At 33.9% G+C, this 70,582-nt stretch overlaps 3 protein-coding genes across 5 annotated transcripts in view; all 3 read left to right on the top strand.

Annotated features, from left to right (window-relative positions):
* The window catches only part of LOC128162941 (ras-related protein Ral-A-like), a 15,006-nt gene extending 13,713 nt beyond the window's left edge, over window positions 1–1,293 (top strand). For both annotated transcript variants that reach the window (XM_052826372.1, XM_052826373.1), the window contains one exon: window positions 1–1,293. This exon is cut by the window's left edge and continues 1,879 nt beyond it. The gene's annotated coding sequence lies outside the window, so the exon portion shown is untranslated.
* A 13,876-nt stretch (window positions 1,294–15,169) lies between these two features.
* LOC128162718 (mediator of RNA polymerase II transcription subunit 1-like) lies at window positions 15,170–43,941 on the top strand. The gene is made up of 17 exons (XM_052826002.1): window positions 15,170–15,459; window positions 17,477–17,595; window positions 20,517–20,598; window positions 23,062–23,249; window positions 23,572–23,600; window positions 24,019–24,090; window positions 24,458–24,532; window positions 25,845–25,912; window positions 26,801–26,887; window positions 27,271–27,382; window positions 28,009–28,133; window positions 30,930–31,030; window positions 31,813–32,005; window positions 34,383–34,478; window positions 35,588–35,693; window positions 36,654–37,641; window positions 37,993–43,941. Exons 1-17 carry the CDS (start codon window positions 15,402–15,404, stop codon window positions 41,329–41,331), a joined length of 5,838 nt encoding a protein of 1,945 aa, XP_052681962.1. The 5' UTR covers window positions 15,170–15,401; the 3' UTR covers window positions 41,332–43,941.
* A 2,548-nt stretch (window positions 43,942–46,489) lies between these two features.
* On the top strand, window positions 46,490–59,789 carry LOC128163099 (ras-related protein M-Ras-like). Of its 2 annotated transcripts, XM_052826590.1 has the most exons (6): window positions 46,490–46,858; window positions 46,940–47,299; window positions 49,208–49,361; window positions 53,932–54,031; window positions 54,378–54,457; window positions 55,755–59,789. In XM_052826590.1, the coding sequence occupies exons 2-6, from the start codon at window positions 47,119–47,121 to the stop codon at window positions 55,822–55,824; spliced, it is 585 nt and encodes a 194-aa protein (XP_052682550.1). In that variant the 5' UTR covers window positions 46,490–46,858; window positions 46,940–47,118; the 3' UTR covers window positions 55,825–59,789. The 2 variants fall into 2 exon arrangements, with proteins under 2 accessions (XP_052682550.1, XP_052682549.1); XM_052826589.1 differs by having other exon boundaries at window positions 46,490–47,299.
* Window positions 59,790–70,582: the final 10,793 nt, after the last annotated feature.

Here is a 70,582-nt window from a genome sequence, read left to right as displayed (position 1 = left end):
TATTGATATAAGGTGAAACCACTACAGTATGTATACATTGAATTATTATATTGTGTATACACCTACAGTAAATGATATATACACTTACAGAATGTAATGTATACTCTTACAAGCAATTCTATGTTGATCTGTAAAACATGTATTGTTCAAATTTACCAGACAAAGTGTGGACATGTCAAGTAGTGGTCAAGGTTATTTGTAGTATATGGTCAAGACTTTCTTTCATTCAAAGGTGATCATTTAGAAATTATGGTCTATTAAAATTGGGGGGGGGGGGGGGGGGGGTGGAGGGGGTTAAGGAAAAGGACAGTACATGTACTAATATCATTCTCCATTCAAATGGTGATAGTTAATGTTTGTTGTTTTAAGTTAATTAACTGAGAAATTATAATGAGTAATATTTTAATGAACTTTAGAATCAAATATTCTAACCATGTTGGGAAATACCAGTTTAACAATGGGATTGGCTGGAAAATTCTTTTTATTGAAGTCACGACTTGTTCGACTATGATATTTACAATCTCATCCTCTCAGGCCTCTTCAGCATAGCTCTGAAAAAATTGTGAGGAAAGGCCCGTGAAATTGATGGGATTCTACCATACATATGGAATCATTAGTATTCATTTAGTTTGGGTAAGCAGAAGTGTCATGGTTTTAATGACTAATGTTTCATGATTTGTCGTGATTTTTATGACTGATATTTAGAAGTAAACTTACCAAAGTATGAATCCGAAAAATAACTCCAATTTTTTTTATTGGACCATGCTTGAAGTAAATAAAAAAAAAAGAACTTGGGTGCTCAAACAGGAAGTAGATCTGTGGAGGAATGTTTTTTTCTCTTTGTTAATTGTTTTGTTGTTTTAGTTGCAAACTGAGGGTTTTTTTTCTCTCCTCATATATTATACATATACATGTAAGTTGCATAATGGTAAAATTGTATAGAAGGCAGTGTTATATAACAATACAATATGTGTACATGTAGGGTTTTTTTTTCATGTCTAACAATACAATGTCTTATTGATTTCATGCCATATTTTTTACTCTATAACAAAGAATCTTCATGACGCTGTAAGCTGCATTAGGAAAATGTTTTCCAATTCTTTTCTGACTTTTTATTGAAACTGTTCATCAGACTGGTCATTGACCCCCTATAAAGGGGGAGATTATAGGGGGAGATGAGCACTTGATGAAATCCTTTGAGGAGTGCATTGCCTGGTTATTGTTGTTTTTATTCATTATTACGCCTTCAATATGCATCTATATATACTGAAAATAAAGATGTCACGAAATATGTGCAGACTTTCTTTTCTATAGATATTGAGACCTATAGCATATTATTATAAACTTCCACACATACCATTGGTCACACATGCTGTAGGCAAAATGATCTCGCTCCAATTTGTTCTCGTGGAAAATGGTGAAACTCGTTCTAAATATTCTGTATTGAACTTTTTTTTATTTCGTTCTGTAGCAAGTCAACCATAAGAGAGCACATTTGTAAACCATGTGGAGTATTAAAGAGACATGGGTAAATTTCGTTTTCTTTATCGAAGTTATAGCATGGATAATAAGGAGGCACTATGTATGGTCAACAAATTATCCATCAGATCTCTCTTAAACTTTGACATATGATACTCTTTTGGTTATAAACTAACATTAAGGTGCCTCACTACACCTTGGAATAGTTTCTTAAATCAGCAGAAAATTACTTGATTATGCAGGCACGTAGCAAGTGGGGGGGGGGGGGGCCAGACCCATCCAAAAAATCTTGACAAGCAAAAAAAAAAAAAAAAAAAGGGTAATTTAAAGTTTCCAAAAATCTTCAATATCCTAATCCGTGGGGGGGGGGGGGGGGGGGGGGTAACTTCAATTTGACTCCTCATTTCCTTATCTTCATATCAATTTTTTACTCACTTCCAAAAAAGTGGGGGGGGGGGGGGGCAACTCCATTATAATTCATTTTTTTATATGTAAATTTTAAAAAATTTCTTACTGCGAGAAAAAGTGGGGGGGGGGGGGGGGGCCTGGCCCCCCCTGATGCTACGTGCCTGTTATGATATAAAGCATGATGGATAAGAGGTATATATATATCAAATAGGTGAAAAAATGCGCAATTTTAGATTTAAAAAAAATGTGGGTTTTTTTCCAAAAATTTCATTCAGTAAACATAAACAAAATCCCCAGGTTGATTCGAACTCATGACTTGCGGCTCACAAGCCAGATACTTTAACCACTGAGCTATGACGATATACATCTGAATCGATTGATACAAACAGTTTAACATTTAACATTAACATCTAAATCGCCATCTTGTGACGTAGTGTCTTAAAAAGTATAAGTCTCGGTGTAGTGAAGTACCTTAAGTAAAATAAAAATCCAAATAATTTAGCTTTTAATATTAAATCATTTTATAAACATGGCCACGACGATCCAGTTAAGGTGGTATGGAAAAAATAATTCCCCCGTTGTCTTACAAATATTTACTTTAAGGTGTTATTGGACACTTCCATGTTGTGACGTACTATTTATCGAAATGAACAATAAAATTAAGTGTATTTTTTTTATAAATAGTTTTCCCCCAAAGTTATCACGTAACAGCGTAGCGCAGTAGATTAGAAGGGTCAATACGAATATGTAAGTCATTAGTGCGAATCTTGCTGGGGATTGTAAAAATTTTACCTTTCTCAAAAAATTTTGAACGTATTATTTGGTTAAATATTTTAAAATCTGAAAATTCTAAATCGGTAAAAGTATTTAAATTATAATTTTCTTTTATTCACATTAATATCCACATATGTCCCATACCACCTTAAAAAAAACAGCAATAAATCTTGTAACATGCATGCTACAGTTGTTAAATTTTCTCTGCTGTAGTTACTTACATACAGGTAAATTGATACCTGTATTTATGGCGTTAGTTTCCTTTTTACCTGAGCCTAAAATTTCTATTTAATGAATGTATAGTAGGCAAGGAAGTATATCAATGACTGACAATCACTTCATGTTTGATTATTGCATCGGCAATTGAAAAAGCTCTATAACCTTTGTGATGTAACTTTTATTTCCGTTTTACCCGAGTTTAAATTCAATATATTTTTAAATCGAACGTATTTTTATACCGAGCGCAGCGAGAGGCGGGCGAAGCCCGCCTCGCGAAGCGAGGATTAATGGTAACACGTATATATAAGAAAATCAGTCAAAAATGAAAGTTGAATCAGGGGTACTAAGGCCAAAAAAATTTTCTTCCAGCCCTGGGCGCCGCCATATTGGAAGCCATTTTGTTTTCAAAAAGTTAGTTCGATCATTGATTGACTGGTACTTATCGATGTTGTTTCCGCTTTAAATTACGACAAAACTCAATACAAAATTTTCGTATTTCAATAAAATGTTTCAACCATCACTCATATTGATAAAGTAGTTAGATAGTGGCGAAAATATCTTACAGCACGACTAAATTTACGTATGTTCCATCCAAGAATTAGAATTTAAAATATAAAACACATCATCGAAATTTGCCTTTTTAGCAATTGAATAAGTAATGAAAATTCTTTTTAAAGGCAAATTATTTTTTTTAACATATCTTTATAAAATTCAAAAAATCTACGAAGCAGGTTCGGTCGTTTCCGATCTTCTTCGGATCTCACGTTGCAGACGACGTAAACAAATATTCGCCGCACAGCTGTCAAAAGTTACAAAAGGTTAGATATATAATTTCTTTGATCTGTTTGGTATAGAATTTACAAATTGTCTTTAAAACACAGTAAAAATGCCATTTGAAGACACAATCAAGATTGAAAACGAAGATTTTTATCGCTTTGATGTACCTGGTAATGGTGACTGTTTTTTCCATTGTCTCAGTCTCGAATTACACGGTCGAGACGATTTTCGACGTGTTGCTCAACTTAAAAACAAGATTTGCAACTATGTTTTCAACAACTGGGCTTCTTTTGAAGGGGATGTGCATGCATGCCACAATTCATCTCTTACCAAGTCAACTTACTTAAATTTCATGCTGGTCCAGCGCAACTGGGCAAGTGCATGTGAAATCAAAGCTGCATCAGAAATATTAAATCAGCCAATTAAAGTTTTCTTGACAGGTAGAGCTGGTACCAAGTTAGTGTACAATAAATCTCTGTATGTCCCAACACAATGTCATTTGACCCCTCCAATTACTCTGCTACTGACTGATGGCCACTTTCAGCTACTAAAAAAGGTCAGTCATGTACGTGATAATGATCACACATATGCAACAGCTTTGGCACATGAACCAAAAAATCTACAAAGTTCCCAAAATGTGAAAAAATCATATGCAGCAGCGGTTAAGTCTTCTCATCGTATCACAAACCCTGTAAAATGTGTCCCTCTAGGTGAAAAATCTTTCAGTCAAATCCAACAAAATACCCCTCCTGATCATTCATATGCAACTGTAAATTGCTGTGTATCTTCCAGTGACTGTAGAAATTATCCCACTCCTGATCATTCATATGCTACTGTTAATTTGCCCAATGAAATCAACCTGAATCAACTTCATGACCATGCTTTGTCCTCTAACAGTGTAGGTAAAGACCCCAACAACAGCCCTACCCATACTTATTTGAATCATGATCAATGTTTATTAATTTCTTCAGAGCATACAAGCAACTCCCTTTCAAAGAAGCGAAAATCGAATAAAACATTGCAAAGCAGCCCAAGCTCAAATGCCCATACTGATACATCCAATTCTGCAAGACCATTAAGAAAAGTCCGAAGAGTTTATTCCGATAGTCAAACAAATGAAATTTTGCAGCCTTACCAAATTTCTGAAAAGAATACCGGTAGTTCACAAACTTCATCAAACTGCATCATTACAAGTAGTACATATGAACCAGAAGAGGAATCCTCTTACAAAATTTGTAGAAAATTAGGCTTACAATATGAAAAACCATTACATAACGAGACCAGTTATGACACTAAAAAAAGGCGTTCTAGAAATACATACAAAATTAAAAAACAATTAAAATCTGTTGGAATGTGCTTTCAAGATATACCCGAACCACCTCCTGAAACAAATGACGGAAATTTTAACAAAGCAATGGACTGTATACGGGCATTTGAGCTTGAACAAATGTCTTACTCTGTTCTTTCTTGTTCAGTATGTCATGAGGCTAGAATTGATATGAAAATGTTTAATGAAAACACATGTTTTCGTTGCCACAAAGACAAATCACATATAAAAATGTTCTCCTCTGAAAATAACATGAATCCTGGTAAAGTTCCCAATGAATTGTCTGATTTGTCTATTGTCGAGCAACAACTTATTTGTCGTATTGCACCATGTATAAATGTCCATTTGCTCAAACATGGTGGGATAGGGTCAAGTGGCCACTGTGTTACATTTCCACAAGAAGTCAATGAACCTGCCCAAATTTTCCCCAGACTCCCTTCTGAAATTCATATTCTAAAAGTATGCAAACAGGGTAAAAATGATACATCAAAAAATTTCAGGGTGAGACGTTACAAAGTTCAAAATGCCCTCATGTGGTTGAAAGAAAATAACCCTGCTTATTCAAATATCATCATTTCTCAAGATAGGTTAGATGCTCTACCTTTAGATGAAGAGATAAATGTCCTTTCAATTCATTATAATGACAATACCAAACATACAAATGACAAGGGACCAGCTTCTGATCAAAATGCTCCTTTTGAACAAAATATAGATGGAGAAAGTGCATCAAGTGTTCTTTTACCTGATCCAGTAGTTAACATTCCAGACAAGATAGAAACTATTTTACAAGATCTCACAAATGAAAAATCCAAAGATAAAAAGAAGACACCAATACTTCCTTGGCCATCAAGAGGGGAAACTCCAATATCTGAATACACAACAAAACATTTCTTTACATTAGCTTTTCCGTCACTTTTTCCTTTCAGTTCAGGTGATTTCTTTGACAATCGTCCTGTTACTTGTCTTTCCATGTCAGAATGGGCAGATCATTTACTATGGTTTGAAGATGGCAGGTTTGCTAAACACCCTGTTTTTAAATTTGTAGTTCACAACATGATAATGAGAAAAAGAGCTTTAGAATCTAGCACTTTTGTTTTTAACCAAAAACTAGGAGACAAGCATTTAACAGTTGACGATTTGAAAGAGAAATTGCAAAATGGGGACATTTCAGTATGCAAGAAAATTCTTTATTTTAGTGCTTCTTTACGTGGGACAAGTCAATATTGGGCCCAAAGAGCAAGAGAATTACGCGCTTTAATTCAATTTAAAATTAATGAGGGACAAGGGTTGCCTTCCTTTTTTACTACAGGTAGTTGTGCCGAGTTTCACTTTAAACCACTTAGACGACTTCTCCATCTATATTTACAAAAAGTCACTGGGGAAAATATTGATCTGTCCGATAAAAACACAATGTTTACTGTACTTCAACAATACCCCCATGTAGTAGCCCAATATTTTGATCTTCGTACTCAGTCTTATTTTAAACAAATTATGAACCCTTTATTTAAAGTTGACTCCTATTGGTATCGTCAAGAATTTGCCAAGTCGAGAGGCATGGTCCACTGGCATGGTTTATGTTGGAGGTCTGATAGGGAGCCTCACAATTTATTACACGATGCTGTAGTAAATGGGCTGTCAGATGATGACTGTGCATCAAGACTTGGTAAATGGGCAGCACATCATTTTGGTATGACTGCTTCTCATCCTGCAGGCTGTGACCTTGAGGGTAACCCAAGGAAAGACTTGTGGCCACCACCGGAAGGTACTTCCCAACCTCCACCTGAAGAACTAAACCCTTTGGTTAAACTTTTAATGGATGTTAGTGCAACACAAGAATCTCTTTTAGAGGATCATTTACTTTTATCAAACAAATTCAATTTACACCGATGTTCAGACTATTGTTTAAAAAACTCAAAAAACAACCTACAATCATGTAGAATGGAGTTTCCCAAACCTGAAAGACAATATCCTGCTATTGTAAAAGATAAAAATAGTTCATTGAGACTAGAGATGCCAAGAGACCATCCAGTTCTTGTACAACATTCAAAATACCATACTCAAGGATGGAGAGCCAATGGAGACATATCTCTTATTCTTTCTAAAAGTGATCCAGAAAATCCCTCTGTAAATGAAATATTGGCCACTGAAAAATATATCACTGGTTATGCATGCAAGGGCAACCAACCAACTGGCGCAGTAGCAGATTTATTCAATGATATGGTGAACTGTTCAACTGATACCTCATCATCAGCCAAGTCAATTTGTACACGTCTTCTTATGAATTCTGTAAAAAGAGATATTTCATCTGTAGAGGCTTGTTATGAAATTTCTTCTATTCCTCTTTATCGTTCTAGTCACACTTTTCAGTCTGTTAGTTTATCAGGATCACGTATTCTTGAAAAGGGAGCACTTAATTTGACAAGAAATACTGCTCTTGATAAATATATACATAGAGATGAAAATGACAATTCTTCCTTTTATGCTTTTCTGTGCAGGTCTGGTAAAGTACCGGTAATAACTGGGTGTAATACACAAGCTACATGGCCTCTTGAGGAAAATTTTTGCCAGACTTCTCTTCTGCTTCATTTTCCTAACTGGAGAAATATATCTGATATAAAAAATGAAAGTGCGTCTTGGGTCCAAACATTTATTAGCTTTCTTGATTCTGAAAACTGTCCAAATTTTCTCAAAGCTGAAGTTGAACGTGCAAAGGATATTGAAAAGTTTGATGATAATGAGGCTGAAGAAGAAATCAACAGCACCTGTAATAGTGTTGATGAACCAGAATGGATGAATATCATTAGACCATGTGCCAATTTTGAAAATAATGCTGATTTTGAATTTGATGATGGAGGCCCTAGTCATGACTGGACAGCTACTTCTTATGAGTATCCTGAAAATGAGAAAGACTTTTCAAATATTATGGAAACATCACTTCAAGGCAATAGTAATGTTTTACAAATTCCAAATGTTGATGTCCAAAGGCTCAATACAGAACAAAGATTTGCATTCAATATTGTTTTAAAAACTCTTGGTGATTATTTTGAGAAAACAGATAATTATAAACCATTACGCATGGTTGTGTCTGGTACTGCAGGATCTGGAAAATCATATTTAATCAAATGTCTCGTCAAAACAATACGGTTGATGTGTAATTCAAATAAATCTGTTCAAGTTATTTGTCCTACTGGTAATAGTGCCAACATCATCTCTGGTGTAACCCTTCATAGTTTTCTAAAAATACCAATAACAAAAAAGGGGAAAGAAATGAAACCACCTGATGGTTCCACAGGTGAACAGCTACAGAAAAACTGTCAAGATTTAAAAGTACTCCTTGTAGATGAAAGGTCTTTGATAGGAGCAAATACACTTGGTTGGATGGAATTTATGTGCAGATGTGGAATGAATCAGGAGAGGAGTTCTGACCAATCTTGGGGCGGAATACCAGTTGTTGTTTTCTTTGGTGATGATATTCAATTGCCCCCTGTGCTTGATTCACCTGTATACATGCCCAGTGCATCATCTCCAGCATCAATGCATGGAGCTTTAGTTTGGAAAGAATTTCAAACTGTCGTCAACCTATGCAACATTGTCCGGCAAGGTCCAGAAGAACAATACTTTCGTGATATTTTGATGGCATTACGTAATTACAGCATAACACATGATCAGGCTACTTGGTTGCAACAATTCCAATGGTGTGATCTTAAATCAAAATTCAGTTTAGATTCAATGAAGCAAATGGAAGACAATGCTCTTTTTGTTTTTCCAACTCATGAAGAAGTCTGGCATCATAACAAATTAAAATTGCAAGATAAAAATAAGTCCCACCCAGTTCTGAAAATTCTAGCTAAAGCTCAAGGGCCCCATGCAAGTAAAGCTGATTCTGATAAAGCTGGAGGTCTATTAAACTCACTCTTTCTTTGTAAAGATGCAAAAGTAATGCTAAGTGTCAACCTTTGTGTTCAGTTTGGTTTGTTTAATGGTGCACTGGGCCATGTTGTGGACATTGTATACAAAAATGGGAGAAATCCTTCAGATGGTTTGCCAGATGTTGTGATGGTTAATTTTCCAAATTATTCAGGTCCTCCATTCATTCATGATAATGTTACTGTTGTACCAATACTTCCAGTTACTAGACAGGTAGAATGTCTTTGTCATAAATGTAAAAGAACACAAATTCCTCTTAGACTTGGATGGGCAACAACAATACACAAATGCCAAGGTATGACAATAGGATCTGGTGAAATTAATCAACATATAATTATCAATCCTGGAACTAGGCAATTTGAATCACGAAATCCTGGAGCATTATTTGTTGCCCTTTCCAGAGCCAAATCCACGGGAACTAGTAATGCCAAACTTCCAGATTTTGCATGGCATCCATCTGTTTTCATAAACCAAGACAGACTTTGTCATGTGGTTAAAACAAAAACTACAGATTCTCGTACCCGGGAAATCTTGCGTTTGCAAAATCTTGCCAACAAAACAAAAGAGGAGTTTGATTTTCTTTTTTCCAATAATGAATATTGTAATAAGTCTTTGTATTCCTTGCAATTTGTTGCATCTGAACAGTAAATTGCATTCTCTTCTTGCAGGTGATTTGGTCTGTGGTGGGTGATGTGATAATCGCTAACTCAGTCAATTCACACTGTGTGATCAGTCTGCAGAATGCATATGCATGTGTACATATGCATTGTAAAGTCCAGTGTTTTTTATTAAAACCAATCTGAAATGTTTAAGAGACATACAGCTCTCCTTAATCTGTGGCCACAAGTCTTTTCACAGTTGACTAGTTGAAATATTTAATGGCAAATTCTTGCTCACCTAACAGTATAGTATTTTGGATTTCAAATCTTCTCAGGGGAATTGAAACACTTATTATGGTTTTATTATTACCCTAACCTCTATTGCCCACATATTCATTCAGTTAATATGATTATCTCTTTGTTAAGATAATTTCTAAATTGAGTATTTCTTCATGTTGATCAATTAATGATATATATTTTCAGGTATATTCTCTTTGTCATACATTTTCTTTTTCTATTTAATTTCCTCTCTAAATCTCACTCCCAGATATTGTTGTATCAAGAGTTTCTTGAGAAGTATATTTTATTGAAATCTGTAGACACTAGACAAAACATATATTAAAATATACAAAGAAAAGGGGGCAGTATTCATCCCTCTGAGTTATGGTGCATCTTTGCACCTAAAATGCAATTTCATCCCAAAAAAGGCAAGTAAGATACCTTAAATCCACTGTCAGTTCTTTTCTATATACATATACCACTGTACATGTTTAGTAATTATAAAAATTCAACCACATGAGGGCTTCATTAGCTATACAGTTGAGTTCTTTATTTCACGTTCACTGCTTTTATTTTTATTATATAAACTTAGTATACAGTCACTTCAGTGTGGTGGGCAACGTGACAGTTGCTAACCCTTGACTCGTGGCTTTTATCATTGCAATATGTATTGCCTAATTATTATAATATTGAACCTATATGCACCAGTTAAAATGACAGCTTGTGAAAAATTGGAAATCTGGTGGGTTTTTTTAATTGAACATTATAAAATAATTAAATGTTATATATATATACATATATATATATATATATATATATATATATATATATATATATATATATATATATATGTATAAACAGTCACCATTACCAGTATATCTCTTAGCTACATGTAGATTACCGGTATTTAATATTGATATTGTTTCAATAAATATTTAAATGCAATACTTAGTACATTCTGAAATATTATTTACAAAAAATCTATATCAATATTCAATAAATAATTTAATTTCGATCTACAGTTTAAATTTGCAATTGCATATTTAGATGCTAACCCATTTCATCATTGCCACTGATTCGAGAGGTAGAGGCCTTGAACACTACATTTCAACCAACTTTCCAATGTGGGATTTTACTGTAATTGTTAAACCTGGGGGTCAAATACAAGATTTGGAGAAGGAAATCATCAATAATTTACATAGTGAAAAAAAGAACATAGTAACATTATATGCTGGGATATGCAATTTAACGGAAAAAATCAACCATGCTGTTGGGAGTGAAATTATGTACTCTACTTGTAGAGTAGGGGAATTTTTATCCTCATTAGATTCTTTAAACAAATGTTTAAGATCAAAAAATGTAATTCTGAAAATAGCATCTGTTCCACCTGTTTCTATATTTAAGTATCAACATTTTCAAAAACATAGGACATTGAATTTTAGAAGTACTTTATGTGACTTTGATGCATTTCAGCAGCAAAAAAAATTAGAAGAAGATATCAGATATATCAATACTAAAATTTGTTTGTTGAATGAAGCTAATAATGTGAAAAATATCCATCTTGATAAGGATTTAATAAAAATTACAGTAAAACACAGGGGTAGAAATGGACAGAATAGAAAAAAATTATCTAAATTTGTTTATAATAATTTATATGATGGTGTACACCCAGAATTTTCTCTAAAAATGAAATGGTTTGATATCATTTGTAAATCAATTCAATCTGACTTTAATTTTGATGATGCCTTGTTTGACTCTGACTCATCTGAAGATGAAACAGAGACTTGGGATTTCAAAAGAGTGACACTGTAATTTTGTATATAACAGCATTTTGTTATTGTATCTTTTCAGGATACATGACCAGTTTTTGCAGGTATCTTTTCTTGGTGGTGGCTTATTAGATACAATGTATATATGTACACATTTATAACCTTTATTTTTTTCTGGTCATATAAAAGACTGTCCTTGTATATTTTTTTTATCAAAACTGTACAAGAAGTACATACTAATGCCTATTAGTTTTTTGATTAATATCTCTGCACTTTGGGGTGAGTGACGTGCTAGTCGCTAACCCCCCTATGAAGCTTGACACTAGAAACGTTTAACATTTAGAAAGTTTAATACTTGCATGCATGCATTGCCTCAAATCTGTAAAATTTCTTCATCAGCTCAATTGATGCTTGTGTAATATTATTAAGGTATTATGGGGGTTTTTTTCAATTAAGACATTTTCTGAGCCTTAGTCTACTTTTATGTACAGGAATGGTACATGAATATTATGACAAATATGTATACAGATGTATTTCTTGGATATACATCATTGTCAATAATTGTCGTTGAAATTAAGATTACATATTTTTGCTCATACCTATTAGACTTTTATCTTCTATTTTTATTGGCTGTTGAATGTTTTACAATATACAATTTAATCCCTTGGAGCACGTACATCGCCTTTGACCCATGATGACTGTAGCCATCCGATATAGGTGAGTACATCAAATAATTTATCATTCATTTGTAATATTTAACCATGCTTAACTGCGCTCGGTCCACGGTTACACCGTTTACATATTAAATGGTTTATCTCTGTAGCACTGAACAGTAAGTAATGATTCGGTTTTAACAGACTGACTTAAACTTATGCTCTCCGTAACAAATTCAATATTCTGTCTGATTTTAAAAAAAAAATTCTGTAAAAATGAGTTCTTGTCACAAATGAAAAAGCCTTTCACTACATTCATATGCATCCTAGAGTAAAGAAAATTATTGCTAGCGCTCTCGAGCGCTAGCAACTACGTTAGTCTTTTTCACTGGAATACGCATGCTCGACTCCATAGTAGGGGATTCTGGGAATACTGTATAACTGAAGATAAACTGTACCATTTGAATTTCGTTTTATCATTTTCACATGAAGTTTTGTGTTTTATTGTACATGTCAAAAAGTAACAGTAGCTTATGTCTTATTATGCAAAGTTATTTTCAATATCATAATAAATAGCTATCTTTATCGTATATTTCTTCAAGCTCGGAAAACAACTTCGGATATGTTTTCCGAGCTTGACGGAAAGACCCGAGAAGATACGATTGCTACAAAACAGTACCAATGGTTCTTGAAAATTTTCACTTCGAAATTGAAATTACAATAGTTACATAATGATTAAGGCACAGTCAATGAGCTATGCCATGCCTCTAGATTCACAGTTCTATTTTGAGACCCCACTCCAGTACAATTCCAGGACACCACTATGCCTTCCTATTTAATTAATCGATTCAGAAATATAAACCAATGTTATAGAAATCTGCTTCTGTGTTTTATGATGGCTACAGCGCTAGCGCACCAATCTTTTTGAAAGATAAGCTTGTATGGAAATATATACCAACTTTTTATTAAATTGCAGCGTATTCTAAAAGGGTCTTGATAGAAGTAAATAGGCAGTAAGACAGGAAAGTTAAACTTTAATATTTAAAATGCTAGCATATCTTCCTGTTTCCCCTCTAAAAGTTCTGCTATAAAATACATATTTGTATTATTTATCAAAATTTCAATTAGTTTAATACAGTTTCTAAAAAAAATTACGCGAACTGATAGATGCCCGCTTAAATCTTTAGAACTTCTCTGCTGATTTTACGTATAGAGTTGGTTTGCAATCCGTAATTTTGCCAGTGTTTAGTTTTTAGAAAAAAAATCAGTCATATGGGAGTTATCTTTCTTAGCTTGTGGGTGGGTATTTTCACTACAATGCGGGTTTCTAATTTTATCCATGTTGTCATTTAACAAACTGGTTTCTTCATTGCACTTTTTAAAAAAACGACATAAACAATTTCTCCTACCCCCCCCCCCCCAAAAAAAAAATAAAAATAAAATAAAAATAAATAAAAGGTATATAATAATTTGCATCAATCTTAGTTGAGCAGTACGTACGTTATGTAATTTGATTTTCTCTCTCGATGGCAACCTTTAAATCATTTAGGTAAGAATATCATTTACATTTGTTATTATACTTCATCAATTATTTAAAGTAACAAAAAACAATTGGTGAAATTTCGTATCATATATTAAAGTTAATGAACCTGTCTATACTTATATATGAATGAAATCCAGTACACATTTGATCGTTAACAATTAATTATTATATCCGTTTCTCATTGAATCTATTCACCAAAACACATGGATTTTGTTAGTTCGTAATGATGTAGCAAACAGGAGTTAGGTGGGTGTTCCACAGTCCCATTTAAAAAATTGAAATTTAAACAAGTAAACTGACCCTGTATTTTTTCCCCAACGGCATGGTTTTAAAAACTACACCCTCCCCGGGATTATGATTTGGGAGCTCTAAATATTTTAAGAATAGCTAGGTCTCTACCCCAACCCCACCCCATCGGATTCTCAATTTTTAAAAAATCGATGCTAGGAGTAATTCTCATATATATTGTAAGGTGTCGAAATGTGGGGGAGGTGGGGACATCAACTCCTAAATAGTTTTCCATTAAAAATAAAAAATAAAAATGATTAGATTGAGATGAAGATGAATATGTTCATTGGAACTGGGGTTTCAATATAAATGTCAGACAGTGGTTATAAAGTGTGAAATAATCGGGATTTGTACATGTATAGGAAAGCTTGGCCTGTGTACTTAATTAATGAACAGGATATATTTATTAGTAAGGTATGCGTACATCTTCACAGTAAGTGAAAAACACGTTTATTTCTTCGGATTAATTAGTAAAAAAAAAAATTATAAATTTTCTTTATTAGTTTTGACAATTAATCGAGTATTTTAACCACAGAACTTATCTTCATAGAAAAACAAAATACATGTATACAAAACAAATATGAAAACAAAACAATACTGGCGTGCAACCAGTTCTCGCCAAGTACCGTTTCTTGTCAGTGCAGAATAATACTCTATTATAAATGAAAAATGACGTAACAATGCACTGACGAGAACTGGTCGAACGCCAGTTTAAAAAAAAAAAATCGCATGACTGATAGTTATTAGAAGAAAAAATCAATGAAAAAACTTAGTGTACATTTATTTATTTTTGGGAAAATTCTTTTGAAATTTTATTGGATATCACCCCCCCCCCCTTTTCTAAATATACACCCCCACCCCACCCCGACGAAAACCCTGAACTTCCCCCGACGAAATGCAACCCTGAACTTTGCAGAAACCTTGACTCGAATGTCCCAGTGACCCATCTGACATGGCAGGGTTATGAGTAGAAAAAACAAATTCAGTAATAAATCTTGCAAATATTGAAAAACTTTTTTGAAAAAATCGATTTTTTGTCTGCTCACACCTTCGTTTTGGAAAGACTTTTCACTATTCGTAAATATTAATGAACATGACGTCACGTTAATTTTCAGCCAACCCACAAGCGTTTGATTGACCCCGAAAAGACCTAAATAATTTTCTACGAAGCGAATGTAGTGCACCAAATTGAGCCATGGATACTGCATTTCCATGAAGCTTCAGGGTGCAACGCCTAAGTGTAGTACAAGCAATGGATAGATATTTTTTCACTTCATCTAAAAACTGAAATGTAGCTGCAATTTTAAATGCATTTTTAGCATCTTAAAGGCCGCCTAATCGAGGCTACAGAAATCAAAGATGGCAGCCAGCTTACGAATATCTCTAAATAACATGGAAAACGGAGACATATCTTCAGGTAGGAACGTAAACCATTGTTCGATTATATAACTTACAACTCAAGGGGCCACACTTTTACCCTGGGTGTTGATTTCTCTTGCAAATTCGTCGATTTCTTTCGGGGGAGGGGTAGAAATGTTTGTTTACGTTGTATTTTGATTAGTTGATGGTTCAACTAGATATAGAACAGCCTCTGAAACCGCAGTTTGATTGTTAAGTTCATTAATGATTGGAATTCAAATGATGCTCGAAGAGACCGTTTCTGTAGAACGCAATGTTTCCGGAAACCAAACATGGAAGTAATTAGAATCAGACCTTCCTGTTTTTGAGATTTTAGCCCAGTATTGATCTGTGAGAACCTTGACATCTTTACGAAGCTTATGCTGATGACATGTACATTTGTGGTGGTCTTCTTTCCTTGGTTTAAATCATAATTACTGTTGAACTTATAATCCTATCGCTTGTTTTTTAATTATTCAATGTTGCCATGGAATGCGTGTCTTTTAATGAATGTAATGACCCAAAAAATGATGTGACATAGACCATAAAGCACAAGTTGGGGGTATAAATGGGTATTGATGTCTATAATTTACAGAGGTGACATAAAATTGAAAACTTGTTAGCGTTTAAATAATTACATGTATTTTTAAAATGAAATACAAGTATCAATTTAGCTACAGTACACATAAGAATCTGTGTCACTTAAAACATGCATGCTTTTAGATAATTTTCCTTTTTTTTTTTTATTTTTTTTTTATCTTAAAGATCTGTAGAAGGAATCATGTTGATGTTCATTAATTTTTAAATGATTTGTAAGATAAAATTTTACCCCCCCCCTTCTCCCCCCCCCCCCCCCAAAAAAAAAAAGGATTGGTAGTCCCTGAAATAGTTAAACTGGAAAATCCACCTTAAATATTCTCAAATGTCTCATTTTGCATAATATGCTTTGGATTTTCCTTTCATCAGTTATTTTATCACTTGAATAACTTATGTAAGTAAGCCAGATTTTTAAAAATTTAATTTCATTTTTTGTGGAATGATAATGCACAGGTTGCAAGTAGTATGTACATGTTCAGACAAAGTTAAAAAACAAACAACTTATAAATACACTCGGGGCACACATAATTTATATGGTCTGTATTTACAACGTGATTAGTTTCATTGGATATTTAAATGAATAGATATCCTCTTTTATCAAAGAAAACAAATTCCAATAAAAGGCAAGAAAGAATAACACGTACCACTCAAGCAAAAAATGACATTAGGAGATGGAATAAAAATAAACATCATATGATACATGTATACATGTATTGAAAAGAAAATACCACAGTTTTGTGAAGATATCAAACTCTCTTATGCTGGGCTCGTTTTGAAATAATAGTTCACTCGGATCAACATGTATTGAGGTTTGTTTGTTTCAAATGGAACCATTCCTAATGCCAAAAAACTATGATTTTCCAGCAATTGAAATAATTTCTACCCTTATAAGTATTAGATCATAATTTTTTTTTTAGATTAATTAAATACTTGAGGATGGGAGGATTAATTAACACTTATTGAATTAGCCCATTCGATCATCTTCAAATTTGCTCAGATTTTAAAATAAATTTTCACTTTTTAATAATGAAAACAAAAATTTTTATGTATTGAAAACCAGGTGCGTTATGTTGAATTAAAAATCGATTTCCATTTCATACACAAGTGTAATGGAAATTTATCAAATCTTTTTTCATCTGTAGACAGAAAAACACTTTAAAATGACCACAGCCTTGCCATATATTACTAGTTTTACTACAAGGTAGTTATAGTTCATTGTTAATAAGAATATATTATTGAATGTCTTGATATATATAGAAAATAATTCTTAATCCTATATTGACTCCGATTGTAACACTTGACTGGTAGGGGGGAAAACCCCTAATTTGCTAGAGTCTATGACTGTATATCACAAGGCATGTTCAAGTATACTGCATAAATGGTGATACATCTTCTTGTTTACAGCTGAATCGTCATCACCAAATTTTTTTTAATTACAGGTGTTTTGAGTAGTAAGGAACGTGACCTTAAAAGGCAGATGGAAAAATTACACAGATGCTATATGAAGAAAAAAGAATGGAAGGACAGCATGCGTGTCGTACAGCAGAGCATGTCACGGGTGAGTGGCCTTGACCCAGGGTTGACCCTGACCTAGGGGTCATTTTGACCAAGCGTTCATCATCTATGGAAAAAACATTTATAAGACTCTAAGCTGAGCCCTCTTTCTTTTTAGATCAGCATCAATTTCTCCTTGTTTTGTTGTGTGAACTAGATACTTAAATCATGGGGGAGGTCTAAGGTCTAGTTAAACTAGCTCTTAAGATTTTTCAGGTCAAGATTTCGGGGAAATTGTCCCCTTTGGAAAGAAAACCCGCCTTAAATCCCTGCACCGTTCTAAATCTGTTTTATAACAACAAAAACCTGCATTCTTAAGGAGTAAACCCTAAAAGGGTAGTGGTGATTCAAGATGGCCATAAGTTGTACATGCAGACAGATTGATGAGTAAAAATATAGTAAACATTTTCACAATGCTTAGTACACTGATGATGCAATCGATGCATGCCTACAACGTCTGTATACTAGCAAATTTACTGGCCCAATTCATATACAGTCAAACTCTGTTATCTCGAACTGGATGGGACTGTTTAAAACCATTGAGATATCCACGAGTATTCGACATATCAAGGGCAAAATACTTTAAAAAATAAGTGGTTGGGACTTACAAATGACTTCAACATATCCATGGTATTCGAGATATCAGTGTTCAAGATATTGGAGTTCAACTGTACAGTGTATGCCCACACGGTAATCAGGGTATTCACCATGTTCATTGTACTGCTGTTGCCCGTCTCTTGGTAACCCCAGCTACCAATCCAACGATCAGGATTAGTGCTGAGCAGTGTTCAATTTTCATCAATTTTGATGCAGTTTGACATATATTTGACATTGCTTTACATTATGGATAGATGCATTCTGGCTGCTTTATTTGTTTGTGAAAAATATGAATTTTTAAGTTAGTTGTCCTTGGGATGTTACATAAGCATGATTTGCAAGAGATAATTTATTGTTGTTTCGCAACAAATCGTCAGCTTCTGATTCAAGGATTTAGAAGCATTGTCCATGCTGACAATATTTCTCACACTTTCAGATGTGCTAGAGTCTTATCAAACTAATGCAGTAGACAAATTAAAACAAATCTCAAAATAATATTTTCATTTTTTCTTTTGCACATCAGAGAAACTTTCTTATTGATAGCCTGGATGGAATACATGAAATTGAATGTCAGACACCTAGACCCGAGTGCACCTAGGTCCACAGACAAATTGACCTTGAGACACCTCGGCCCAAACTCGTAGGGCCAAGTTTTAAGACACCGCAGGCCATATAATATAAGACACCACGGGCTATATAATGGGCCATGGGTCATACATAAAACACCCGAACAATCAGAATTACTGTAAAAGCACATATTTTTGTTGGGTTAAAATTTCGTTGTTTTTAAACCAATTACATTTCCTTGGCATTTAATTTCATCATATTGTAATCCCTTAAATCTATCACGTATTCTGCATTTATTAATACTTGGGTAAAAAATTCACTAATTTGTTGATTTTTACTGCCAATGAAAATAACGTAATTAAATCCTCAACGAAGATTTCTGCTTCACAGTAAATAAATTATAATTAAATTATAATAAAAAAGATAATAAACGAATCTTTCAATAAAAAATTGGTCATAATTGGAAAGAGAACACAGTTCCCATCAAAATTACCCCCATCAGGGTATCCCCCCCCCCAAAAGTCCTTTTTGAAAAATCTTGTGATATACAATATTATTTACATCATATGAAATCTCACTTATTTACTTCATACAATTATCACATTGTAACACTCTAAGGCCATGAAAACTCAGTATTAAAGGTCAAAGTAACCTTTCATTTTAAGTGTATATTAAAAATCGGAGTAAATTGCTTTGATATTTTATTTTCTTTGGTAAAATTAAGCTGTGGTGGCCATTATAGTCTTTGCAATAAATTAATCCAAACTGTATAATATTATATCAATATGGAAAATATTTCACATAGTTGGATGTGTTCCTAACTCCCACATAAGTGAAACATTTGAAGTTTTGGATGTTAAATAGGTATAATATTCAACTTTTCTCTCAGTCCATCTGTGGAATTCCTCTCCACATCTTTTAAATGGAAAATCATATGAGTTCATAGTTAACAAAATGATTGCTTATTTATGACCTGATGGTGTGTAAAGACCTTGTCCCAAGGTTGTATAGGTTAATTCAAGGTCAGTTCAAGGTCACAGTCAGATGATTTATGGTATTTCAATGTAGAAACTATAATATTTTATTGGAGAAACATTTGGAGATCTAACTTCACTCCTAATCGCTTAGTTATGGCTAATGAGGGTGTGACTTAATATTGACTCAAGGTCATTTTAGCAAGTCCAAGGTCACTATAAAAGGAAATGGAGCATGCCTTTCCTGGCTATTTTTTTTTGTTTTTTGTTTTTTTTTTTTATTATGAAAATGATTTGAAGCTGATACTGGACACAAAGATTGTCTGTAACCTGATATTATGTCATGAAATAATCAAAATTGATGAGATATTGTAGATTCCTTATTATGGTAATTAGACACAAGAAATTAATCTATGTGGAACATCTTGCTGATTTTGAGATTAATCAGATTATGAGAGCTATCTTACCTTCCATTATTCACAGTATAAAAACACAGCCTTACAGACAACTGAATGTTTACTAAATGTAGGATGAAATGGTTGCTTCTTGAGACTTATTTTCATTGTCCATAGGAACTTGTAAAGAAAAAAATCAGTTTCTTAATTAATTATTGCAAATAGTTGCTCCTTATTGAACACAGAGGGCAATTAACACGTTTTGATTTTCCTTTGTATATATAGCATGTAGCGAACACAAGTCTAATCCAGATGGAAAAAGACTTCAGAAAGTGAAAGAACGAGGAAAAGTTGTTTCTGTAGGGGACTAATTATTACACATGTTTTTGCAGGAGAAGAAGATGCTGATGGAGACGGATAAAGAACCTGGATCGTTAAGGTCGTGTTTGGACCGGTTACAAAGCTGTATCAAAGGTTGGTAGCTTAGTCAATGTATTTGAGTGTTCAACCTGTTATTCAACCGTAGCTAAAAATGCTACGTAACGACAGATTAATCAGTGTTTTTTCGGGGCCTGATTTAGAGCTGAAATTTGACCCCAGTCCCATTTGGAAATTTCTGAATATTTTCCTAATTTCTGCCCAAAAAATCCCAATTGTAATTAAAAAAAAAGAAAAAAATCTTTATAAATACAATTTGTCAAAATTTTCAAGAAAGACTGAACAGAATACAGTGGGGCCTCAGATATCCGGACGCCAGATAACCGGACGCTTCAGTTTATGGACGATTTTATTTGGGAACAGATTTTTTATACGTTATTTTGTCTCATTTATCCGGAATTTCACGTTCCGGATCCGGACGGTCTGTTTTTACCACAAAACACTGATTTACTACTAATCTTGCTTCATCTAACCGGACGGTAAAATTTGATGAAACCCTACTCAGTACAAAAGATTACCCCTGACAATTAAGTTTCACACCATTTTTACGGGCTAGACCCTCATGAGTAGCTTGTATAAGCACTCTGACTTCACAAATCACTTTCAAAAATTGGAAAATTGCGAACAACAGTGTATCATAAACATATAACACTTGGACACAAAAAATTTAGCTAGATTCGGTTATCATTATTGTCTGGTTAATATTTCATGACAAAATTATAAAATGAAGCACAGTTCTTTATCTCTAAAAACGTTCATATTAACAAACAACTTTAGCATGTGTTGCTATATGGTATGAAAGGCAAAAAAACCCTAGTATCAACACTGGGAGCCACTGTATACAAATACATTATATTTCATGACAACAATAGACACATTTCAGATATCCGGACGCTTCACCTATCCGGATGATTGAACTTGGGAACGAAAGTGTCCGGATGACTGAGGCTCCACTGTAATAAATAATTTCAAGAACTCTAGAAAAAGAAGCATTGTCCTACTAATAGTATTGGAATAAATGATAGAAATCATTAACTTTCATTATAATCAATCAAAGTTAATATTCCCAATTTTTCCATTTTTTCGCTATTTTTCCCAATTGTAAGGGCCCCAGCCCCCAGTCCCAAATTGGTGAAAAAAATCCTACTGGATTTCTTGATATAGGAGGCTGTGTGTAGTCAACAAATTACCCGCCCGATCTACCTTAAATTTTTAAATATGATATTATTTATGAAAGAAAAATTTTAAATATTTTCTTCAATTTTTATGAAGAGCTCTTTGTTTCAAGAAGGTTTATAAAGTCTAAAAATGGTTGCAACCATCCAGCCCATTTAAGGTGGAATAACACATCATCACAAAATGGCTGACCTTTTTTGTTTTTTTATTAATAGGTTTTATGGTCTGAAACATGAAACTTACTCCATAGCCGAGTGGATAAGGTGTCAAATGTGTGATCCATACATTCTGAGTTTGAATCTCGCAGCCCTGGGCTTTTGTTGTTACTTACTGGAATAATTTTTTTAGATATTTATTTTTTATCCCCAAACTGCAATTTTTTTTCGCTTAGTTGACATTTGTACAGTTTATTTATCATTATATCTTTCATTATCAACAAATTTCCTGTTAATTTGAGTGACTTTTTACAGGTATGTTATTCCACCTTAACTCAATACAAGTGTATTGTGCTGCTTTATATACACAATGTTTTAGAGGAGGGGGGTGGTTATTGAAAAAAATTTCCTTGTCTTTCATAAAATGACAGCATTGAGATATAACATGCTGTGTGATTGAACGAGCCTTCTTTGTATAGAATTCTCCTCGAGATTTACTGAATGAGATTTGTTATAGATTTGAATGAGAAAGCAGAGAGACATGTGTTGGAGATACAAATCAAGTCGACTAAATACACAGAACGTCATTATTGATTGAGTTTTGTGTATAGATGGTGGGGAAGAACGTCACCTGCAAATTAGCTGTAATGTTCGAAACTCCCATTTCCCGAGTAGTTGAGATTTCTGTCAACTTCAAACAATGGGGAGTGAGCATGATATGTGCTATAACTTTTTTTTATGCAACTAAAAAAAAAAATCATTAAGATTTTTTGTGAAAAACTCCTACATTTTTTAATTTTGCCTTTTCCAATTTTGTCATATTGACTACGATTCACATTGTATTTAGAGCTATGCATCCCCTTTCAGGACTTCTTAAAGCAACTATTGATCTTTAAATACCTCCATTTGTTGGGGGATGGGGGTGGGTTTCATTATATGCTAACGAAACAGTACTGTAGATACCTAATTTTTATGCAAATGCCAGACTTTTGTCATAATTTCATTTAATTCAAAACTGTCAGAAAAAATAAAAGCAAGATTTCAACATCTGCGAAGGATGCTACTAGAGATTTCACAAAGTTATCAATATCTAGCATTTGATTAGGAATTGCTGTTGCCAACAGTACAGTTCTACCTATACTGTAAGTACTGTGATTTGTACTTTTAGTGGTCAGTCAACAGACGCTGTTGGAACGCCTGGAAACCACATCACGCCTAGTGGACCTGTCATTTACGCCACCCACCGGAACAGAAAATAGTGCCATCATCAGCAGCGAAATGTTCCGCATCGAGATCATTTTTGACCCAGGGGGGCTGGTGAAGGACGTCCGAATTAGTCATCAGGGAGAACCAACTGTAAGGATAGACACATGATAGACAGATGAAAAGAATGAGAAAATGGATAGAGATAAGGGAGAGATATATTTGCAAATATTTCAAAAACTGAAATTTCTTTCAATTTTGGGAAATTTTAAATGTTCAGAAATGGACCTTTCTGGTGACAGATACATAACAGATACGTTTTAAATTGTGATAAAAACTTAAGTATGATGATAGGATGTACTGGATACAGGGAAATATTTGCCCTCGTTGTCAACCCTGTATACAGTATTAAGAGTAAACAAGAGTTTTTTCTTCTGATTTTGAACACTAAAAATTTCATCAACCTTTTTTCCAGAGTTGTGATGAAATAACAGAAGTTTTAAGGTAAGTTTAAAATCCTTGAAAATGTACAAAACTCAAAGAAAGCTGCACAGATTATGAAATACATCTGAATGAATGATCCTTTAAATATTTTCCTTATTCTTGATTTTATGATTAAAAAGAGAACTTGATCGAAGTATAGGAAAATATTGCTAAGAATATCAGATATGTTCCATGATGTTATGAGAATACTGTAAATGTGCCACATTTGGCTGTTTATGCTCTTTAGTGCTTTTGGGGAATCGCGGCTACGGCTAAAATAAGTACATTGCCAAAAGTCATGCATATATTTATCAGAATAGTTACAATACGTTTACAGTATCATGATTTCAGTAGTTTCCTGTCTTTTTCATTTTGAATTTTGGAAACTTGGTTTGCATGTTTTTTGAATGTCATGGTATTCTTTTCTTTTCTTTTCCAGACAAGGAAATTTTGATGAATTCATCGTCCATCTGAAAGGATTGCAGAGTATTTATAACATATCAGGGGACAGGTAAGTAAACCTTCCGTCTTCACTTCCTGATAGTGTATAGTAGCCATTCTTGTATGATAGTTGATAATGTTACTAAACCCAACAAAAACAAAACATTTTTTATAACCTCTTTTAAAAAATACATTGCAAGCATTGGCATGTAACTTCATGAACTTTGTTGATTGTGTGCAGATTAATAATAAAAGTGAAAAATTGTCTTCATTTAAATTATGTTTGACAAATCTTCCTGCATGTTGTTATTTTTAAGCTACAAGTGCATACTTTACTGGAAATTGTTATATAAACCTAGACCACAAGATGAGTATTGCTGCCTATCAATAGTCAACAGGTGGCTGATTGTGGGTATTTTTTAAATTTGTCCTTGTAGGAAGCAGAAATCCAAGGCGTACTTAGCTCTTCAGGCTCTGGAAACAGATCTGAATAGTTTGGCCCAGTTACAAAGGTATGATGTCTTATTTACTGAAAAAAAAAAGTACAGTCAAACCTCGTTATCTTGAACTGGATGGGACTGGTTAAAAACTTCGAGATGTTTGAGTATTCGAGATATCAAGGACAAAATACTTAAAGTTTAAGTGTTTTGGACTTGAAAATCACTTCGACATATCCATTGTATTCAAGATATCAGTGTTCAAAATACCAAAGTTCAACTGTATATAACTGGTGTCATCAATATTCATTGATTACCAATTTTTGAGGATTTTATTGTTGTTATGATCCACACAAAACTAAATGGTAATTGAGTTGCAATTTTGATAACAAACTGTATTGATAGGATCCTGTCCACAAATTTACATAGCCTTGAAACAGTGCTTTTCATTAAATACGCAAAAATTGATGACCATGAATATTGATGAAAGGAAAGTGCATATACGCAACGGATATCTGCGAGGTTCGCCAGTAGCCTGTTCTCAAGGTTATTTGCTGGAGACATGGATACCAAACACTCTTTTAGAGAAAAAAGGGATTAAAGTATTCTTGATCCTGAAAGTTTATCAGAGTTCACATCTGCCCGTCAAGAACTAAATATGATGTCAATAATTTTTGGTTTACCGTACCCTTGAAATTTTGTCCATCTAATGATTCATGAAAATATGCAGTTGAATAAGAATTCGTTATTCCTTGAATTTTGAAAGCGGTGGTAAAGAGGGGGAGAGGATTGAATTGTGAGAGGGAAAGTGTTCAATATTTAATGCTGGATGGCTATACTGAAAATTCCTAATTAAACGTGAGGAATTAATATCTGTGTAAAATCGCGAGAAGCCCGTCTTGCAAAATTTTTAAAATCTCGCTTTTAATTTTCAAACAAATATAAACTACATGAAACTGTGATAAAATTTCGACATTCGCGATTTGATGGAAAACTGTTGAATCGCGGAATTAAGTACTCGGGGTAGAGGGGGAAAATATTGAAAATAACAAGGCTGTCCTTAATAAAATGTTTGTTTTGAATTGCCGCCTGGGGGTTTCTAGACCCAGGAGGAAGGGAATACCTTTTTCTTTATTTTTCAAAGTTGAAGTTTGACTAATTAAAATTGGTAAAAAATAAAAATTTCAATGGAAAAAAAATGTTCTTTATTTTTTACTACTAAAATTTTAGCAGTGGGGGTATTTCAATTAAGCGGGCCGCAGGAGGCAATTCCAAACAATCAATAATTTTATTTTGGCCTAAAACTGAAAAGTAATCTTTGGGATTGGTCTATTTTGAACTTTGAACAATGATTGGAGCTTTGTTTTATTTTTTTCCCTTAATATAGTTCCATCAAAGGTGTGTCCAACTGTATTCACAAGAGTCCTTTAGGAATCCTTTTGCCAAGGAAAGGAGGTAAGGAAAAAGAGAGAGAGAGCGCTACATTGTTTTCTTCACCTTTAGACTGTTGACAATTATAACAAATGAAACTCTCAGCGATTAATTTCGAAAAAAGAATTAAAAGTTCAAATAGAGAGCATTTATATAAAAGATTCTGATGACAAATTAATTATGTAACATCAATGTTTGATATGTAAGCAAAGGTGGGATTGGAAAAGATTATAGTTTGATGAGTAAACTGAAGTAAGCTATAATGATGTATTCTTCCTGTTTTTCTGAATTTTCAAGCCTTAATTTTAATTGAAAAATACATTGTTCTGAAAGTGTATCTTGATACATTTGTCGTCTGTTGGCTTTTCTCCTCGGCAAACAGCTTACATAGGCTTACATAGGCATTGCCTGCTGCCAAATCCATTTATGTAAATGTATATTTGCATAATAAAATATGTTCAAATAAAAAAAAAAACTTAATTTAAGGAGGTTGGACAGTCAACAAATCAACTGTCAGATCTGCGTACAAACTTTATGATATGATTTGTTTAGCTATAAACTTTAATTTAAGTAAAGAAAAAATGCGTATATTTTGAATTTTGAATTTGGTTTTTTTCCTATATATAGAGCTCTTCTTCAGTTAAAGATCAATATAGTCTAAAAATGGCCATGGTCATCGAGCCGTCTTAACTGAGAGTTCTTATGTGTTTTGGGATCTAGAATGTTGTTAGCTCACCTGAGCTGAAGGCTAAAGTGAGCTTTTCTGATCATATTGTCTGTCTGTCTATCTGTAACTTTTTATATTTTCATCTTCTTCTCCAGAATCCTTTTACCTGGGCCTCTTTATGTTTATTTTTTTAATTTTTTTTTTTTTTTCGAGTGACTTTAACAAAATGTTTCATCTTTGCACAGGTTGCCCTATGAAGCTTGTATATTTTGTTTCACCCTATGATTTGCTTAACAAAAGGACGAGGTCTCCACACCCAATGACCGTCGAAGGTATGTGTTGTTCATGTATAGAGTGACAGCTACACATATACTTTTTTGTAGTGAAAAGAAAAAGAATTGGGTGCAAGAGTAGTTTGTTTATGCAAATATTACTTTGGCAAATGTGGGTCATTGGAAATTTTGTTTTTGTTGTTAAAAAACAATGCTCAGAAAATTCCTGATAATGATAATCACATGGAGAGAAATGTCAATGCTTTGGGGAAATCCTTGATAAAGAAAATCATAAACTTGATTCGAGTTGTCGGTTTTAGAAAAATCTCAGATGAAAACATTTAGAACACAGTTATGGAAATCAGTTGTCGGTATTTGGGAAATACGAGAATGGAAATTACAAATGATTATTATCATGTTAGTGGCTATATGTTTCGTTGTAGCAATAACGGAGCACGGTCTTGGACAGAGCGTTACTGTGTGTATTGAGCCTCACTCTCATCGCAGACTCCAGACCATCCCCCTGATGAGCGTCATCCCTCAGGATGGCAAAAGGTAGAGGTCGTCTAAAGGTCATAAAGGTGGTTGTCGGACATTTTAAGATTTTAATGTGGATGAGAAAGTACATCATTGTTAAAATATAATCACAACCTCAAAGTTTTTAAACTTTACAATTTTTTTTTTACTGCAAAATTGCTATTTAAAAGTTTCCTAAGAACGTAAAAATTGTAAGAACTCCATTCAGTTTTGCAAATGGTTAAAGGAAATTACTGTTCAACCACTTGAGATGTGCAAGACTGAGTGTGACAACAAATTTCGGGAAGAAAACGAAGATTAAGATAACGTTTGTGTATTTCAAAAGACGGTATGTCACAAATTGTGAAGGGTGTCTCATAGGTCCATTAATAAGATTTGATGATCTGTCACTGAATACAAATATCTTTTGACCTCCATGTTTTTGAAATGGGTAATGTCGTTTTGACCTCCATGCTATTGAAATGAGTAACATAGTTTTGACTGTGGTGTTTTTGAAATGGGTAACATCATTTTAACCTTGATGTTTGTGAAACATATATGGACATTATAATCTTGTTGTTTGTGAAATGAGTTACTATGTTTTGACCTCTGTAAAATGTGTGACGTCACTTTGACCTCGGTGTTAATTTAATGTCTGGTTACAGTTTGCCGTCCTTCCAAGCCCTATCCCAAGTCAACAGCACCAGTCTGCCAGCCTGCTTTACGCTGATGCTGGCCAGACCGATCCCAGTGGCCATGTCTGTCATTCACGCTATTCAGGAAGTCACAGGTATGAAGCTTTAGCCTTTTTTTCCAAACAAACATACGCTGGTGTCATTAATATTTGTCAGCATTAATTGTGAATTCAAATTTCAAAATCAGTAAGTTGTACTCAGTCTAATAAAAATGATTTCGAAATAAATGCTGTTGTGTAAGTATTATTGAAAGAATCATTTTGTTAAAATTAGGACAATTATGAAAAATTAACAGTATTGTAAAATATTATTCTCAGTCTCTCTAAGAGGCACTGAAGGTGTGCCTATAAAAAATGTGAGAAAACATTGAAAAATGTTTATCAGAATTTGAAAATATGAAATGTCAAGCATGTACAGGGTAGTGGGATGGGAGAGGAGTGTCTGTTATGTGTTTGTGTCATGGCCTTTTGACTTTCACAGATCAACCACAGCTAGCTTGGTATTTCACAGAAAATCCTATTATCAATTAGTTTTAATCGACTTTTTTATCATACATGTTAACTCTACCAATTTAAGTGGAAGTCAACCGCTTTTTAGCTCTGTCTCCCGCCTGCCACTTTTATGAAAAAATCTACCGCTTTTCTTCTAAATACGTTCCTTGAATTGATAGATAGAATTGATAGATAGCCATTTTGGAAGCCATTGTGGTAAATAAACCCATTGGGTTTTAAATTAGCAGGTGACTTTGACTCGGAGGCACACAAATGCTCTTTAGGCCAGCATTTTTTGAAATTTCGATTTACAAACCCGCCGACCCTATTTTTTAAAAATTAAAAAAAAAATAAAAGGACCTGAACTAGCTATTAATTTTATTTTTTCCTCCGACCCGAAATTTTCTTTCTGGTAAAAATAAAAATAAATGTTGATGCAATCACGTATGTGTAGTCTGAATTATTGTTGTTCATGCATTGATTAAAAAGACCAAGTTCTTTCCGATCAAGTCACAGGCACTAGAAGTCACAAAAAACCACCATAGAGCATACTCCTGTTTGCTTTCGTCCAACCCTACAATTTACGACCCTATTAAGTTTTGTGATCGGCAACTTAGCCAGAATTTCCTCAAGAAAGAGAAGTTGAAGTCTTTTTCTATCACAATTCCGTAAATTAAAAAAAAAACCTCATTGGCAAGAAAATGATAAGTTACTTTTTTAAAAAACATTTTTGCAAAATAAATTCTAAAATAATCATAATTTAACCGTTTGGAAATAGATCCTCTACATAACGGTTGTAAGTGGGTCATAGGGTTGGACTAATAACCCTAAACACACTGAACACAGGAGTCTTATGACTGAAGGAAAGAGAATGATTTTATTTGTCATTAAAGCTAACAAAATAACGAAACATTTCCTTTATTTAAGGTATAATTACATAAATAAATAAAATTTAAAAAGTTAGTTAGTCTTTTTTAAATAAAAAAAACTTGTTTGATTTTTCACTGACATTTATGGACATGCTTCTAATCCAATTTATTTTCAGTAACAATATTTTAAATTTTGAATTTGTGAATAGCATTGTTAATTTAATCAAATAAATGATTTCTCAAACTTCTTCCTATTTTTCTGCAAGGAAGATGTGAAAACTCCCTTAATTTTTTTGGTCTTATTAAATGTATATGTACAGTATGTACTTCTATATATAAAAAAAAAAACTTTGTTTTTATACATGCATGTACAATATATCAACACAAATTTTCAGTGCCCATGGATAAAATATGTTAGGATAAGAACATCACCAACAACCAAAATTACTTATATATTTTTTAAAAAATGGCAGCTCCTGGACACATGTTCTTATTATGAAAATAAAAAAAATATTGTTGAAAAATTGTTTTATTTTTATTTTTATTCCCTCCTCCTCACCAAATAATTTGAAAAATATTTCGTAAATCTAAAAATAAAAAAATGCTGGCCTTAATAAGTCAGGTGAATGACAAGTTTTAAAGCATGTGTTTTACATTGAACAATAAAAGGATTGAGCCACTTTGCATGATTATATTAGTTACAAGCCATGTCGATATTACCCTCGCCAAGGAAAAAACAAGCTATGCAATTCCATACATGGCTTTAACAATGAATAAAGATGTTATATTTTAATTTGGCCATAACAGTAAACCTGACTTGCAGTTTATCGAATGCTGTACAATTTGTGATAAGCACGGATGCATCGGTTTGATAGTGATAAAGAAGATACAATTTCCTTCTATAGTTCTAACTTATACAGTACTATATGTTTAATTATGGCAAATTAACCTACTTTTTCCTGGACAAAGGCAATTGTTAAAGTCTCTGCACTCATATTTTTTCCTCCAAAAATAAATGCCGGTATTAAATCTATTTATACGTGTTTTGAAATGTGTGTGACCATCTAGTTATTAAATCCATCTACGTGCGTAGAGGCTGACATACAGGGTGAGGGATTATATCATGGATGAGGGAACACCTGTCCATCACAGGTTAACCCCCAGCATAAGCTGGTACCATGTGTAGCTGGCTGGACTGTGACAGATCAAGTGCCGTGTCTGAGGACACCACACAAAACATCAAGTGACCACAGAGGAGCTCGCACCAGCGACCTTTGGGTTACTGACCAAACACCTAACACAACCGCTGAGCCATGTCTATTACTTATAGTGCCTGAGTCATTTTTAGGGGTTTATTTCTTTAACAACTTGAAGCTGTAGTTAATATATAATGACATTTGTCTAAAAGCAAACTCATTAGTTTTCTTATGCAATACATGTATATTAAGAGTCTTTCATTTGACCTGACTGAGTATGTCAGTCATAATTTTTTTTCTTGTACAGCTGAGTTTCTTTTTTTCTGTTTTGGCAGATATTGATGTGATCACAGAAGGTGAGCCTGAAAGCTTACTCAAACTCATACTCGCTCAGTCCTCAGGCGGCAAACTCAGTCCCGGCTCAGAGTTCTTTGTGGTGAGTCCAGAGCATATCAAATTTCTGATAGTACAAGAGTATCATTGTATTCATACAGAAAAAGACCATAAAAATGAATTATATTAAGTTTCTTGGGCATTGCTAGTTATGCTACATTGTGTGAAATGCTGCTGTAATGATTAATTTAAATATTATTTGAAAAGGGAGAAAACTCAATTTTCTCAATATTATTTGAAAAGGGAGAAAATTCAATTTTCTCAATCAAATTAATCGTTCCCCTCTTCAGATCTTGCTAATATATAAAAAAAAAAAGATACCTGACTGTTGTTACATAATAAAATTGGCCTGAAAAATAAAAAAGATTAATTTATATGGCCAAATGAAACAATTATTGTGAAATGTGTTGTATTTAAAATAACCTTACTATGAGAATTTTGTTTAAACATAGTTTCTCGAGGCTTTTGTCCATCTTTCAGAAAGTACTCAATAATTGAACTTTTACAAGTACAAGTTTGGTGAATCTCATTAGTCATATGTTGCAGTACTGATCTAGCAAATCAAAAGTGAACTTTTGTATTTTGTACAAAAAAACTTTTCGTGTGTTTGAAGCAATTTAATCTAAAAACTTCAATAAAGTAAGAGATCAAGAAAAAAAAATAATATTGATGAGAATATGATACACAAATGCCTATGTATTCCATGCAACGAGTTGCATAGAGTGTAATCTTTGACTTGTCTGTCAATTGGGAGCATGGTATATGTCAGTGCACTCGCTCATTCTTTTCTTCCATATGTCATGAGTTTTACCTTTCAACTTTCAGACATTGCCGGACCAGCAGCATGCGTACTACCTGCGAGACATTGGAGAGAGCTCTCTGGACCAAACCGCCAAAATGGTCAGTCGAATTCCGTTTACGCATCCCACAAACGTCGCCAATATTCTCAACCTGCTACGCCAACAGCTTCTATTCAACACCGTCATTAGCAGCTGTATACGACCCTACGCAAAACAAGGTGCGTATTGTGTATTGTATATACTGTAAACATATTACATTTGGCTGTGTATTCTTTTCAGAGTTCTTGGCTGAAAATTTCCTCTGCTTAATCAAGTACATAGCGAAATGCTATTGATATATGTATATAAGGTTATACACATTCAGAAATACGCTATTTTAAATCCAACTTGTTGAAAATTCATCTCCACCAAATAATGTACTTGCTTAAAAAATATGTTTACAGTAATACATGTTTTTATGAATCATTCACAACCCTATGCAACATTCACAACCCTACGCAAAGGAGGGTTTCTTTGAATATACATTGTATTCAGTGGCATTTAAGATTTCACGTAAAGCAAGGTGTAAATTAGTTGTACGTGTATACTGTGTATAATAGATGTGAGATTGAATCATTTGATACCCTTCTCGTATCAACGTGTGTATTGGATGTAAATCGAATATATTGTATATAGTAGGCCTGTTGTTGAATCATGGTTGTTGAGAGAGAGAAATTACTTTCAAAAACTTCTGGAAGAAATTCATTTCATGATTTACAAGTGATGCCAAAATAATATTATTGTTTGTTTGGAATTGCCTCCCGCCTCATTAAAATACCCCATGCTGATAACATTTTATTTGCAAAAAGAATAAGCAAAAAGAATAAAGAATTTCTTTTTTACATGTAGATTTTTATTTTCTATTAATTTTGAATTAGTTAAACCTTAAGTTTGAAAAAAAAATAAATTCCCTCCCTCCCTCCTGGGTATGGAAACTCCCAGGCAGCAGTTCCATACAAACAATTTTCTTACGGATGGCCTATACTTGATCTTGATGACCATTATATTGAAGCAGTTCAAAATAAGTATGAGGAGATTAAACAAACTAGTATACAGTGAGAAATATTACAGATAAAGAACGAATAATAAGAATTGGTTTACTGCAAAGGCAAATCGTAGGATTCAGTCCAAATATAGTTTAGAATTCATTATGATGAAGGAAAAAAAAATTGTCAAGCCATTCATAATTTCAGCTCCGATATAGATCATATATATATGTACCTTCAAATTTGTGTGAAACAAATAAATATTGGATTCCAATGATAAAAAAATTAATATTTCACATAAAAAAAAACTCTTTAGGATAATTCCTATACAGCAGGTGTTGTGTTCTTGATAAAAATAGATTTTTTCTCTACTGTCCTGTTATAACAACCAATGATTATTAAATACTATAGATTCCTTATTTTACGCAAGTACTTAATTTTGCAATTCAACCATTTTCCATAAAATCGCAAGAATGTATAACGATAAACACGGAGTTTTTATCATAGTTTTATTTAGTTTACATTCAAAAAATAAAAGCGAGATTTTAAAAATCTGCGAGATGTATGATTGTGATTCTCATTAAGCTTTGTGAAGGGTTCAATGCAGATTGCTATGAATTGAAAAGATTTTGATTAATGATGTCAGTCTTCAGTGCTTGATGAATGGTTTGATAATGATTAATGAAGATTAGTTTAATCTTCCTTACTTATTTGATACAGAAAGTACATGTAACTTGCGTCTGCTGTTGAGAATCAAGTTGCCACGTCAGTAATATAAAGGAGAATTTTTAGAAACCAAAAAAAAAACCCTGCTATATATATCTGATTCCAGTAATTATTTGATGGAACACACAAGAAGAAAATATGACATTTGAAGCATATTGAGTAGTTTTAAGTAAAGATCATGATATTTTCTAGGAGATTTATGTGTAAGCTTCTTTATCGAGGCATTATCATAAGCTTGTCACAGAATCTAGTTGACCCCACAGCTGTTAGTTGTACTGCTATATTGTCGTATGACATCTTTGAGGAATTGTGTCAGCATTAATGACACTAGTCTGTGTTAAGCCATACAAGCATTTTAATGAAAATAAATTATATTTGGCCCACAAAGAACTTTGCTTGCTTTGATTTTAGACAAGATTTTCTGGACTTAAAACCAGTTGATGGTAAGCTTTGAGTTATTAATGAGATACATGTTTTAAGCTTAGCTGTACATACATGTACGATCCACAAAAATTGTCCCCACAAATTGTATTGCACCTGAGCCTCATTAATGCGTGGTTAACTGTTCATAACATGTACTCTTCATTTGGAAGTGCCCAAATTTTCTGGGGAATTTACTATAATTGTTGATGCTTGATATGGGCACTCTTGCAGGATGCCAAAATAACAGGATATTAAGTATCCCATGATAATTGTCATGATTTATCCAACTGATTTTTCTCTCTTCTGAAGTCCTTTATGGTATTCGATCTAGTCTGTACGTCCCTCCAACAGTTCACCATCATGTTGGGTATTGTAGGACGTTAATGTTTATTTATCTGACTGATTTTTCTCTTCTCCGTAGATCTGATGTCCTCCGTGGTCTTCGAGCTAGTCTGTACGTCCCTCCAACAGTTTACCATCATGTTCGAGCATCCACTCCAAGACACAATGGTCACTGGTAAGAATGGATCATTTTTGGTTGAATACCAATTATCTTTCTTCCTCTTACATGTAGAAAAAATGTGGAAATTTTTTTTTACCAATTATTTATTAGTTTGATAAATAAAAAAAAAATTCTTTCCCTCCCGCCTTAGTCTGGAAACTTCTAGGCGGCAATTCCAAACAAACATTTTTATAGGGATGGCTTCGTCATTGTTAATTCAGTGCTCACTCACAGAAGACCACCCCTATTGTATATTAATTTCGTTTAATATTGATTTTATTGTTGAGTTGATCCACAAAACTAAAATTAATGTTTTTGAAGTACAATAGCTAATGATATGTTGTATTGAAGAATCATTGGCCACAATTTTAAGTATTCTTGAAATAAATATTCACTTCTCTTCCGAATATTGATGTCCACGAAAATTAATGAAGTATTGTGAACGAAATGGACTCTAAAGCTCATTGGTTTAATGTGGTGCTATTTAAAAGTTGTTTAAAGAAGAGTTGCTTCCCTTTGTCCACATGTTTACTTGTTTTATCACCCAGTTAGAAAGTGCAATGATAAACAAACTATCATGGTCATTAGAAAATAAGGATTTAGTCTCCTCTATTATTTACTTAATGCCAACACAAGCTTCATAAATCAATTGCATTTTTGGTCCTTCACTTATGAACATCGGTCAAAAGTATGTATAGATCAAGGTCTGGGTTATAAACCTAGGGTCATATATTTGTAACACAGAAGCATTATGTGGGGAAAAAAATTTGAACGAAGAGTCCATTTTATTTATGGATTGGGCATTTAGTGTGTTTGGCCATGGAAAACACCCACAGATGTATAGAGTAAACTTCTTTCCTTTTCAAATTTCAATTCCATCTAAAATTAGTCACAACAATCTTATTTCCACAGCTAGTAACATCTGAAAATAAGCTTAGTAAATTATCATAATTTGGCTCCAATCAGTCTTTTAGTCTTTGGTTTCAACATGGAAAGAAGTTCTTACAACTTGTTAGTTCCTCTCTCTAGTCTTTCTCAACAAATGAGTAAAACCTCTGACTCAACAGTAATCTGTGCATCCACCATCTTCATTCATTTGTTCACCATCTTTTTAAATTTTCTAGCTGAGGTTGACCTTAGTGACATCACAGGGGTCAAGTTCAAGGTCAGTATTGGAGAAGATGGAGAGGATCTGCTGTCGGATGATGCTGCTTCAAAAATCTTCCAGAGGTACTTACCCTAATCTCAAAATTCTTTTCAAGATATGAATTAAAAACAAACCCTACCAAGCTGTAAGGTAATTCTTCAGATCACAAGATAAAACTCTCTCCTACTTAGCTACTCATTTGAGATAACCTTCTAGTGTAATTACAAAAGATATAGTTATTTCTGTTGTTTATTTTTAAAAAAGTACATCACAAAATTTAGGTGTCCTATTCCTTAATGGTCATTGCATAGTATATTGATCTTCCATGTCTGATAGTTTGGGGTAGTATAATGATCTTCCAAGTCCGATAGTTTGGGGTAGTATAATGATCTTCCAAGTCTGATAGGTTGGGGTAGTATAATGATCTTCCAAGTCTGATAGGTTGGGGTGGTATAATGATCTTCCAAGTCCGATAGTTTGGGGTAGTATAATGATCTTCCAAGTCTGATAGCTTGGGGTAGTATAATGATCTTCCAAGTCTGATAGGTTGGGGTAGTATAATGATCTTCCAAGTCTGATAGGTTGGGGTGGTATAATGATCTTCCAAGTCCGATAGTTTGGGGTAGTATAATGATCTTCCAAGTCTGATAGTTTGGGGTAGTATAATGATCTTCCAAGTCTGATAGTTTGGGGTGGTATAATGATCTTCCAAGTCTGATAGTTTGGGGTGGTATAATGATCTTCCAAGTCTGATAGGTTGGGGCAGTATAATGATCTTCCAAGTCTGATAGTTTGGGGTAGTATAATGATCTTCCAAGTCTGATAGTTTGGGGTAGTATAATGATCTTCCAAGTTTGATAGTTTGGGGTAGATGGGGCACTTTGAAAAGTGAGTGTGTTCCTGCTGTGTGATCAAAGTACATGTTAAGCAAAACATTTAAAAAAAATTGGAAATGCCTCAAGAAATATCCTTTCTTTTTCATTACTGTACAATGGATACTAGATCTTGATTCTGTGTTAGTAAGAAAGTGTTTATTGTTTCAGATGCTGGTCAGTCCCAGTGACTCTGCGGTCCATTATACACAAAGTCTCGGAGCAACTACGCAAGGAACCCTCTCCAGAACCGGTTGCCATGGAGATTGAACAGCCCCCTTTTGTCATGCCTCAAGAGGTCACGTTTGCGACACCCTATCTTCCGGCAATGGACAGCAAAAGTATATCAAGTCCAGGGAACATGGTGTTACCGAACGCAAAGATTCCACAGGGATACGGCGGGATACCTCCCAACACCACGCAAGGTGCTATGCTGCCGCCACCCATTGTGGAAGATTCCAAGAAATTGGACGACGATGTGCCTAGCAGTAATCCTCTGTTAGTGACATTATTAGATCAGGATTCTCCCGACCCGGATCCACCCTCTGTCCCGGAGAGTCCGATGTTGTCCAGGTTACTGGAGGATTCCCCCTCCAATAACAATACAAACTCCTCACTCAATAACAATAATAATGTGGCTAACTTGGCCTCTAGTGTCCCCGCCCCCCTCAAACCAGGCAGGGGGCGACCCCCAAAGAGAAAGTCAGTGACCGACCCACCCAAAGGAAAGAGTCCAAAGCATAGACTAACGGATAACGAATACCAAAGCCAGTCGTTGTCTTTCGAATCATTAACAAGTTCCTTTGATTCAGATTTTCAGAATGCCAGCATGGACTCGCAACGTTTTCCCCATTTTTCATTATCGTCGCCCATTGACTTGACGGATGATTCTGTGAATCCGCTTCGGGGACTAGAGAACACGCTGGACAGCATCCAATCGAAGCAGTCCATGCACCATTCTAGCGACCCGTTAGCAAATCTGACTAGTGAACTAGATTCAATTCAGGACGTCAGTATTTTTAGCCAAACGAATTCTGTGCCAAAAAACATGGCAAGGTCTACCTCTCTTGAGGGTATCCTCAACAGGTCGGGGGAGGTGTCACGGACAAAGGACCTACACAAACCTCATCACCTTCAGGACAGCGTGCCCACTAACCAGGTAAGGGACCTCTAATTCCTTTAAAATTGTCAAAATTTCTGACCCCCCAAAATTTTTTTAGTCATTAAATGCGAAATTTTGGCATTTAATGAGATAACAGCACTCTTGAACACTCTTTATATTGAGGTATTCAGTTTTCTACAAGCTTTACTTGTATATTTTGAAGAATATATTGATCTCTTTCTTCCTAATGTGATCTGAGAAGGCCTATTTGCAAGCGTTTTGGAAATTCATGCCATTGTATTCTAGTTGGATTAATTATTTGTCAGACAAAAAATGAATTATACATCTTATTAAATTTATAGTTAGTAGATCCTAAAACTTGCACTGATGTTTTATTCTGCTTTGCAGGCTCGTAAGACATTGGTCAGACAGAATTCTGTGGGCAAAGTAGCTCAGTACCAGCACCAAATCTCTATCGACTCTAACGACAGTTTCAAAGCAGGCAGCAATTTATCGTTCTCTCGTTCAACCAGTTTCACCCACGGGAACACTAGTGACAGTGACACGTCGCTTTATTCCACCCGCTCGTTCGACCTGTCCGACTCGTTCAATAACCTGAGTCCGGTCAGTAACTCCTCCATCTCCCGTCACGACATTGGTGGGGATTTAACGACGGAGTTCAAACCGGAACTGAAACTAGGTCACAAGGATCTCCGGTCTCTGCTGATGAGCTCGCCGAACGAAAACAGCTTGTTGCAGAGCGAGAAGTTAAAAATTAAAAATACCAAAGGAAAAATGAGGATGAAGCTTTCGGGAATTAAGAATTCCGATTTACTTGGGATCAATCGCAAGAAGTCTAGTGCTGAGGCGTATGACTTTAACAGTGATGAGGAGGACAGTAATGACTTGTCCATGATCACTGCGTCCCCTACGGGTCTACAGCTTTTCAACAAATCAAAAACTGCGAAACATTTGCTGAATAAAATAGGAAAAGGTGACAAGTTGAAAAAGAAGGAAGCGAAAAGTACCGAACCCGGGAAAAGAAAACGGGACAAGAAAGAGAAGGAGCACAAGAAGAAGAAACGCTTGGATAGCAACAGTCGCGCCACGTCTTGTGAAATGTATAGTGCTACCCCAGTGGAGAGCGAAGATAAAACATCGACTAAGCTCAAGATCATCAAATCTGTTGGGGTATCGATGGAAAACAGTCCAAGATCTTCACCATCAGGAAGAGAAAAAGGCGACGGAACGAGAAAATCTAGCATTAACAGTCAGAAATCACTAAAAAATTCCCATAAGTCACTTTCCATGACGAGTGTTAATGTGAGCAAGGAGGACTCAAAGCTCATGACCAAAACCCCCAAAATCAAGTTAAAACCTATCGCCATACCCCCCAGTTCTGCTGTGTCCAATGCTAAAACCCCCACACCTACTTCCTCCCCGGGCTCTGCTACTCCCACCTCAACAACAATAGGTAGGATAGGGGCAGTGTCCATTCTCACCTCTGGAAATTCCAAAGCTGGAGGGACAACGCCTTCCCCGGGAAAAGTGTCCACTCCAACTTCAGCAAAAACCCAACCCACGTTCGGAGGGTCGAAATCTTTTCCCAGCAATAAGTCTGTTGCCTCATCATCTACCTCACTCAAGGCCGCGTCCGCAGAGAGGAAACTGTCCCAAAGCGGCCGATTGTCTTCTGGAATTTCCAAAAGCTCAAACGGGAAATACTCCAGTGATCGGAAAAGTGGCTCCCCGTCTGTTTCGGGAAGCAAGAGCGGACTGAACTCTTCTAAGTCATTGAACTCCTCCAGCAAAGGGCAGTCATCCAACTCATTCAGTAAAAATTCCAATAATCCCCTCAACTCCGTTTTGTCCTTCTTGAATCCAAAAGATAAAGGTTTGTCCAGCCTTCCGCGCATTCCCAAGATCAGTTCAGCTTCTTCATCTAACAACAACACCAAACCCACTGTGTCTGTCACGTCGACATCAGTTTCTACGACGACTTCTGTGTCGACAAGCGTTGCAGGAATGTCGAAATTAACAACTGTGAACTCGCATTCAAACACAAAAGTTAGTGTCTCTAACAACCCACATCAGGGAGGGGTCAGAAACTCCCCAAACACTCCAGGAACACCAAAGAATTTTCCAGCAAACTCTAAAAATAGTGCAAATTTAAATTCAAAAAGTACTTTAGTGAACTCTCCCAATGTCAGAGGAAGCCAGATGGGGAGCCGATCTCCAAGTGTGAATTCTGCCAACAATAAGTCACCAAGTAGTTCAAATGGAAAATCTCCCCTCAGTCATACTTCTAACAAGCTGGGAATCAATGGCCGACCACCTTCCAATTCCAATCCTCCTAAAATCCCTGTGGGCAGTAATACCACTCATCCCCTGAAGACCCCTACCCCAGGGAGTGGGCACAATAATGTCAGTCCCAACATCAACAAGCCCATTCCTATCAGTACCCCTCCCCCCACCACAACCATTAACAAGTCAAATCCACAGACATCCTCCCCCAGTAGCTACCCACCCAAGGCTACCCCGACCGGAGACCAGTCCCCCAGTGTGTCGAACCTTTCAAGAAATAGTCCACTCCTAAGTCAGGGTCCCCCAGGGAAAACCCCCAACCTTGTCACCAAGGTCTCGGAGTCCCCCAAGTCTATTTCAGTAACGACTGCCAGCAAGGTGACCAGTCCTATCATGGTCAGTACTGACACTCCCCCCAAGACCACCACCCCAGGGTCCATGGTCTCCCCCACTACAAGCTGCCCCTCCTCCAACGCCAAGATGCGCCCCCGCAAAAGTTCCCTGTCTGCCGTGATCGACAAGTTAACGAACGCCAAAGTGCCTCACGGAGTGGGAGGGGAGACAAATCGGCAGAATTCATTGGACGAAGGAGGGGAGCAGGCCAAAGGGAAAACAGAGAATGCTTTAGATGGCCTGGATAAGGCCAGCAATGGATTAGAGAGGCAGTCGGTGTCAGAACCAAAGAAGGCTGATTCCAGTGACAAAAACCTTCCTTCCAGAGATTCCCCAAGTGGGATTGATAAGAATAAGGATTTAAAAATTGTGGACAATTCCAGGAATTTGTTCGCCTCACTTCTAAAGAGTGCTTCGGAGAATTTCACTTCCAAACACGACAAAGATGACAAGGAAAATGTATCAAAAAGTGAGACTGGCGGAAAGCCTGGGGACTCTAGTGAGGATGTAGATTCTAAAGCAAAAGATTTATCTATGCAGTCTGTCTGTAAGAAATCACCCAAAGTGATTCCCAAAGTGAATGGTGAGACCAATGTGACAGTGGACAACAGTATTCGTAAAGGGGAGGGGGACGTTTTCAAAGTGCCGACACCAAAGAGCGTCGTTTCTGTTGACGAGAACGATTGCGAGGACATTGAGAACATGTCGGTGCGACGGAAAGCTCGCATCAGTACGACTAAACCTGTGCTGAGTCCGGCAAGCTCTGGAGGAAGTCCCGAAAACCTGATCATCGACTGTCAGTCGCCGCGCCAACACGGCAAGAACAACTCGCTCAACTCGCCAAAGTGCATCGTGGATCTCAACGACGAAAACAAGAAACTGTCACCCGTGACCGTAGTCAATAATCGACAGAAAACCCACACCCCGTCACCTAAACCTAGACACTCCCCAAACCCCTCCCCAAAGTCCGTTCAGCACAGCTCGCCGGCGGGAATGTTGGAGATAGACGATGATTTAATGAACGAAGCCATCATGGGCTTCACCAGCTGATAAACAGTTGGGCTCTGTGTTAGGTGATACAGAATCCATAATCCTCATCATGGTCTTTGTAGGAAATTCTTCTTAGTTCAAGATAATGGTACTTACTCATCAAATGGCAATATTCTGGAGTGTTTGTGACCACTGTCTTGTCCTGTAGCAATTCTTGTGTGAATGATGTAGTCAGGGAAATATTCGCCCCTGTTTAATTTTCGCCCCTTTCACCCTTGTTGTCAGCTGGCAAATTTAAGACTTGGCAAATTCAAATGTTTTTTATTATCTCTCTTTAAAGACAACTGCTTCTGAGCAAATTCAAGACGGAGCGAAACTGTTTGCAATTGTAGATGGGCGAAAATTAAACGTGGTGAAAATAACCCTGTATACAGTAGTGTAGTCCATGTCATATATAAGTTGTATTGTTATTTATTTCATTGTTCTCTGTGTTTCAAGCAAAAGTTAAGAAAAAATTTTGATTACGCCAAGTCTTAAAATGGCAAGAAACTATAACTTAATAAATGTTTTGATACACTTAAAAAAAATATTATGCATATAATAGTCAAATTAAATGGTGCTTGTTTGAAAACAGAAAATTAACATTCACATTTTTATTTTTCTTGAAATTTGTGCATCTATTCTTCATTCTATTTTTTGTGCCAGGGCGTTCGGTTGGGAAATATAATATTGTTAAAGTGCAGCTGAAAAATAACAAGAATAATAGGAAACATAATTCCAGTATTTACCAGTCTAAATGTTCATTTTCCATAGTTGACGACGAAGTCCCTTTACTTATTGTTCAAAAGGTGTAAAACCTGACTCAGAACCTTTTAAAACCTGTTCACTTTCTAGTCTAGAGTAAGTAAGGTTTGATTTTTATATAGGCCTTTAGTTGTTTCATCACTTAAGGTGCAAAACCCCTTTTCTAAAAGTATTGTAATATAAAAAAATGTGATTGCATTGCACACTGATTTAGATTAAGTGTGTAGTGCAAGAGTTTATAATAGTTCATTTTGGTCTCGCTTAAAATAAGTGATTTGTATTTTAGTTAGAGTTATCCCCCTTTTCACAGGAATGTTGCACCTTAGATTAGGTTGGGCAAAAACAAATGAAAGAATCTTAACCAAACATTTCAAATATTGTGCAGCAGGCAGGCATTTTACTTATTTGAAATAATTAAAAATGGAATTGAAAATAGAAAATTTGACTGATTCCCCTTTTCATTATTGCATTTAAATAAATCAGTGCTGTATCTCTTGACTTATTGCTATGGTGCCAGATCAATTCTACATTTTTTTTTATGTTGGCCTAACTTACAAAAATGCATTATCATCTTTTCTCATGATAAAAGCTGGTATCAAAAAATTCATTTGTGGTTGAGTGCCATAACGTTTTCCAGGTTGCCATAGCATTTAGTAAACCAGCAACATACTACCAGGGATTATAAATATGTGTTCTTCTGAAGGCAAATACTGAACCAAGCCATTTATATTTAGAAATGTTTAAAACACTTTTTTTTTGGGAAGGTTGGGGGGCTTGTTTTTTTATGTGAGAAAACTATGAATCACATTACCAGTATACCTATTGATGTGTTTAGAAACAAAAATATTCAATTTGTATTGGCATGTTATTTAAAATGTGGAAAACATGCATTTTAGTCACTTATTAGAGTATTTATATATTTTTAGAAAAATGGGGGTGGGGGTAAATACAAATGTACATTTAGAAAAAGAAAATGTTTGTACTTTGATGGATAAGTAATTAATACTCGTTTGTAATTGATATCTGAGACATATCAAATTTGAAATTTTGATTTTTTGAGTATACTGCATGATTTATTTATTGGGGTTGTAACACTTCGAGAGAAAATTACCCTGTGAAATCTAGAATTACGAATTTGTGAGCAATGAAATTATCATTTTATGAATTAATGAATATGCATTATCATATTTATTGGACATAAATTGTTATATTTAAGTTTTATTTGGAGTGTTTATTATCTGTGTTGATTTGTGTATGTTACCGTTTTGGAGTTATTTCCCCTGGTCATCAAGCAATTTTGTTTAGATATTGTCACGTGATCATTTGTCATAGACCGTGTATATATATAAACTCAGATATATGCACCTCACTCCTGTCTGTATATATTTGTAGATATCATCTGTTGAGTTCTTTCTTTTCTTTTTTTTTTATTTGTATGAAATATTTAAAAAAAAAAGGAGAAACTAATCAGCAACTTAAATGTGCGTGTGAAAAAAAATGTCTTTATATCTGTAAGTAAATATACTTATATATACATATTATATATATGAAATTATATATTCTTCCGATGTGGGAGGATTTTTTTTATGATATATCCCTATGTATATATATATATAACATGGGAGCTACGTCTGGCTGATCTGTCACACACCATGCTGTTACGATATGGTTCTCTCTGTTTCGTATGCTGTATCATTTCCGTTTTAGATTTTATACAATATTAAATTGTACAAGATGATTTTTATTATCTATGATCATGTTTTTACGTGTTTCTGAGGAAAAAAATACAGCTTTTAATTTGAAACTGTAGCTGTTTATTGAATACTGTCATTATAATTAAATGTAAAAAATTAAAAATGTTTAAAAATCTTTACAATGCTCTTTGAATTTTTATATCAGCAACCAAACTTTTAACCAACATCTTCATACAGTTGAACAACGACACCTGAACACCGATATCTCTAATACAGTGGATATGGCAAAGTGATTTATAAGTAACTTATTTTTTAAGTATTTTACCCTCGAATACTCGGATATGTCGAAGTTTTAAAACAGTCCCATCTAGTTCGAGATAATGAAGTTTGACTGTATTTTTCTTTTGTATATTAATTAATGGAGAACGTGGGAGACGTCCACAGTTGTGATAAATTGATTCTTTCATTGAGGCCCCACTGTAACCAACTTTCCTCCAGTCAATACTCGGCCTCAAGTCTCAGTTCTGACCAAAATAAATGCACTTTCCTTTTACTGTAATTTTTTTAATTGTGGACTTATTTCATTGATTTGAAAATTTTAGTGACCGCAGGACCAGGATACCTACAAAAGTTAAGGGTGGTACATATTGTATTTGAAACAAGTCCAAATTAAATCTGAAGCCATATTATATACAAGCAGTGAGTCAAGTGTTGCTCTGGCCTTTTAAAAATGTACTTTTTAAAAAAAAAATCTTTTGATGTGATTTTACCAATATTCGTTGAATGCTTATTTTTGTGAATTTCGTTGTTGAATTGATCCACAAAATTAAATGTCATTGTAGGGCAATTTCTATAATAGTTCACTGTATTGATGGGATCATTAGCCAGGAATCTCCGTATCATTGAAACTGGAATTGTCGCTAAATCCACGAAAATTGATAACCACGAATATTGATGAATCTAGAGTACATCTTTTCTAGCCAGCTTGAAGAAGACATATATGATATAAGACGACAAGAAAAGAAAAGCAGGCTGTATTAGGTGTTTTGTCTGCCCGAATTCTCCATTTTATGGCCACGTCGGTCGATTGGACATATAATTATTGCTAACCATTAAATAAACATCTGTAACATTTTACTACGGTTTATTAGGTCATTCATCTAAATCTAAGAAATGAAGACTGTTAGCTATTCACATACTATAAACGCAGTGCATGTACTACTGTGGGATTTCAAAAAACAACACACAATATATTTTAATAAATTATCAGTCATTTTCGCTAGCCAAGGGTCCTATTCATTATATATTGCTCATGAGTATAAAAGAAAGAGACCAAATGAAGATCAGTGGTCAAAAGTATAAACGAAAGTATAAAATAAGTGAAAGCATGCAACTCCAGGTGCCTTCAAAATCAATTTTCTCTCTCGTGTCGGGAGTACTCTACAAAGTAAATATACCTACATGTATATTTAAAAAGTATTTTTTTTTTAATTTAGGGGGCAGTCGAGGCTTTTACTAGATATTATAGTTGAGGATGGGTGCTTGGGTGTGGTGGCAGTCACTCGCGCTTCTTTTGGAAAACTATGTATAATATTTACTACAGTCCGACGTATCTGACATTTTCCTGACCTTTTTAACGATTTGATATTTCACATGCCAGGAAAATTGATAAAATCGTTAAAAAAAGCCAGGAAAACGTCAGATATTTCGGGCTAAATATTTACTAGATTTCGTAACACCTGCATGTGAAAATCATTGTTGCAAACCACAACAAAAGATATTACTAGCTCCAAGCTCTAGTTAAAACGACTCTATAGCGGTAGTTTGTTTAATTGAAACATGAAAACTACAATGATTTATTTTATATGTCCGTACAAAATGTAGATAAATTAGACCTGCACGTATTACAATATTCTATGAATAAAAGTGTATTAAGTTTGAGAGTAGTATTAAGTTTCACGACAACAATTAAAATGGCTGCATACATATTTTCAGGCATGTTTTGTCCAATGCCAGATATTTTAAAAATAAATAGGTATAGTTTTTGAAATAAAGAATTTTTGTTTATAAATTCGTTTGTGACTTTTACTGGTGTCTTGGCCTTCAATGCAACTTAACAATTCGAAAGTCTTCGAAAACATAAATTGCTAAAACTTTTTTTTTTATAAACGGTCAAATAAAGATAAAATAAAATAAATATGTTATAAACTATGCACAAGTTTATTTTTTCAATGGCAGTTGATCAATGATCATTCAAGTCTCGGAAGGAAAATAAAATTTGAAATATTGCCAGCTGCTGGAGCCAGATTTTTAGGTAAAAAAAGAAAGCCGAGGGCGTAGATGAAAATAACTGAAATTCTTGTGACGTACAGATTCATGGCAATTCTCAGATTTGGTCATCCGTCGTATTTTTTTTATTATTCATTCATTTTTTTTTTTTTTTTGAAGAGGTTGTTCATAAAATATTGAGAATTTTAACGTTATATCTTTTACATGGAAAGCTCGGAAAAGTTTCTACTGTTTTACATAGTCAATGATGTTTATAGAGATGAGAACTGTAACAGTTAACCCCCCCCCCCCCCCTCCCGAAAATTGTTTACGCTGACAGGTTCTAAAATTAGAACATTACGATCACTAAAAATATCGTCCAATCATTTTCCTCGTTCAAAGGAATCCTCAAATTGCAGCCAATCACAGGGGGTTTAACAAGCGATATACGCGTTTAAAGAACGTCATGGCAGTGCAGGGGGATCAAAGTACTACATTGTAAACAGGTAGGCTAGCAGTAAATCGTTTCGTGAACCAGAAAATGATCTCGGGGACTCAGGTATTGCGATCATACCTACACAACTCCACGTGTTGCTGAGAAATGACGCCAGTGACATCACAACCCGCGCGGACTTTCATCAAATTGTTTTGATATGTCACCCCGTTGAGGATATTTATCGATATTTTAATTTTTATTTTTTGGGATCTACTATATTTTTGTTTGAGTGAGTGATTTTAATTGAGGAACATGATTGTGTTTGATTCTAATCACTGAGTAAACGTAAAGCATATTGAAACTACAGATCTCGGACAACATACAGGTAAACGGAAATACGACAGTGCGAATTTTCTCGGAATATTTAACGTTTAATGCACAGTTAAAAAGGAAATTGTTGTTTCAGGGAAAACTGTGATACACCTGTGAAAGAAAAATATATCTGCGGAAAATATTTTTTTCTTGGAAGGTTTAAGGAACATATTGACCACAACAACCTACAGGCGCCTGTTTTATATGACATAAACTTCCCTCTTAATTATTAAGAAAGAACCCAGAATCCAGAAGGAAGATTTAATTGACAGAATGTCGAAGTCTCACAACGAAATCACGTACAAGCTGGTGGTGGTTGGGGATGGAGGTGTGGGAAAGTCGGCCCTGACTATCCAGTTTTTTCAGAAACTTTTCGTCGAAGACTACGACCCAACAATAGAAGATTCCTACATTCAACACACGAACATCGACGGACGACCATGTGTTTTGGATGGTACATATACTTCTATCCGATTACTTCCTTCTCATTTTGCATTACAAGATATCTCTTTTTCTGCTAGATTCTTTTATTTCTCTTTTTTTAAGTATCAAATGTGCATATTTTAATAGCACCTGTGGTTGCACATTATATATATAGATACACAGATGTTAATCTACAATAGCACTCAGCTTTTCTGTGTGTAAATAAAAAGTATATACGAGAGGATGTTTTGATAGATAGTTGCTAGGAGAGTCACTTATTTAAATAAAAAAGAAAATGAAAATGCATCTAGATAAACATGATAAAGAAACATCTATTAAATATGACTCCATTTCAAATGAACAAATCTCAGGGTAGTACGGTATATATCTCAGGATAGTATATATTTTTATTAATAATATAATTTAATAGAAAAGAAAAGTTACTGTTAGGTATATAGTTTTAAAAGACACAACATAGATAACAGGTTTGAATTCACTTTGAAATTGAATTACAAAGAGATTCAAATCAATCACTGAATTAAACTTTCAACAAGTGTATATCCTGTTTGCATGCAAATTGTTTTTCACTACACGTACAAATCTCTGTCGTGTCAACACCTCATATTGCCAAGTATCTGTTGTTTGTCCACTCTCGGGCGGTTTTAAACTCTGTCGACTTTTTATATTTACCAAGTCGAGGATATCTACTGTTCATTGCCTTTAAAACTATGTGCCTGCTAGAGCTATTATGTGAAAAGGGGTAAATCCTGGATTTGTGGCCTTTCAATGTCGAGGGAATTATATTTGGCACATTAATATTATATTATTTATGTGATGTTATTTTCCAGCTAATCATATGATAATGTAATGATATTTACTTTGTGCTATTTATGTGTCCATAACTGTTTATAATAACATACATACAATGTATGTTGCGTGTCATTAACCCATAAATGCATTATAAGCATGCATGATTTTTTTCCTCGCTGGTGATAATGAGCAATTTTGAATAATTTTTCAGAAAAGTTTAAAGCTAATTGTCAGTGGGTTGTAAAACTGTAAGTTATGAATTATTGAGTTGTTTTGAGGACTTGAGGTCTTTAACCTTCATATTGTCCAAACACATATAGGTTAAGTTACCGATTGATTGCACATTGGCATTTATTCGATTGATGTAAACTTACTATCTTTCTCTTTCCACTGTTTGTTGTATGACATAAGATATAATCTGCTCCTATGGACAAAAATGAATTAAGAAGAAAATATGGGCTGTACGTCATCTGTTGTGTTCGGTGACTAACTGAACATATTTTATGTGCAATATATATGGCTATCAATATTTGGTCTTGATAAAGCAAACACATTTTGTATACACAGAGAGTTCAAATCATTGGCATTATGTCAGCATGTCTACTCCTAGTTCAGAGGATTTTGATATTGACTCGATCATGACAGTCATATAAATTATTTTGATATATATACGTCAGTCAATCTCCATTTTTCTGTTTGAATTATGTAACTACTATTTAGCCTGAATAATAAATTTTTATATCAAAAAGCAAAAACAAAAGAAAACATATAGATCTCTAAAGGAGTAACACAGAAGACAAATCCTTTGTCACTTTTCATCATATAATCACTGTGATATGTGACAGTGCTAGCATCATTTTCTGGTCTAACATAATTAACATTTTAATAACGACTGTGATGTAGAAATGACCTACTTAACATGTGATTGCAACACATGTTCTGACTTAATTTTACATTGTGACTGTAGACTTACTTACTTTACGCTGTGATTGTAGTACTGATCATCTTTGTGATTGTACTTCTGACCTACTTTCTGGTGTGATTGTATTGACTTACTTTTTGGCCTGATTGTAATTCTGACCTACTTTCTCGTGTGATTGTACTGACCTACTTTTCGCCCTGTTTGTAGTACTGGACACGGCGGGTCAGGAGGAGTTCAGCGCGATGAGGGAGCAGTATATGAGGAAGGGGGACGGGTTCCTGCTCGTGTTCTCCGTCACTGACCTCCACAGCTTCCAGAACATACAGAACTTCCACACACAGATCCTGAGGGTCAAGGACAGGTGAGGGGTCAAAGTTCAGTTTGTTAGAGAATCAGGCATAACATATTTCTTCATGCAAATTTTGAAGGTTAAGGACAGGAGGAGTATAGTAGACAGAATTCTTCCACACACAGATTCTGAAGTTCAAGGACAGGTGAAGGGTCAAAGTTCAGTTTTGTTAGAGAATCGGGCATAACATTTTTCTTCATGCAAATTCTGAAGGTTATACCGGTAATTAAGGACAGTAAATTATGTTTTAGAGGAGTATAGTATGCATAATTCTTCCACACACTGATTCTGAAGGTCAAGGACAGTTTAGGGTCAAAGTTCAGTTTGTAGGAGGGTGGAGCCAAAAATTATTTCACATACCTTCACGTTCTGTGTGTCAAGGATATTATGTAAGGGGTCAAATTCAGCACAGATTTCTGTAGGATCTAAATGAAAAAAAGATTCTCCATCAATTAAAGTTTTAGTGTGGAGCAACAAAGAAGTGAATTCAGACCACCTTTAAGAACTGTTTGTTTGCCCTCTCTCAACTAACTGTACAATGTATAATGATTTATTTATGTTAATATAATTTCTTATCATTTTTATCTATAGTTATTGCCTCATAATCGCCATGGTATTTGTGGCATTCTCTTGAAAAATATGTTGCAGATTTCAAGGAGGCTCAGTCACTGATTATTTCACTTTGGTATAGATTATCACTATTACCTATGATGTCTAGAGGTAAAAAAAACTGGAATTTTATTTTCTCTCTGCCTCCCTCTTTCTTTTTCATGCTAGATACATGATATGGGCCCCCAAAGATAAGTAGATGGGATTCTATCAATCGTTAGAAGAGAGCAGGGAGCCTCTGACATCACTTGTCATACTTTGGCAGGTTTCTTATCTGGGTCAAGACGATTTTCATGTTCTGATAAAACGCCTTCTGTCTCAAGAAAGAAGGAACTGCATTTATTTTTCTAACATATTTCCGGTTGGTGATTTCTCCCTTGTCAGTTTAAATAAAAGCTCCTTCTATATCAAGTGGGTTAAAAGAGAAGCTATTGGATTTAATAATCTGTAAAAAGATTTTTTTTTTCGGTTTTGATTGAAGCTCTCTGGGTCAGCTTTAAGTATTTCCTGTTCTTTCTGGTGTTTCAATGACATTAGAATAATTACACACTCGAATATCATGATAACCTCTAGCATTAAGTGACACCCCATTTTTTATGATTCATGAGTTTTGAATTTAAGGTACCTCACTACATCAAGACTTATACTTTTTATGACACTTAAGTCAGAAGATGGCAATTTCAATGTTTCGTTGAATTGTGTATCAACCATTTTTGTTGAATATCATCATAGCTCAGTGGTTAAAGAATTGGGCTTGAGAACCGCAGATCACAATTTCGAATCCACCAGGCGCTTTTGTTCAGAATTACTAAATAATTTGTTGGAAATCATAAATGTTTATCCAAAAACATTTCTACTGATTTGAGGAACTTTTTCAAGGGGTAGTGAGCCGGCCTCCTTAATTATGCTTGTGATAAAAACCCTGTAATTAAGGAAAGATTCAATTCTAGCCTAAAAGATAACTTCCATGAGTAATAAGACTAGTAAAAGGAAGAATAGATCTTGTGATTAAATCAGAGTTAGAAATAAAACAAATTTATGGCTGGTGACCCCAGGGATTCAGTTTTGATTTGGTCGTAAAAGTCATGTTTATATTCATATCAAACTCTACAGATGACAATGATAAAAAAGGTAATACTTTCATTATAGTTGTTATCTGATCTTTTTGTTGAATGGGTATATCACCTGATAGCAGGAAGGTAAACTAGTTCCCAATGTCACATTCCAAATGGACAGATACCAGATAACTACACATAATATGTAGGATTCCAACCCAGTCTTCACTCCTATTTTCTATTTAAGAGGGCTCTATGGCCATTTTAAGACTATGTTGATCTCCTTGTTACGAAGAGCTCTATATAAAGATGTAAAAAGGTAGACTTTAAAAATAATATATCCATATTTGACATTAAATAGGTTAAAAAACGGGGTTTTTTTTCAAGTTCATGCCTTTGAAAGTTTATTTTTCTTTAAAAAATGAAAATTTATAGCTCAAAACATAATTTCTAAAAATTTAAGGTAGAACTGATGGTTAATTTGTTGATTGCCCAACCAGCCTCCTTAAAATGCTTTTCCCATCGCATGGCCTACCACAGCATAGGAAGGCAAGATAGGCCAAAACAATAAAAAAAGATCAACAATCAGGGCAAGTGTTTTAAGTAATTCAAAAGAAAAGATTCGGTAGCTATGCTCCCAGCTTACAAGTGCATGTATTAATTGTTATAAGTTCTCACTTTGACTTCTCTAATGATACAAACTTGTATGCTTTGTTGAGGTTTTGCTCGATAGAGGGTTGGCACATCACTATGACCAAATCACAACAGGGGAATGGGGGCCCTGTGATTTTGCTGACTAAAGGTTTGGTATCATTTTTGGGTCTTCACCATGGCAATACACTGCAATGATATGTCATGCTTTCTGATGGAATATGCATGACCATGATGACTTTTCTCTAACCAACTCATTGTGTTTTCTGTCACAAGTCTTTCCTGAAGGGGGTACAAAAAACACAATGTTTACAAGTTGAATTAAAGTCATGTACATTGTACATGATGTACCATGGAAAATTAACCCCTCCTGATATATATTCGTAAACTTCTTTTCAATAGCCTGATATTAACGTCATTTCAGCAGAAACGTGTAAAATTGAATGTGACATCATAGCTGTATAATATCAAATATTTATAATCAGAGATGGAAGTTATCAACTGCCTATGATAAAATCCTTAAATTTAAAGAATGCCATGGATATGTGCATCTTGAATGGGGATTTAGTCTAATCTCCTTCAACTCACTACATGTGCGTGCACATACATGCACACATGCTTGTGCATGACTGCATGTGTTTTGTACTGTGCAAATAAATTGGCTTTATATACCTTATATCTAAGTCAGAGTTTGATTTAAAAAGTTAAAACCTGGTATTGAAATTTTTATTTCAATTCGTATGTACTGAGCTCTATACTGCTGCGGTATTTTAAAAATTTTAATCTCTTTTTAAAACCCAGTGGGAAGGATAAAAAGAGCTCTCTAGTGAAATATTTTTTTTTTGAAATTCTTGGTACATCTCTTTCTTTACTTTAATCAGATTTACCTATTTTCGGATCGTTTATATTGGATATATCAAACCTTGGTTAACTTCAAAAGAGGTTTAAATGGCCGCAAAAATGCTTGAGAAAAAACTCTTAAAAAACTTAACATTGGTGATTCAACAAGGGATAATTGGATTGATTTTATTAATAGGGAGTTGTTTATTGGTGCTTTAATTGTGCAGAAGTATTTGTTGCTCAGTTAGGGTTAGATCAGGTTTATTTCAGGATTTAAGAAGTCAACTCATTGTGTATGTAATCTGATCTTACAAGTGATCCCATCATATTTAGTGTAAATCATCAATGTCATGAGCTCAGGTGCATATGTCCTTTTAAATCCATAACCATTTTGTGTCCAGTAGAATGAGAAGTATATATAACATTCTTAAAGTTATCTCCCTTTGTCAGGAAAATTCTTTGTTTGAACTTTAGTCAGCTGGTTGGGCAATTATTATTTTGTCAAAGTAAAGTTACAATCTTAAACCAATTTAATTGCAAACTGCTGTTTGCAGAGAGAGAGAGAGAGAGAGAGAGAGAGAGAGAGAGAGAGAGAAAGAGAGAGGGAGAGAGAGAGAGAGTTTTCACCATGAGCTTAGATTTTAAATAATCTAAAATGCTTAAGAACTGTAAAAATGCAAGACACCAGTATGATAACTCTCTTGATTGTTGTTGTTTATTACAGCCAATATTTATATAATTATGTGTGATTAACTGTAAGTGTTTGTTTATTACAGAGAAACCTCCCCTATGATACACATGTACTTGTATAATGATATAAGATTTGTTGTTTATTACAGCCAATCATTGTGTAATGATATAAGATTTGTTGTTTATTACAGCCAATCATTGTATAATGATATGTGATTTGTTGTTTATTACAGCCAGTAATTGTATAATGATATGTGATTTGTTGTTTATTACAGCCAGTAATTGTATAATGATATGTGATTTGTTGTTTATTACAGCCAATCATTGTATAATGATATGTGATTTGTTGTTTATTACAGCCAATCATTGTATAATCATATAAGATTTGTTGTTTATTACAGCCAATCATTGTATAATGATATGTGATTTGTTGTTTATTACAGCCAGTCATTGTATAATGATATGTGATTTGTTGTTTATTACAGCCAATCATTGTATAATGATTTGTGATTTGTTGTTTATTACAGCCAGTCATTGTATAATGATATGTGATTTGTTGTTTATTACAGCCAGTCATTGTATAATGATATGTGATTTGTTGTTTATTACAGCCAATCATTGTATAATGATATGTGATTTGTTGTTTATTACAGCCAATCATTGTATAATGATATGTGATTTGTTGTTTATTACAGCCAGTAATTGTATAATGATATGTGATGCGTTGTTTATTACAGAGATACCTACCCTATGATACTGGTCGCCAACAAAGTGGACCTCGTCCAGCAGCGCAAGGTCACAGAGGACGATGGCCGCACCCTGGCCACAAGGTTAAATGTGAGTGTCAAGGTCAATCAAAGGAAAGAGTTTGATTGTATGATGGAGCAGTATATCAAATCATTGTCAAATAATTCATATTATTAGCTGTAAAATAATTCATTGCATGTGAGAAAAATTTGAAGGTTTATAAAAAAAATATTTCTTGCCATGAAACAGTCTATTTATGTCTATTAGTTAAAAGTTTTAGAATTTATTTCAATGATGAATTGTCTCTTTGGACCAATGTTTTACAATCGGAAATAGGTGGTTGCAGAAAAAATTGTCATTATTTATCTTCTAAAGACAATAGCAATACTGTGTACTTTATAAGCCTCTTTTTGATTAGCTGTGCACTGTTTTGTAGATTCCGTACATAGAGACGAGTGCCAAGGATCCTCCAATCAATGTGGATCTTGCATTTCATGAAGTGGTGCGGGTCATCAGGTGAGAATATTTTACGTTCGCAAAAAATGTAGTATTTTTCCTTATATGAGCCGGCTAGAAATTAAAAATGTTAATTTATGCGTGAGCTTTTTAATGGGTCAATAGTCATATTCATGACATCACAATGATCATTGCATAAGCTTTTAGTTTGATGGTTGTTTTATTTTGGCTATAACAATTTTATACTTTTGCCAAAGTAAACACTTCTCAAATGCATAACCACTAACTGTAATGTGAATTTGGAAGTGAATTCACACCGGTACATTTATTAGCTTTATAAGGAGATATTTTACCTCCAGTTTGTTTTTTCCACTGGAAGTAGAAGAGAGTTATACGATCTCTCTATCATTTAGTTAAAAGAGACAAGAGTTATCTTTCTTCAGGTGTAATAGTCAGCAAAATCTTTATTATACAATATACACATCATCATTGATAAACAAATAAACAAAAATAAAACTGAAGGATTCTAGAAATATAATATTGTTGTTAATTTCCAGTACATAAAATGTATGAACTAAAAATAAATCTTGTTACAAAAATGCAATCTCTTTAAGATCAAGTAAGTAGCAAACATACATGTGCAAAACCAAGAATTTGTCCTTGAGTTGGGGAGTTGGAGTTTGGTGGGTTCTGAAATGTATGTGTTTTCATTGGGTGGGTGGGTGGATGGGTCAATTTTTTTGGTAACTTTACTATAGGAATTAATTAAGCCACCCTGAAATTTGTCCGTGTTTTCATTGGGTGGGTGGTAGGTCAATGGTTTTGGTAACTTTACTATAGAAATTGGAGTTTGGTAGGTTCTGAAATAACATGTTTTCATTAGGTGGATGGGTGAGTCAGTATTTTGGTAACTTTACTATAGGAATTAAGGTGTCTCACTACACCTTGAAATATTTTCTCAAATCAGCAGAAAATTACTTGATTATGAGAGAGAGCATGATAGATGAGAAGTATAGATGTCAAATAGGCGAAAAAATGTGCAATTTTAGAAAAAAATGAAATTTTCAAATATTTCATTCCGTAAACATAAACAAAAGCCCCAGGTGGATTCGAACTCATGAACTGCGGTTCACAAGCCTGATACTTTAACCACTGAGCTATGACGATATACATCTGAATCGATTGATACAAACAGTTTAACAAAACATTTAAATCGCCATCTTGTGACGTAGAGTCTTAAAAAGTATAAGTCTCGGTGTAGTGAAGTACCTTAAGCCATCCTGAAATTTGTGGGGGTACTTCCCTTCTGTAGGTCTGTGCCTGTAGGATTTAAATGACTGATTTTGTTTATCTACAGGCAGCAACCGTTTGACCCCAAACAGCATCGACGGAGGAAAGCAAAGAAAAAGTTGTGCACCATTCTGTGAGGAAGACAACAACACAGCATTGAAACACTTGTGTGTCATATTAAGTCCCCATAAAAAGGAGCCATTCCTGAGCTGAATCATCTCTGTAGAGAGGAATCTTCTGTACTTTGTTATTGGTGGAGTCGTCGAATTATCAGTGTTAAATGGCATTGGTTATTTGAAGAACATTTTTGTATGATAAATTTTTTTTTTATAGAGTCTTAGATTTTCAATGTTAAATAACAGAAACTAATGGGAGTTAACTTTTGGTTTGGTAATTATTTGATTATTTTGGAGAGAAAAAGAAAAAAGAAAAAGAAAGTCTCCTGATTTTAAGTGTCAAATGGCATTGGTTTGTTGTGACACTTTTTGTACATTTTTTAAGGAAAACTTTTGCTTTTTTTTTTCAATTAAAAAAAAAAGAGGAGAAATTTGATCTATATGTACAAAAAATGTTATCGCTGACAAGTGATGCTTGGTGTGATTGTCTTGATTCCGTTCTACCTCTAGTCAGTCTCGATTCAGTTGTGGTGACGAATATTCTTGTTTTAACCTAACTAGGCGGCATGTTTTGTAAATTGTCTGATATTTACTTTACCCAGCGGGAAAGTGGGTGATATAGAAATATAAACTATGTTGTTCATTGATATACCTGCATGTAAAAACTAACCCACCCTGGTTTCTTTAGATTAAATGAATACAATGAATACTCCTTGTGACAATAATTCACAAGTAAAACTTCTTGCTGCTATTTTCAATGTTCAGGTGTACCGGTAAATGAAGATGAGCCATCAATTCTTTCTCAGACAAAATTAGTATTTATGAGAGATTCTTTATTCATTTTTTTTTGCCCTCAAGATCCACATAGAGGAGTTAGATTTAGTTATTTTTTAGTTTTGTATTGAAATCCTTTTCCTTCTAAATTTCTTATCATATTCATAGTTGCCAGAGTTATCTGTCTTAGAGGAGTATTCTGCCGTTGAATTTGCTTTTCATGTTGAGGTTTTATACATTCCATACTCTTCATTCCTTACAAATATGATCTCCTGAGAGTTTTGTTTTCATGTTGGGAATGTATGTTGAAGCTGTTGTTTCCCTTGTCACATGTAATTACCAATTCTCGATGAATATATTATGTGTAATAAGATGTAGAAAGTTTTTTTCAATGGCATATTTTGAAACTATATTATGAATCAAAACTGCTTCACAAACCATGATTTTTTTTTTACAACCATTGTGTACATTTTTACGTTTGAAATGTGTAGTCTTAAAAATTTCAACCATTGTGAGAATACTGTAGATCCATGTCATTGGATCCAAATCACATTATGTTTCTATATACACTTACAGATTATTTAGGACTCCATTCAAATGACAATGTGGTTTTCACTGCTTCATTTAATTATTTATCTGAAAACCATGCAGTCATATATGTTAGGGGATAAGTACATGTATTAAAAACTTCACAATTAGAATGTTGATGTGGGAGTGAAAAAAAAGGTTATTGTGCATACATGTATACATGTAGTTATATATCCTGTATGTGATATCAACTATTTACAATCAGTGTTATTCTATAGGGCAAGTATACTGAAGCTCAGTAAGGTTGTAGTTAATAGTACTGCTTTGACTTAAGGAGGTTGGATGGTCAAATTTAACTATCAGATCTGCCAAAAAAGTTTAAGATGTGTTTTATTTAGCTATGAACTATTATTTAGTAAAAAAAAAAATCCAAATATTTTAACTTTTTAGATTATAGGTATTTTGCAACATTTTTAACATTGCAACATTTTTACCTACCCTGTAGAGCTCTTCTTCTTAAGGAGATCAATACAGTCAAAAAATGGCCACGTCCATCAAGCCCTCTTAATAAAGTATTGATTTAATTGCATTGAGTTTAATAATGCAGTATGAAAATAAGATTTTCTTCATTTGGGAAAATGATATTTTACCAAGTTTTTATAATTTATATGAGAATGCTCAAACTGACAGAACAAATTTTATTGTTTTGAAAGAAATTTGATATGACCAATTTAATATAGGTAATGTTTTCATTTTACTACTGCTGTTTCAAATTAAGGAACAAATGTTATGGACCATTGTCAAGTTTCCATTCCATACTGAGTATCGGTCCACCTTTTCGTATATTGATGCATGCATTCCTTACTTTTTGTTTGTAGACTAATCGTGTGTGTTTGAACAAATGTATATTGTATGTGATATTAAATCCACTCGTTATTTATTGCAAAAATATTAATTGTTGAATAGAAAATGTAGAATATTTAGTTTATATTTGGTTAAAAACATTTATTTACAAAGTTAAGTAACAATTGAAATTTGTTTTTATTAGAGCTCTAATAAAATTCCCTGTGGCGTGGTTAAGTTTTTCTTCTAATAGAGGGAAATCTTGAAAAAAAAGATAATTTTTTTGATACTTTTATAAGTATTTTCAGATTCTGTCAATTTTTTTGAAAAGATATAATTGTACAACAAAAGTATTTTCTGTTTGTTTTACACTATATTGTGTGGACCCAAGTGTGTTTTAATTATTTTATTTGTTGCTTATATGTGATCATTGAATCTTTTGGTACAGCAAAATTACGGTAAGCTGGGAACCTCGTAAGAAAGCTTTTTACGTGATTGTATTTATGTTTCAATTTTTGATTTAAAAGTTAGGGTTATATTTATATGTTTATAAATTTTTGAACAAATTTAAAACATGAAACCTATAGGTTGTATTATATATGTGTGTGTGTCAAGTTTACATGCTCAGAGAATGAGCAATATTTTTTCATTAATTGTGCCATTATATTACATAGGTTGTTTGCTGTTTACACATAATACACAAAATACACCCCCTCCCCCCAATCCATCAAAGGTTGTATGAATTGTATCTTTGAAGAACGTCATATTGGAGAACTTACAAATTCTCCGGTTCAGTGGTTGTACACACATTTTTTCAAGTCGTATACACTTACGGTGATTTTTTATGAACGGCATTTCTATTTTTAGACATTATTTTCTATGACTTTGACAAATCCACTTAATTAAACCCTGGCATTACTGTCATGAACATGTGTATAAGTAAATACGTAGGTAAACTTGATGATTGTAAGGAGAAAATTAAAGCAGCTAGCATTTACAATGACCTTGTTTTTCATAAGTTAACTATTAAAATAAGCAGATCATTAAAGCTATTTCTTTCAGCATAATTTTTTTAGGCCTATATAGAAGGTATAATGGTCTCACTTCTGTAGAAACTAAGCAGCTTCTATTTAATTATACAGCAATCATAATATTTGAGTCATTTTTTCTAGGTGTTTCCAAATGTTTTCTTTTTTAATTATTCACAATTTTTTTCAAGGTGTAAGGATTTTAACACATTTTTTTGGTAAATGTTTGATGTCTGTGATCCATCATTGAAATCCTGATGGAATGATAAATTTTACCAAAGAGGGGAAAACCAATTAAAGACAAGATACTGAAAGTCTTATAGGATAAGAAATACTTCATTTACAATGATCATTCATCGTTACAGTGTATTGTTACCATGTTAAATTATCTGCTGTTTAACCATTTTGCTTTTTTATTGAATCAGAAAGAAAACGACGTAAATTTGAAGTCATTTATTTTTTTGTTTGATAGAAATTTATAAAGAAATAATGTGTAGGATATATGTATATATCGCTATTTTTCTGTTGCAAGCGATGTTAAAAGTATTTACATGTTGTTTTGTAACTCCATTTTATATACATGAAGTTGTATTCATGTGAGGTGGTGAAAAGTGGAAGCTGTTGCTACTACAAATCCATTTTTAAGTCGATTTCAAGTCGATTAGTTGCTCGGCTTTCTTCGTAAATTCCGGAAAAAAGCGGAAACAGTCAAGCGTCTGGTTGAACCAGCGTACCGGCTGACATTTTTGTATTTTTTCAATGTTAATGGTTTAATTGATTAAAATAATTATTGAATAAATATGATTTTGTCAATCTTTTCTTTATTTCTACTATTTTGTTAATTTTGAGATAAAACAGATGTTTGTAACATTCAAAAATTTCTTTGATGGGACAGTCAATGTTTTTTTAAGGGCGTGGGAGGAATAACTGTCAAAAATAAATTCCAATGAAAAGGGGACCTAACTGTCATTTGCAGTATAATCACAAAAATGGAATGCATCTTGGAAAGGTAAAAATTATAAAAGCCCCAGAGGGATTCAAACTCATGAAATTCGTAGTCAACGATCTAAACCATTGCGCTACGATGTTAGGTAATAATTTTGGACACGACAAAAATTATATGATTCTACTTGATTTTATTGTTTATCTCGATAGAAAGTACGTCACAATATGGAGGTGTCCCATACCAATTTGAATTAGGGAAATGATGAAGAAACAAGATTACATTGACTCGCAAAGATGTGGAATACATTCTGTCACGGAATGTACACTTGGCAACAAATCAGTTTGCAATGAACTGAATATGGTGATAAGAAAGAGAGTTACATTTGAGGGTTTAATCTTGACCATGAGATTAAAAGAGATACATTTACCTTTTATTATTTTAAAACGTATTTGTAATTAGCTCCTCTCAGTACATTCAATACTTTGATTTCCTTTGAATACATTAGAATTTTTCTAAACTCGTCTAGATCTGTTCTTATGTAAGGTTATTGTAAAGTCAAACTTCACCGGAGGTGAGTAACGCTGATTTGGGGCAGTAACAAAAGAGGAGATTCATAAAGAAAGGTTTAAGGTTGCACCCCCACCACCCAACCAAAAAAATGAAGAGGTAGAAGAGAATGCCTATGATCAATCATTGGTAATAGGAAAAGGAACAAAAATCAGGAAAATTTCGATTCCAGAGTGAGTTATCCCTCTTGCAACATTGAAAAAAAATCCGCTTAATTTTCAGGACAACAATGAAATCTCACAAGTTAGATTCGAATCAGAACTGTACTACCCTCACTTCTCATCTCACTATTGAGTATACATAAATTAGGTCAATACATGTGAAGGTCGGTAATAAAACTTAAAAAAAATAATTTTCAACGATATTTTCGAAATATTTACTTTAATCAATGAAAAAATAATGCATATTTACATGTATGCCAAAAGAACATTTCTCTTGAATAGGTATTTTTAATTTCATGAAACTGATATATATATAAATTGAAATAAATGAATTACTGACGTTAGTTAAAACGAATTAATTCAAATGTTTACATCATCAATCCGGGATTTAAATAAGTAAAAGATATTTAATTTAACATTCTGAATTATTTGCTGAATATGCATCACTTGAGATTCTGAGGCACAGAATGAAAAGGTTGATTTTGGCCTTTCAATAACGAAATCCAATTTCCCCTCCCAAAAACTGAATTGTTTACGAATCATAACTTGCCTGTTTTAGTATTAATAGTTTACTGACGCAAAGATAAGAGAAATATACATGTATGTATAAGATATATATGATATCAATTTATCTATGACCAGAAATGGATTTTTTTTTGAAGTAGTAATGAACGAATTGTCTGAAGGTTTTCTCTGAAGTATCCCATATTTAGTTCGCGCTTTTTAAACTTAAAAAATATATCGTCATATCGAATAAAATGCTGTCTTTCCACAAATTTATTTAAAAATTAAATTTGTTGTTATGACTAAAAGTAGTCATAACAACAAATTTAATTTTTAAATAAATTTGTTGAAAGACACTTTATTTGAAAAATTAAATTTGTTGTTATGACTAAAAGTAGTCATAACAACAAATTTGATTTTTAAATAAATTTGTGAAAAGACACTGCTCAATCACGTTTGAATCAATAACAGTTAAATGCATTAAAGGGGCATGATCACGATTTTGGTCGAAAATTGATTTCTCCGATTTAAATGTTTAAAACGTTTCAGTTATGCATTTCTAATAATATTATATTCGACTAAAATTTGAGTGTCGGTCGTCGAGTTATGAGAGAGAGATACAGAACTCACAATTCTTTGTTACGTAAACAAAGCTCAGTCAATTTTTCTTTTTTATCATTTTGAATGTTGGAAAGAGAATTCCCGGTTAAGACCTAAAATGAATGTTACAAAAGCTTGGGACTGTTTATTTATGTTCAAAACGCATTAGCAAATAGAAAAAAATCAGGCTGGCTTGAAAAGTAACTTACGCTGGTATACAAGTACTGAATCAATGTAAACAAAAACACGGCACGATCCTTCATATAATAAATGAAAGAATAGTGTGAGCTCTGCAGGTATTTTGCTTGTAACCCTACGACTGACACTCAAATTTTGCTTGATCATTAGAAATGCAATACTAAGGATTTAATTGTAAATAATAAAAGTGGAAAAATAAAATTTGACCAAAATCGTTACCATGTTCCCTAAAACTTACTGAAAATATTATGGTATAAAAAGATATACTATTGAAATTTTCAAACTTTGGGTGTCGATGAATTTTGCATAATTATGTAATATGAATATGATAATTTTGTGGTCATAAGCGTGGCTTAGATTTCATGATATCGAATTTTAAAATCTTGTAAAATCCAAAGCCCCGAAGAAAAGATTCTGCTCACCAGTTTCAAAAAAACGTTTCAGACGAAAAGATTCACAAATTATACTGAAACCTGCATTACAGAAAAAAGAATTATTTGTCACCTACAGATAAGATGAATGACCTAATTTTGAGACACGCTATGTAAAGAAAGGTATTGTCCCCATTTCTTTTTTCAGATAAAATCGTTTTAAGTAAAGACATTAAAAGGAGAAGCAATTTAGATTTTCAGAGATAGGAGATTAAATAGAAAATGAAAATACGACCCTAGTTGTTTGAAGCACAAATGTATTGTGAAAGAGAATCACACTGAAACGATGCTTATCTACCGTGTGTATTCCATAGACGTATGCAAAATACATGAGAAATATTGAACAGTTTTAAATGGGTATTTTCCGTGAAAATTGCATTTTATTGAAAATTATTCTAATATTCTCGATAAAATTATGAAGAATCAACTAAAACAGTGTAATGATTTAAATACATTTCATTGTATTTGTGCTAGTTTCATGCAGAAAAAGGGTGAGTTTAAGAATATGTACATGTATCATCATCGCACTTGACCCAGTTTAATCATCTTTGATCACCACCACGATCTCTGTTTTCACTAACATAAAATACTACAAGTTGTATGATCCACCATACCCGTGTATTTTGTTAATTGGTTGTGTAATTTGAAAAGATCATCTCAACTTTTAAAAGATTGCATGACATGCAGTGTCTTTGGCGCACTACCCCCCCCCCCCCCCAAAAAAAAAAAAAAAATAATGGACAAATGTTACAATCGTTCAGATAGGTTATGTATGCACTAATGTTTCTTCAAACTCAAAAGTAAATTTTGTTATCAATAGAACCCCCCCCCCCAAAAAAAAATATTTTTCAACTGCTTAAATATTTGAGTCTTATCTTACGTTTGGTTATAAAAAGAACTTTTTTAAATATATGAAAATAGACAAACCAGGAAAAAAAGGACGATGTTGGAAGACGATTGTTTAAATTCAGACTTTTAAAAGCAAAATCAGTTGATTAGTTGATATAAGATAGTGAGCGCACATGAATTGGTGCTACTGAAACGCAACACTTCAATATGTAAGTTGAAATCAAAATGAGTCTTAAACTATTAATATTCACTACAATCACGTGACATCTGATATCACGTGTGTTAATCGGAAGATACCATTTACGGCTTCACCCTCACACGACATGCTAAATATACTTCATAATACGCGAAGCCTTATCTAGGACTCATTCCAATTCTCTTTGATTGTCAGAGAACAAACACAAACAATAAAAAAGTTCATTTGGTACCCATCACCTAGCTTCATTTGTTTATTCGCAATCGACGCAAAAACCTTTCCCCCAATGTCCTTATAGTTACCTGCAATTGACCGAGTTAAGAGAAAACCGCAATCCTATTATCTTATCCGACATCCGGTTATTTCCCGCCAAAATGTCAAAACTTCGAATATTATCGTCTGAATGAAAACCACATTTTTTTGGAGGGAAGCAATTTGCGCCGTTCTAAACAAAAGCCGATTATGTAACACTTTTGACAAATATAACGGTTTACCTGTGTCCCAATTTAGTAAACTGCTTTGTTTGTTTACGTTATAAAATGAAACCAATAATGAGTTTATCTCTCTTTGAAATAACAGAACACTCTTGTTATTCTGCGAATAGACACATGTGTGTTACTACTCCGACCTATGACGATCAATTGCAAAACGTTGAAAACGAAGAAATTTCAATATATATCTTACTAAATTAAAAAAAAAAACCCAGATTGCTCATAGATTCTTGATGCAGATTCATCATCATGACAATAGTGAAAGTTGAAAACAATTTGACGAAGATATTGACATGGATTGAAAGTTCAGTAATGTCAGAACACTTCAGTTGCTTCATATCATCACAATCTCTTTTTTCAATGAGCTCGGAATTCCATACTTGGCGGGTAAAAGCCTTTTGCAACGTCTGTCCAGTACCCTTTTGAAGCTACAAGTGTCTGTTTTGCTAAATAAACCCAAAAGACAGGTGATTGCAGCGAAGAAGACCCGAGTTATCACTGATCCTTGTCAAAGTACTCGAAAATCTAGATAACAGTCAACGACTATATCGTAATGTGCTCCAAATACAGCCTGAAACAAAAGAAAAGCCAAGGAACAGAGGGACGGATTATCAGGATCTAGAACAGTTGCTTGCAGATGTATCTTTTCTGTGGTTTGGGTCCGGTCCATCTCAGAAGTGGCACCAAGTAAGGTGGTGTACAGGTGCAAGTTTGCAAAATGGAAAACACCTTTGAAAAAGGGGACTTGGTTCTTTTCATTTGGTGCAAAGAGAACGTTTGTTGCAAGACATAAGGGGTCAGAGATACGGATAGGGTGGTTGGTATGATGGTACATCTTGATGTTTACGCAAAAAGCAGCTGCCAGCCAAAAAAAAAAATATATTCAGATACTAACCTCGCTGTTTAGACAGACAGCTTCTGTCTTCCCCATCTGCCTGAGACAGAAGATAATGGACATAAACGAAAACAGCCCTAGTCTTAGCGGTTTCTGCAAGAAGCTGTTTTGGACGCACCTCCCCAGTGCAAATGTTGCAGCATCAAGCTCTACATTGTAGGATCGTGTGTCTCCCAAATAAAACGTCCGGTTGTGCCCGGCATATAATAAGAGGACAATTCCGTTGCAACCGTTTTGCTAATGAAAGCCATTGTATGTTGTTGTTTTTTTCCTCGCCGCTGTTTTCATTTCACTTCTTTTCATTCTGCGAAGGTGCCGGGGCTTTATTAATTCTACAGTGTGCAGAATTTCACTTTCCATCAACACCACCGTCTGTCTACTGGGAGTGTGGTTGTGTCTTCCGCACGCGCTTCAGCGTTTCACCTGCCTTTCATCCTCAATGTGGTCCCAAATAAACAGAACACTTTCGTCAAATTTTGAAGCAAATGTGCAAGAAGTCAAAATAGACATAACATTCAATTACAAGCACGTAAATCCTCGTCATTTGATAGTGTCGGGGTTTTCCCCCACTCATTAGATATTATTCCATTTTGTTCGTATTGATAAATTAAACTTTTGAATGTTCCCAGCAGGTGTTCGCAGGCTAAAATATAAAGGAATATTATAAGGTGCCATGACACACCAAAAAGAACAATTTCTCATTCGGTGACAAAATTTGCACAATTTGATATTTCTCTGGACTCCGTCACAGCAAGAGATAATAATTCTTTTGTTATATTAATTGACCGAGGGTAGTTTTGCAATTTAAAAGCTTTTAAAGCATTTGAAATACCATAAAACAAATCAAAAGAAAGCGCGGTTTTTATTGCTCCATTTTCGCGATATATCTTTAAAATCATGAATATGTTTCTGCTTTTGGTAACCAAATCATAAAACTTTTTTTTTTTATAAATGATACTCATTTAATATCACTGAAAGAAATTGCCAAGAAACATGACTTTCATAAGTTTTCAAACTTTTTCCGTGCTTTGAATTTCCCTCCATCCTTCACTGAAGCGTGTGCTTGCGCATGCGTTGATAACGGTCTCGGTATCGATCTGGCTCCCTCGTGCTGGCGTGTGCTGTATTTCTTTAGACATTGTTCATTTCTATTGTGTCCTCTCAAAGAAATCTTACCGAGAAAAAAGACCTCGTTATATGCAGAATGAAAATGAGGTAAAAAACCAAGCTGAAAAAAACTTAATATAGATATAGAAGAAAGAATACTAGATGTACATACTGAAAGATTATTATTACTTATTAAGCATACTCATATTCTGTCTTTAAAAAATTAACTTTTTAAAATTTCTATTCATTCTTAAAATCTAAGGAAAGTTAAGAAAATTGAATGATTATCAATATTTAAAACACCAATATGATTAAGAAGAAAACTAGTTTCTCTTGTTATATTTAAATAAATCAATACAAAATCAAGTTTCAAAAATAATTCTCCAGTCTTCCTGAACTAATGTGAAATATAGAATAACTGATTTACTTGACGCACAAATGCGGATTTTATTTCCACATAAACGTTAACTGTAATAGCCCATATATTATTCCATGATAGTTCAGGAAATATGTACTGTCTTTATAATATATGTAAATCCTCATTAATATTCATGAGTATCGTAACTATCTATCTGCATATGCTTAAATCAATCATTTAGACAAGAAATACATGACTCGGAATTTAGGAGATACATCAATAGAGCACAATTACAGTCGATTATTTCTTACGTAATGATTTTAAACTCTGTAGTTTATTTTTTTTACCATTCTGGCATTTAACTTGTAGATATCCATTTAAATATATAACGATCGAATCAAAGGGACTTTAAAAAGGGTATGAACAATCTGTCTGCAGTGCGCGGCGAATTATACGTTTACGAAATACTTTGATTGAAAAGACCCTTTTAACACAAAAAATAATATTTTCCGTAAGGTTTGGAAAATATGTTTTATAGACAAAAATATTACATGTACATCAGATAAATACAAAGAAAACAACTGACCAAATAGCATAATCAACTTAGTGCACACAACAACACTATGTTCGTGGGTGGTAATTTTAATAAGTTCATCCAAAATGGGTCAAGGTGAACGATGTTTTTATTTGCTTGTTTTTTGCATAATTTTATTTTTTCACACAACATCTTTGTAGTTACCTTTTCACCGATGCCTGGGTTGAGGATTGTATGGTTAAGCATTTGAAGCCTAGAAAAAAGAGATTGAATCTCTTTTTTTTTAAAGTAAGGTAGAAATTATTTATTGAAAATTTCAAATTTTTAAAAGAAAACATAATTCTGATTGCATCACTGACTTTTCTTAATACATCCTATTTCAGTACATACATTTCCCGTATAATGAATAGTCAACGAACATCTGAAATGATAACAGACAAGTAAGAAATGGACGCAAATAAAACCATTATCACAATTATAGAGAGTGTCAAAAAGCGAAAAAAAGGACAATCTTTTGTTTAAGTAATCTAACGAATTAGATATCATTGTGTCAGTTAAAGAAGCAAATGGACAAATTCCTTAATCGCGCATGTGCGAGTGATACATTATCACCATTGGTAGTTTTATTTTTGTCGAGACGCGTGTCGTTGACAAAAGCGACACACTCCAAGTACAACTTACCATGACAGAGGCCTTTTTGAAAATAAAACTTTTTTGTTGTCCTTGGATATAGATGTATTGGAAGTGGGAATTTAACGAATTCATATATTCAAATTGGTTTTCATTTATCTTCTCTCCGTTCAAGAAAAGAAATTAAAGAGGAAAAAATCCGACAACGTGGAGATGTTAGAATTCAATTAACCTCTAATCCATTCAGCCATTTTATCATCGGGCCGATCTATCCATAACGTTAAGGAAACATTGTGTCGTGTTTCTGCTTTTTTTCTTTCTCTCAATGAACACGGTTCAATGGTGATTATTCATAAAAAAAAAAGAATACCCTGGGTATTGGGTGGGACAGAAGTCGATGGAGCTTCCAAGCGTGCCATGTTATGAGTGAAAGCGATGGCGTGTCAACATGTTAGGACGATAGTTCATGTAGAAATGGGAGACATGCCGAAATGTTTAATGAAGGGTGGGCCATGTGTTAAAAATGAAATAGAATAGCCTGGAATCGTTATATATGATCTTTTAATTGGTTATATTGAAAAGCACACCTCTTTTTTTAGCTCTTGTAATACAGCGATAATCTGTCTTTACAGCATTTTTAGTTACCTTTTATTTCCAGTAATGAATATTTGACAGTGTGTTAAATGATAATTACAAAATATGATTTTGTTTTTATCTTTTTCTATTGATATGAATTTTTTTACTATGAGATTTGGCAATTTAAGCTTTAAATATTTAATTATTCTCTCCCTACATATATGCATTTTTTGCAACTACTATTTAAACCAGTATTGCAATTTTTTTGACACAAATGTACAATCGGATATAGGCACAAAGTTTGAAATTATGTACTAAATTGTATCCATTATCATCAGCATCCGATTGATCCAATGAAAAATTCCATGTAAAATTGTGACACCTTTGAAATTTTTGTTTCTTTGACAACATTAATTAGTAACACTACAAACTCACGAAAAAAATATCACGTTTTCTATTTTATAAGAATTTAATAGACATGTTCATTGATTAAGTGATGTTAATTGATACAATTTGAGTTTAAATTTCACACTTTTCCCTTTTGATTGTCAAGAATAATTAACAAGCCAGGAAAGGAAATTTCTTTTGCTTCGCCAAAATTTGAATGTCACTAGTCGAGTTATTACAAATGAGATACAAAGTTCAAAATTCTTTGTTTGGTAAACAAAGCTCAAGACTTGTATTTTTGTTATACCAAAGGCAAAATATTTACACACATTAGTAAATTCTTTATTTCAGTGCTGTTTTTTCCCTGTTAATATAGATGTCTGTGAACACCATGAACCACTTTATCATCTTTATAAAATTTAAAATGGTAAATCTTTTATAGAATATTATCGGTAAACAAAATAATAAGCTTTCTTTGGATAGCAATAAATTGGTACCTTTGTATCTTGCTTGTAACTTGACTCCTGACCTTCAAAATTTTGTCAAGCATTATAAATGCACAAGCTTACCATTCTAGACATCTAAAAAGAAAATTGAATTTTTTTCTATCTAAAAATATGTCTAAGTCCCTTTAACAAAGAAATTTGTTTTAATCATTGAAGACCAAATCAGTTCAAAAAGATAAAATTTAACCTCGGGTAGCTCTAACAATGAAAATTGCTAATATTTTGACTTTCGTATTATTCATAAGGGGCGTTACCACTTCGGGTAATTAATCACATTGTGTATACTTTTCTCAATTGCCTGCTATCCGAATATCCAGTCATAACGTAGTCCTTCAAGCCTCTTATTTTGTAATGAACACACTTTGGGTTTATCATTATTTTTTTTAACGTTCGCCAAATTGAATAAAATTGTACCATCTTCAATAGTCTCACGCAATCGCGTCACTGTCATATTAACCAATCAATGAACAAGACACGTGTCCTAAATTACCAGTCTCTTGAACTGTCTCGTAACGATTTTTTGTTGCGCTCTTGTCGTTTTTTAAGAGTTCTTGATTTGGTCAATAAGCGATTCCAATTGAAAAAAGAGTTTATTCGTGCGATTTTGTGTCGGAAATTATTATTCCTGAAATCGGATTAAATTGTTCCTGAGTTTTCTTTTATCCTTTACCTGAAGAAAAATATAATTGATTTCCAGTAGATATCTCCGTATGATTCAAATTCCATTAATAGTTTATTTCTTTGAGTCAGTCATGCACTGTCTGTTGGAACAAACTATTGGGATGTTTCTACGTTTTTGTAAACGGCTTTTTTCGCTTCAGTATTTTGAGATAGTGATCGCAGTTGAGCAAATTGAAATTCTCTTTGCAATAATGCGCACAGAATAAAGGCGGCGTTACTCAAAATATGAAACAACTAAATAATCCTTTTTAAACAATTATCTTTTTTGCTGGACGGTTCTTGGCTTCGTTTAACACAAGAACTTACGACAAAGTCGTAAATCTTATAAGCCTTGTTGAATGATCTTAAACGAAAAAAAAAATATATAAAATTAAACAAAATTTAATGATATATTAAACAATTTCAATTCCTATAAATATGTTAATTTGGAATAAATTTAAAATACACAGTCAATTTTAAATGATGAACACTTGTAAATCTGGTTGTAAGTTCGTAAGAAAAACGCATCCCTGTTGTTCAATTGTTTTATATATTTATAAAGATTATTTGGGAACAAAGCATTTGTTCCGAAACAAAACAAAGTGATTTAAAAAAAGTAAAGAAAGACATATTTACTGAGTAATTCTTTCCAAACAAAACTATCCATATTGTCGAAAACTTTGTGTCATTGCAACGTAAGAGAACTAAATTGTCGAGGCCATTTTAGCCTATATAAAATTTTTAATCTCCTGTAAAAGAAGAGCTCTGTATAACGATACATGAAAACATTCAGATTTTGAAGTAAAAATGTATGGAATTAAAACATAAATTTTTAAGGTGAATCTGATGGGTAGTTGATTACCCAGCATACTAAATTTTATCCACCATATTCAAACACATATGCATTTCTGAAAGATTCCATCTTGTTTTGCTCTTTTGAAAAAAAACCTGTATACCTCTGAAAGTGTTTTCTTTACAGACACAGCTATAATCTATATGGAACTATATG

Source organism: Crassostrea angulata, chromosome 9 (genome assembly GCF_025612915.1).
Source record: "Crassostrea angulata isolate pt1a10 chromosome 9, ASM2561291v2, whole genome shotgun sequence".
Classification (NCBI taxonomy): Eukaryota; Metazoa; Mollusca; class Bivalvia; order Ostreida; family Ostreidae; genus Magallana; species Magallana angulata.
This window is presented reverse-complemented; position numbering and strand designations above follow the sequence as displayed.

Coding starts and splice junctions, on each gene's coding strand:
- LOC128162718 (XM_052826002.1), top strand. CDS start 15,402: ATGGCAGCCAGCTTACGAATATCTCTAAATAACATGGAAAACGGAGAC. Junction 23,601..24,018: donor GAAATAACAGAAGTTTTAAG/GTAAGTTTAAAA, acceptor TTTCTTTTCCAG/ACAAGGAAATTTTGATGAAT. Junction 27,383..28,008: donor ATCCCTCAGGATGGCAAAAG/GTAGAGGTCGTC, acceptor GTCTGGTTACAG/TTTGCCGTCCTTCCAAGCCC.
- LOC128163099 (XM_052826590.1), top strand. CDS start 47,119: ATGTCGAAGTCTCACAACGAAATCACGTACAAGCTGGTGGTGGTTGGG. Junction 54,032..54,377: donor CCCTGGCCACAAGGTTAAAT/GTGAGTGTCAAG, acceptor ACTGTTTTGTAG/ATTCCGTACATAGAGACGAG. Junction 54,458..55,754: donor GAAGTGGTGCGGGTCATCAG/GTGAGAATATTT, acceptor GTTTATCTACAG/GCAGCAACCGTTTGACCCCA.